Source organism: Pristiophorus japonicus, chromosome 19 (assembly GCF_044704955.1).
Source record: "Pristiophorus japonicus isolate sPriJap1 chromosome 19, sPriJap1.hap1, whole genome shotgun sequence".
In the NCBI taxonomy this organism is placed as follows: domain Eukaryota; kingdom Metazoa; phylum Chordata; class Chondrichthyes; family Pristiophoridae; genus Pristiophorus; species Pristiophorus japonicus.
The window spans coordinates 32015425-32087513 of NC_091995.1; the positions used below are offsets into that span (position 1 = coordinate 32015425).

Genomic DNA, 72089 nt, shown 5'->3' on the forward strand with positions numbered 1-72089 from the left:
GGGGATTCTATTGTAAGGGGAATAGATGGATGTTTCTGCGGCCGCAATCGAGACTCCAGGATGGTATGTTGCCTCGCTGGTGCAAGGGTCAAGGATGTCTCAGGTTTCAGGACATTTTGAAAGGGGTGAACAGCCACTTGTCGTGGTGCATATAGGTACCAACGATATAGGTAAAAAACAGAATGAGGTCCTACAAGCTGGATTTAGGGAGCTAGGAGTTAAATTAAAAGTAGGACCTCAAAGGTAGTAATCTCAGGATTGCTACCAGTGCTATGTGCTAGTCAGAGTCGGAATTGCAGGATATGTGGCTTGAGGAGTGGTGCAAAAGGGAGGGATTCAAATTCCTTAGACATTGGAACCAGTTCTGGGGGAGGTGGGACCAGTACAAAATGGACGGTCTGCACCTGGGCAGGACCGGAACCAATGTCCTCGGGGGAATGTTTGCTAGTACTGTTGGGGAGGGGTTAAACCAATATGGCAGGGGGATGGGAACCTTTACAGGAAGACAGAGGGAAGTAGAATGGGGGCAGAAACATAGAAACATAGACAATAGGTGCAGGAATAGGCCATTCAGCCGTTCGAACCTGCACTACCATTCAATAAGATCATGGCTGATCATTCACCTCAGTACCCCTTTCCTGCTTTCTCTCCATACCCCTTGACCCCTTTAGCCATAAGGGACATATCTAACTCCCTCTTGAACATATCCAATGAACTGGCATCCACAAATCTCTGCGGCAAGAAATTTCACAGGTTAACAACTCTCTGAGAGAAGAGGTTACTCCTCATCTCAGTCCTAAATAGCCTACCCCTTATCCTAAGACTATGTCCCCTGGTTCAGGACTTCCACAACATCGGGGACATTCTACCCGCATCTAACCTGTCCAGTCCCATCAGAATCTTATAGGCTTCTATGAGATCCCCTCTCATCCTTCTAAACTCCAGTAAATAGAGGCCCAGATGATCCAGTCTCTCCTCATATGACAGTCGAGCCATCTCTGGAGTTAGCCTGCTGCACTCCCTCAATAGCAAGAACGTCCTTCCTCAGATTAGGAGACCAAAACTGAACACAATATTCCAGGTAAGGCCTCACTAAGGCCCTGTACAACTGCAGTAAGACCTCCCTGCTCCTATGCTCAAATCCCCTAGCTATGAAGGCCAACATACCATTTGCCTTCTTTACCGCCTGCTGTACCTGCATGCCAACTTTCAATGATTGATGAACCAAGACATCCAGGTCTCGTTGCATCTCCCCTTTTCCTAATCTTCCGCCATTCAGATAATATTCTGCCTTCGTGTTTTTGCCCCCAAAATGGATAACCTCACATTTATCCACATTATACTGCATCTGCCATTCATTTGCCCACTCACCTCACCTGTCCAAGTCACCCTGCAGCCTCTTGGCGTCCTCCTCACAGCTCACACTGCCACCCAGTTTAGTGTCATCTGCAAACTTGGAGATATTACACTCAATTCCTTCATCTAAATCGTTAATGTATATTGTAAAGAGCTGGGGTTCCAGCACTGAGCCCTGCGGCACTCCACTAGTCACTGCCTGCCATTCTGAAAAGGACCCATTAATCCCGACTCTCTTCTTTCTGTCTGCCAACCAGTTCTCTATCCACGTCAGTACATTACCCCCATTACCATGCGCTTTGATTTTGCACACCAATCTCTTGTGCGGGACCTTGACAAAACTCTTTTGAAAGTCCAAATACACCACATCCACTGGTTCTCCCTTGTCCACTCTGCTAGTTACATCCTCAAAAAATTCCAGAAAATTCGTCAAGCTTGATTTCCCTTTCATAAATCCATGCTGACTTGGTCCGATCCTGTCACTGCTTTCCAAATGCGCTACTATTTCATCTTTAATAATTGATTTCAACATTTTCCCCACTACTGATGTCAGGCTAACCTGTCTATAATTACCCGTTTTCTCTCTTCCTCCTTTTTTAAAAAGTGGTGTTACATTAGCTACCTTCCAGTCCATAGGAACTGATCCAGAGTCATAAGACTGTTGGAAAAAGATCACCAATGCATCCACTATTTCTAGGGCCACTTCCTTAAGTACTCTGGGATGCAGACTATCAGGCCCAGGGGATTTATCAGCCTTCAATCCCATCAATTTCCCGAACACAATTTTCCACCTGATAAGGATATCATTCAGTTCCTCTTCCTCACTAGACCCACTGTTCCCTTGTACATTCGGAAGGTTATTTGTGTCTTCTTTCGAAGTATTGGTTCAATTGGTCTGCCATTTCTTTGTTCCCCATTATAAATTCACCTGAATCCGACTGCAAGGGACCTACGTTTGTCTTCACTAATCTTTTTCTCTTCACATATTTATAGAAGCTTTTGCAGTCAGTTTTTATATTCCCTGCAAGCTTCCTCTCGTACTCTATTTTCCCCCTCTTAATTAAACCCTTAGTCCTCCTCTGTTGAATTCTAAATTTCTCCCAGTCCTCTGGTTTGTTGCTTTTTTTTAGCCAATTTATATGCCTCTTTCTTGGCTTTAACACTATCCTTAATTTCCCCTGTTAGCTATGGTTGAGCCACCTTCTCCGTTTTATTTTTATTCCAGACAGGGATGTACAATTGCTGAAATTCATCCATGTGATCTTTAAATGCTTGTCATTGCTTATCCACCGTCAACCCTTTAAGTATCCTTTGCCAGTCTATTCTAGCCAATTCACGCCTCATATCATCGAAGTTACCTTTCCTTAAGTTCAAGACCCTAGTTTCCGAATTAACTTTGTCACTCTCCATCTTAATAAGGAATTCTACCACATTATGGTCACTCTTCCCCAAGGGGCCTCGCACAACAAGATTGCTAATTAGTCCCTTCTCATTACACATCACCCAGTCTAGGATGGCCAGCTCTCTGGTTGGTTCCTCGACATATTGGTCGAGAAAACCATCCCGAATACACTCCAGGAAATCCTCCTCCACCGCATTGCTACCAGTTAGGTTAGTCCAATCAATGTGTAGATTAAAGTCGCCCATGGTAACTGCTGTACCTTTATTGCATACCTCCCTTATTTCTTGTGTGATGCTGTCCCCAACCTCACTACTACTGTTTGATGGTCTGTACACAACTCCCACTAGCGTTTTCTGCCCTTTGGTATTCTGTAGCTCCACCCATACCGATTCCACATCATCCAAGCTAATCTCCTTCCTTACAATTGCATTGATTTCAACTTTAACCAACAATGCCACCCCACCCCCTTTTCCTTTCTGTCTATCCTTCCTAAATGCTGAATGCCCTTGGAAGTTGAGTTCACAGCCTTGGTCCCCCTGGAGCCATGTCTCCGTGATGCCAATCACATCATATCCATTAACTGCTATCTGTGCAGTTAATTCATCCACCTTATTCCGAATATTCCTCGCATTGAGGCACAGAGCATTCAGGCTTGTCTTTTTAACACACTTTGCCTCTTTAGAATTTCGCTGTAATGTGACCTTTTTTTTTGCCTTGGAATTTTCTGCCCTCCAATTTTACTATTCTCCTTTCTATCTTTTGCTTCTGACTCCATTTTATTTCCCTCTGTCTCCCTGCATAGGTTCACATGCCCCTGCCATATTAGTTTAACTCCTCCCCAACAGCACTTGCAAAAACTCCCCCTAGGACATTGGTTCCGGTCCTGCCCAGGTGCAGACCATCCGGTTTGTACTGGTCCCACCTCCTCCAGAACCGGTTCCAATGCCCCAGGAATTTGAATCCCTCCCTTATGCACCACAGCTCAAGTCACGTATTCATCTGAGCTATCCTGTGATTCCTACTCTGACTAGCACGTGGCACTGGTAGCAATCCTGAGATTACTACTTTTGAGGTCCTACTTTTTAATTTAACTCCTAGCTCCCTAAATTCGTCTCGTCGGACCTCATCACATTTTTTACCTATATGCACCACGACAACTGGCTGTTCACCCTCCATTTTCAGAATGTCCTGCACCCGCTCAGAGATATCCTTGACCCTTTCACTAGGGAGGCAACATACCATCCTGGAGTCTTGGTTGCGGCCGCAGAAACACCTATCTATTCCCCTTACAATTGGATCCCCTATCACACTCCCACTCTTTTTCCTGCCCTCCTGTGCAGCAGAGCCAGCCACGGTGCCATGAACTTGGCTGCTGCTGCCCTCCCCTGATGAGTCATCCCCCTCAGCAGTACTCAAAGCGGTGTATCTGTTTTGCAGGGGGATGACCACAGGGGACCCCTGCACTACCTTCCTTGCACTGCTCTTCCTGTTGGTCTTCCATTCACTACCTGGCTGTGTATCCTTTACCTGCGGTAAGACCAACCCATTAAACGTGCTATACTCGTCATTCTAAGCATCTTGGCTGCTCCAGGGTGAATCCACCCGCAGCTCCAGTGCCACAATACAGTCCGTAAGGATCTACAGACGGATACACTTCCCGCACACGTAGTCGTCAGGGAAACCGGAAGCGTCCGTGAGTTCCCACATAGTACAGGAGGAGCATAACACGTGTTCATGCTGTCCTGCCATGACTTAACCCTTAGATTAACCTAATTGGGCAACAAAAATGTTAAAAGGTTACTTACTGATAAAGAAAAGAAAAGAAAAACGACTCACCAATCACCAGCCACCAGCCAATCACTTACCCCCTTGGCTGTGATGTCACCTTTTGATTTCTTTCTACTTCTTTTTTGCTTCCCTGCTGCAGCTGCACCGGGGGGCCTCCGACGCACTCCCGCCTCTCCGAACTCTCCGAACTGCCGCTGCATTGGGCCTTTTATAGGCCTGCCTCCGACGCACTCCCGCCTCTCCGAACTACTGCTGCATTGGGCCTTTTATAGGCCTGCCTCCGACGCACTCCCTCCTCTCCAAACTCTCGCCATGTTGGGCCTTTTATACCCCTGCCTCCGACGCACTCCCGCCTCTCCAAACTCTCGCCATGTTGGGCCTTTTATAGGCCTGCCTCCGACGCACTCCCGCCTCTCCGAACTACTGCTGCATTGGGCCTTTTATAGGCCTGCCTCCGACGCACTCCCTCCTCTCCAAACTCTCGCCATGTTGGGCCTTTTATACCCCTGCCTCCGACGCACTCCCGCCTCTCCGAACTCTCCAAACTGCCGCTGCATTGGGCCTTTTATAGGCCTGCCTCCGATGCACTCCCGCCTCTCTGAACTCTCCGAACTGCCGCCATGTTGGGCCTTTTATAGGCCTGCCTCCGATGCACTCCTGCCTCTCCGAACTCCCCGAACTGCCGCAGCTTTGGGCCTTTTATAGGCCTGCCTCCGATGCACTCCCGCCTCTCCGAACTCCCCAAACTGCCGCCGCATTGGGACTTTTATAGGCCTGCCTCCGATGCACTCCTGCCTCTCCGAACTCCCCGAACTGCCGCGGCGTTGGGCCTTTTATAGGCATGCCTCCAACGCACTCCCGCCTCTCTGAACTCTCCGAACTGCCACCATGTTGGGCCTTTTATAGGCCTGCCTCCAACGCACTCCTGCCTCTCTGAACTCTCCGAACTGCCACCATGTTGGGCCTTTTATAGGCCTGCCTCCGATGCACTCCCGCCTCTCCGAACTCCCAGAACTGCCGCAGCGTTGGGCCTTTTATAGGCCTGCCTCCAACGCACTCCCGCCTCTCCGAACTCAAAAGAAAAGATGGAAAAAGAAGAAAAAGATAGAAAGAAGAAAAGTAAAAGTGGAGGGCAGAGTAACCCAAGGCAAAAATCAAAAAGGGCCACATTGCAGCAAAATTCTAAAAGGGAAATGTGTGTTAAAAAGACAAGCCTGAAGGCTCAGTGTCTCAATGCGAGGAGTATTCGTAATAAGGCGGATGAATTAACTGCACAGGCAGCAATTAATGAATATGATATAATTGGCATCAGGGAAACATGGCTCCAGGGTGAGCTGTGATAAGGACGCTAAGAGGCTGCAGGGTGTCTTGGACAGGTTAGGAGAGTGGGCAAATGCATGGCAGATGCAGTATAATGTGGATAAATGTGTGGTTATCCACTTTGGGGGCAAAAACACGAAGGCAGAATATTATCTGAATGGCGGCAGATTAGGAAAAGGGGAGGTGCAATGAGACCTGGGTGTCATGGTACATCAGTCGTTAAAAGTTGGCATGCAGGTACAGCAGGCGGTGAAGAAATCAAATGGTATGTTGGTCTCCATAACTAGGGGATTTGAGTATAGGAGCAGAGAGGTCTTACTGCAGCTGTACAGGGCCTTGGTGAGGCCTCACCTGGAATATTATGTTCAGTTTTGGTCTCCTAATCTGAGGAAGGAAGTTCTTGCTGTTGAGGGAGTGCAGCGAAGGTTCACCAGACTGATTCCCGGGATGGCAGGACTAACATATGAGGAGAGATTGGATCAACTGGGTCTTTATTCACTGGAGTTAGGAAGGATGAGAGGGGATCTCATTGAAACATATTAAATTCTGACGGGACTGGACAGGTTAGATGCAGAAAGAATGTTTCCGATGTTGGGGAAGTCCAGAACCAGGGGACAAGGTCTAAGGATAAGGAGTAAGCCTTTTAGGACCGAGATGAGGAGGAACTTCTTCACTCAGAGAGTTGTTAACCTGTGGAATTCCCTGCCGCAGAGAGTTGTTGATGCCAGTTCATTGGATATATTCAAGAGGGAGTTAGATATGGCCCCTATGGCTAAAGGGATCAAAGGGGTATGGAGAGAAAGCAGGAGAGGGGTATTGAGGTGAATGATCAGCCATGATCTTATTGAATGGTAGTGCAGGTTCGAAGGGCCAAATGGCCTACTACTGCACCTATTTTCTTTGTTTCTATGATGGCTGAGCGGGACTTGGTGCGAGTTAGGACAGGGGCAGCCTGCAAGCCAGTAATTTCCCCCCCCCCCCCCCCCCACTTCGCTCACCTCCCCCTCTCAATGAGAAGAGGGAAATTGGGGGGGGGAAATTCTAAGCATTGTTCATTGTTAGGATGCATACAGCGTCTGAACGACAAGTATTCCTTTATAACCATACAGTGTTGTGGAACCGCCTCCTGGCTCCTAATTAGGAAAGTGAAAGTGATGATCAGAAAGTGAACAACCGACTGGCAGAAATGGCATCCAGCAAACACCTGGCAAATTTGACCAAAGATCTCTCCTGCTCGATCTGCCTCGAGTTTTTCGAAGACCCGGTCTTTCTCACTTGCGGGCACAACTTCTGCGAAGCCTGCATTTTGCTCTTCTGGGAAGATGGGAACTGCTCGTGCCCGGAATGCCGACTCTTATTTCCGGGAAAAGTACTGAGGCCCAACAGACAGCTGGCGAATATCGTGGCCACCGTGCGATCTCTGATGACCACTTCATGGGGAAGAAAGAGTGGCGAGCCACTGGACGTGCTGTCCGAGCCCCGTCTAAACATCATTGCCGCAACTCAGCACCACACTCCCAGCACGCAAGGTATCAAGGTGGGTCCACTGTCACTTTCAGCCGCCTCGGAGTAATTGTTCTATCAGTTTTGCTATTATACCTTTTTATATTTCTGTAGACTTGTGCGAATGTGGTGAATTGCTCGCCAGTTCCGCACTATTTTAGAGGCAGTGACCTCGAGGGGTTAAGGAGATCCGGTCGGTTTCTTTTTGTCTTTCAATGCTACATGTCAGCAGTACTAAATAAGGCAGGGAGAAAGGGCATTTATATTCAGAAGGGAGACCAATAAAGTCTTGCATTTCTATAGCGCCTTTCACGACCAAAGCGCTTTACAGCCAATGAAGTACTTTTGGAGTGCAGTCACTGTTGTAATGTGGGAAACGCTAGACAGCCAATTTGCGCACAGCAAGCTCCCACAAACAGCAATGTGATAATGACCAGATAATATTTTTTTGTTATGTTGATTGAGCGATAAATATTGCCTCCAGGACACCAGTGCCCTGCTCTTCTTCGAAATAGTGCCATGGGAGCATTTACATCCACATGAGAGAGCAAACAGGGCCTCGGTTTATCGTCTCATCCAAAAAGGCAGCACCTCTGACAGTGCAGCAGTCCCTCAGCACTGCACTGGGATGTCAGCCTAGATATTTGTATTCAATTGAACCCATAACCTTCTGACTCAGAGGCAAGTGTGCTACCCACTGAGCCACAGCTGATAAAAAGACAAGTAGACTTTCTAATAGCTTTGAGTGAACATATTTGGGCTAAAGGACAACACTGCACTCTTACTTAACATGTGGACATGAAGTGCAAATAAGTTATAGATGTAATAAAATCACTATGATAGCTTGCAATTAGCAAAGGGAGATCAATCTGTAAACATGCCGGAAGTACTTGCTCATCTGTGTCACTGTTGAGTATTCCAAGGAGACTTTAGGGGTCTTCAAACTTAGAGCATGAGTTATGAAATTCATGGAAAAGAACCATTAACATCGACAGTTTACCCTTCTGCTTCCAATGCCCAAAATGGACAAGCTTCTCACAAACATCAGGATTCCTGTAGAAAAGGCAAACTATGGAACCACTGCCAGAGAGCTGTGAGGGAAATAATTAATTCATTCCCTCAGTAAACTCTTCTTTAAGTGCGACAGTTGATGGCTTCGCTAGTACGAAGTTATATAGAATCATATAACATTGAAGGCGGTACAATGGAGGTTCACAGGATTGATTCCTGGGATGACAGGGCTGTCTTATGATGAGAGATTGTGTAGAATGGACCTATACTCTCTGGAGTTCAGAAAAATGAGAAGTGATCGCATTGATTCTGAAGAGAATTAACAGGGTAGATGCTGAGAGGATGTTTCCCCTGACTGGTGTGTTTAGAACTAGGGGGCACAGTCTCAGGATAAGGGGTAAGCCATTTAAGACAGAGATGAGGAGGAATTTCTTCACTCAGAGGATTGTGAATCAGAGGGCTATGGAAACTGAGTCTCTGAAGATATTCAATGCTGTGATAGTTAGATTTTTGAACTCTAGGGGAATCAAGGGATATGGAGATCGGGCGTGAAAGTGGAGTTGAGGTCAATGATCAGCCATGATCTTATTGAATGGCGGTATAAACTCGAGGGGCCATAGGACCTACTCTTACTCCTATTTCTTATGTTCTTATGTTGTTATGTTCTTATGATCTTAACACAGAGCGAGATCATTCAGCCAATCTGGTACAAGCTCTTTGAAAGAGCTATTGAACTAGTTCCACTCCCCTGCTTTTTGCCATAGTCCTGTAAATTTCTTCTTTTCAATTACGATTGAATCTGCTTCCACCACCTTTTCAGGAAGTGCATTCCAGATCACAACAACTAATACACTGTTCAACAATTTACTATCAATACCAGCTAAATTAAGAGTAAAGAGATTTAAGTGATCTACTGGGAAAAGATTAATCCGTGGCTAGAAAAATTGGGAGACAAATCAATGTGGATGACCACGATAAAAGGCATCCAGCTCATTCTCCCATAGAAATTAATTGCCCCAACACCATAGCGACTAACTGCTTCTTGAATTAGTTTTTGATCCCGATGACTCTACCTGGAAGATAATTCCAGATATTAACTACTGTTATGTGCGGAAGTATTTCTTGACCTCAACCCTTAACTTGACTTTAACTAGATATTGCTCATCGCTTAAAGTCATGATATAATGAACTAATGCCCTCGATTAACCTTTTTTATATACACTTGGTATCTTATATACCTCTATAAGGTCCCCTCTCATTCAAATACTTTGAAGGTTGGAAATTTGAGTTTGAAAAGAAAAAGAAAGACTTGCATTTATATAGCACCTTTCATGACCAGCAGACGTGCCAAAGCACTTTACAGCCGATGAAATACTTTTTGAAGCATAGTCACTGTTGTAATGTAGGAAATGCGGCAGCTAATTTGCGCACAGCAATCTCCCACAAACTGCAATGTGATAATGACCAGATAACCTGTTTTAGTGATGTTGATTGTGGGATAAATATTGGTCAGGACACCAGGAATAACTCCGCTGCTCTTCTTCGAAATACTTCCATGGGATCTTTTACATCCATCTGAGAGGGTAGACGGGTTAACGTCTTACCTAAAAGCCAGCACCTCAGACAGTGCAATGCTCTCTTGGAGTGTCAGCCTTGATTTTTGTGCTCAACTCTCATGGCGTGGGACTTGAACCCACAACCTTCTGACTCAGAGGTGAGGGTGCTACCCACAGCTACTGGCTTCCCAACTTTATTTCTGAACTCTCTGCTCTAACAATTGGAATCAACCTCAAGCCCATCTTCTGTTGCAGACACCAGCTTTGAAAGAAGCTGGATGTAACGCTGCATTATTGTTTTTGCAGAGAAAGGTAAACGAGCTCGCATGTCGCTTCGAAGTTGAATTTGCCGAACTGCACCAAATTCTGAACGAAGAAGAGCAGGAAGTGAAAAGGAGACTCAACCAGAGAGAGCAAGAAATATTGCACAGACTCGAGAGTGGCACTGGAGGAATGACTGAAATGAGTCCAACCTTCAAAAAAGTGATGAATTTTCTGAAGGTATTTATGCTGTTTCAACCATGATAAGGTTAACACTCCGAATAGCCAAGGCAAAAAAATGTTTTCCCTGCTTTCGAATGTGCAGATTTCAACCATGCATTGGCTTAGAATTTTACATCAGTGTAATTATGGAAAATATTCAAGTGTTTTCCATTGGGAGTGGATTTGTTTTTTATTGAGATGAGGTTCCAGAAACATGGTCAACCCCAGATAATTGGACTGTGTAGGGGGGACTGCATAGAAGAATGATGAGACAGACACAAGGTGTAGGGGAGGAAGAAGAAGGGGTGGCAATACTTTGTGGTAGCACCGTGGTTATGTCACTGGACTAGTAATCCAGAAGCCTGGATTAATGATCCAGAGATTTAAGTTTAAACCCCACCATGGCAGCTGGGGAATTTAAATTCAATTAATGAAATAAAATCTGCAATAATAAAAAAATCTAGTAATGGTGACCATAAAACTACTGGATTGTCATTAAAAACCCACCTGGTTTATTATTACCCAGTCTGGCCTATATGTGACTCCAGACGCACAGCAGTTGTGTTTGAATTAATGCCCTCTCGCTCACCGCCACCTTTTCAAGGGGCAATTAGGGATGGGCAATAAATGCTGGCCTTGCCAGTGATGCCCACATCCCATGAATGAATACAAAAAAAAATTGCAGCCCATTAATGACCACTGAGTAAGAGAATCAGCTATGGCATTACATTCGGCTACATATCAGTCATTTTCTTCGAATGCAACTGCACATAATTTACTAATACCCAAGATGTACACAGGTTGACTGTAGAGGTTTTGGTTTATGGTTGGGTGCATAGATCCAAGGTCATTGAAATTGCTTTAGTCAGGTCCCATCAGAAGTAGGAGGTTAATTTATTTTGTCATTATGGGGATGCTTCCCTGGAATTAAGTTTCAGTTCGCTCTTCCGTAGAGCAGAGTGTGGCCAGCTGTAGATAATAACCGTTGCTAAAGCTGAATGGGGGTCATTTTAACTTTTGGTGATACTATAAAATGTGTGCTACCAAATTAGCCATCCATTATAGACACAGTCTGATTTTCCTTTCTATTAAAGTCAACTGAAGGGAACATAAGGCTGGATGTATAATGGATGGTCAATGTGGATATCACCTATTTTACACCATCGACCAATGCTAAAATTACACCCAATGTAACAATTTGTCTGGGAGAATGAAGTAATGGAGTGGTTCATTTCTCTTTCATTCTCAATGTGGATTCAAGTTTAATCCAGTAAAGGTTCCCCCTCTCTCTACCAGCTGCAGCTAACTTTTTAAATAGATCCGATCCAATTCTCAACTGATGTGGGCATATGGCAGTTGTCAGCAGCATATCATTAGCTGATTATCTATTGTTCATTCTATCTATCTATCTATCTATCTATCTATCTATCTGTCTGTCTGTCTGTCTGTCTGTCTGTCTGTCTGTCTGTTTATCTATCTATCTATCGCTATCTCTCTCTCTATCTCTCGTTCCCTCTCTTTCTCTTTCTATCTGTCTCTATCTATCTTTCTTTCTTTCTACACCAATACCTTCAATGAGGCAGGATTAAGGCATAATTTTGGGCAATGTAGAGGAAACATCGCAAGGTATCCAATCTGTGCTGCATCGCAATTCATATTTCAGATTAATGCTAAAAATGTATGCTTACAACTCTACATTAATCATACCTTTTATCTTACAATTAAATTCAGAACGGTCGTGATCAATTCAAACCAATGTGCTATAGAGTAGAGGTTCCCAAACTAGGAGGGGACGTACCCCATCGAGGTTATCTTGGAGGCCAAGAAAATCTTCATCTTGTATGCAAATGTTTCTTAGTCAGAGGGAAGCGCCAGGGATGCGAATCTCCAATTTGAGAACATCTACTATAGTGAACTATCATAGCTCACTTAACCAAAACCTACAATCAATACTAGTAATTACAAATCTATAAACTTCATACCTTATATTTTTTTTTATTTTAGGAGATGAAAACAATTCTTAATGGGTAAGTACTTACATATTTCATTATTTGATTATCTTTTGTCTCACACTGTGAGAAATGATCAGTGTTTATCCACAATTACTAATACGATTTCTTATTGTTTCTGAATATCCAGTGATGAAGTGAGGCCAGGAAACGAAGCTCCTGTGAACATGTTGATTGGTGAATTTGGGGGCCCTCTTCAGCATGTAGTGTGGAGGCAGATGAGAAAATCGATTAAACCAGGTAGACACCAGGGTTCCTGGATGTGTAAAGTCAATTGCTGATCACCGTCTAAACTAACTCCCATTTACCCATTAAATCCCTGTTGATTATGATCGTACAATACTTCTGAAAGCATGATACTGAACTTCAAAACTTTGATCACAGTGTTAAAGAATCATCTCATTATTCATTTCATCCAGAATAATTTGAGGAACGTAATCAGATTTCACCTGACGGGAAGCACAAATATTCTGTGAAATGCATAGTATCTTTGTTTTGATGGAATATTCTTTGGTACATATACATCATAGATTGTCCTTTAGATCGGAAATGGTAGAATATTTAATCCCAATTAGGAGCAATTTTAACATAACCTCCCCATTGGGAAACTAACGGGTTCAGGTGAAACTGTGGGGAGAATTTTTACTTCCCAGCACGCTGGGAATGGGCAGTCCAGTAGCTCGTGGGAAACCCTGCATGTTGTGGAGAGTTAACTTCACAGCGTGCGACTCTTGGATCTGACAGGCTCCCCACGTGGAAGTCAGTCCGAACGAGAGGTTTGGCTTCCAGTCAGGGAGGAGTGGAGGGGGGGGGCTGCAGGAACATCTGGAGCTGATCCCTGACCCTGGAGATAGATCTGATCCCAAAGTGGGCGAGGGGCGGGGGGGGGCGGGGGGGGTGGGTTCAATTGCCCATCCCGGGGGTTCTGATTCCCTGAAACCAGAGGGAGTTCAATGCCTGAGCCAGGAGCACCCGATCCCAAGGGGGCTCAGATTCCGCACGGGGGGAGGTGGGTCCGACCCCAAGGGGGGAGTCAGATTCCCGACTGGGTGGGGGGGGAGATCCGATCCCAAGGGGGGGGACAGGTTCCTGACTAGGGGTGGGGGTCCGATCCCAAGGGGGTCAGGTTCCTGACGGGGGGGGGGAATCTGATCCCAAGGGGGGTTCAGGTTCCCAACGGGGGGGGAATCCAATCGCAAGGGGGTGCCGATCCAGGAAGGAGGTTTGCAAGGTGGATTCTGATGGTGGGGGAGATTGAGGGACCGGGAGGAAGCACCCCTGCTCCTCCTGGCCCACATGCCGTACTCCCGGAGACTGTTTTCGTCTCGTTGTACCTGCCGAGTTTCCTGAGGCCCAGAAAATCCCCTCTGCCACAGTAAAACCAACAAGGCAGGTTAATTCCGAGGCTTCCAGCCTCATTAACATATTTAAAATGTCACCCCGCCTCCTTGTCACACCTCATAAAAGCCCAGAAGATGCTGTTTTAGAGTCATCTTCCCGACACGCTTGGAATTTTTGCCCACCCTCCCTCAGCCACTCCCACCTGCTCACACATGTTGAAATTCACCCTCTGGTTTTGCACCCCGCCTGATTTTGACTGCGTAAAGGCAGCATTCCGCCCGATCATGGGGACTTCCCGCTCGGGAAGTTCGAGTACAATTACCCTTCCCAGCAGAAGTCAATGGTCCCTGTTAAAAGTTGGAACATTGGCTGATTTCCCCTCTTCTCAGCCTCAGCATGTGAACAATCGTAGATATTTAACTCAGAACAAATTAAGAACCCTTAAGTAGCTATAATGCTTAGCAATATATATAGTGTACTTTTGTATAAAGTCATATAGACCATCAATGTTCAGATGTGTTCCAATGCTTTGAGTAATTGATTTATTATTTCAATCTGTTTAGGTAATCAGGATGAAATTTAAATAAGGCATTAATACCACATTTAGAGTATTGTGTACAGTTCTGGTCGTCATATTATAAAAAGGATATAGAGGCACTGGAGAGGTTGCAGAGAAGATTTATAAGGATGATATGAGAAATGCGAGGGTATACATATCTGGAAAGGATGAACAGACTGGGTCTGTTTTCTCTTGAGAAAAAAAAGGCTGAGGGGTGACCTAATAGAGGTCTTTAAAATGATGAAAGGTTTTGATAGAGTGGATACAGATAGAATGTTTCCACTTATGGGGAAGAACATAACTAGAGGCCATCGATAGATGCATTGGTTGTAATTTACCAAATTCCCTGGATTCTGAGGAGGTTCCAGCAGATTGGAAAACTGCAAATGTAATGACCCTATTTAAAAAAGGTAGGCAGACAAAAAGCAGGAAACTATAGACCAGTTAGCCTAACATCTGTGGTTCGGAAGATGTTGGAGTCCATTGTTAAAGAAGCAGTAGCAGGACATTTGGAAAAGCAAAATTCAGTCAGGCAGAGTCAGCATGGATTTATGAAGGGGAAGTCATGTTTGACAAATTTGCTAGAATTCTTTGAGGATGTAATGAACAGGGTGGATAAAGGGGAACCAGTGAATGTGATGTATTTGGACTTCCAGAAGGCATTTGACAAGGTGCCACATAAAAGGTTACTGCACAAGATAAAAGTTCACAGGGTTGAGGGTAATATATTAGCATGGATAGAGGATTGGCTAACAAACAGATAACAGAGAGTCGGGATAAATGATTCATTCTTGGGTTGGCAATCAGTAACCAGTGGGGTGCCACAGGGATCAGTGCTGGGACCCCAACTATTTACAATCTATATTAACGACTTGGAAGAAGGGACTGAGTGTAACATAGCCAAGTTTGCTGATGATACAAAGATGGGAGGAAAAGCAATGTGTGAGGAGGACACAAAAAATTTGCAAAAGGACATAGAAAGGCTAAGTGAGTGGGCAAAAATTTGGCAGATGGAGCATAATGTTGGAAAGTGTGAGGTCATGCACTTTGGCAGAAAAAGTCAAAGAACAAGTTATTATTTAAATGGAAAAAGATTGCAAAGTGCTGCAGTACTGTAGGTACTTGTGCATGAAACACAAAAGGTTAGTATGCAGGTACAGCAAGTGATCAGGAAAGCCAATGGAATCTTGACCTTTATTGCAAAGGGGATGGAGTATAAAAGTAGGGAAGTCTTGCACAGTTGTGCAGGGTATTGGTGAATACTGCATGCAGTTTTGGTTTCCATATTTACGAAAGGATATACTTGCTTTGGAGGCAGTTCAGAGAAGGTTCACAAAGTTGATTCCAGAGATGAGGGGGATTTAAGGAAAGATTTAGTAGGTTGGGCCTCTATTCATTGGAATTCAGAAGAATGAGAGGTGATCTTATCGAAACGTATAAGATTATGAGGGGGCTTGACAAGGTGGATGCAGAGAGGATGTTTCCACTGATGGGGGAGACTAAGAACTAGAGGGCACGATCTTAGAATAGGGGGCCGCCCATTTAAAACTGAGATTAGGAGAAATTTCTTCTATCAGAGGGTTGTAAATCTGTGGAATTTGCTGCCTCAGAGAGCTGCGGAAGCTGGGACATTGAATAAATTTAAGCAAGAAATAGAATTTCTTAAATGATAAGGGAATAAGGGGTTATAGAGAGTGGGCAGGGAAATGGACCTGAGTCCATGATCGGATCAGCCATGATCGTATTAAATGGCGGAGCAGCTCGAGAGGCCCTATGGCCTACTCCTGCTTCTATATCTTATGTTCTTATAGAAGATAGTCACCAAGAAATCCAATAGGGACTTCAGAAGAAACTTCTTTACCCAGAGAGCAATGAGAATGTGAAACTCGCTGCCACAGGGAGTGGTTGAAGCGAATAGTATAGAGAGGGTGCAGAGAAGATTTATAAGGCTAAACGAGAAATGCGAGGGTGTACATATCAAGATAGGATGAAGAGGCATTTAACGCGAGGCTAGACAAGCATATGAGGGAGAAGGAAATAGAGAGTTATGCTGATAGATTTAGATGAGGAAAGATGGGGCAGGCTCGAGTGGAGCATAAACGCCGTCATGGACTGGTTGGGTCTAATGGCCTGTTTCTGTGCCGTATATCCTATCTCAGTCTATATAATCCTATGTAATATGTTACCTAAATATTTACATATAAATATATTCCAGACTCAAAGTACTACAGACTACTATGGTAAGTTACTTTATCAGTGCTAAAATTCTGGTTTCATTCTGATTTTTTACAGCATTGACACATTTGACTCTATCACCGAATTCAGCTCACCCCAGACTCATCTTGTCGGAAAGCATGACCATAGTAAGAATTGGTTACATGCAACAGCAGGTCCCGGACAATCCCAAGCGATTCCTGCGTCGTATCTGCGTGCTGGGATCCAAAGGATTTGCATCAGGGAAACACTATTGGGAGGTCGAGGTGGAGCAGGGGGCCAAGTGGACGGTGGGTGTTGTGAGAGAGTCAGTAAACAGACACGAGCTGAAAGATATGACCACAAGCAATGGCTACTGGGTCATCAGCCCCCATACGACAGATTGGGTGCAGTCGCTGGTGCAATTCTTTGTACCGAGGGAAAGAAACCCAAAACCAGTTGATTACCTGGCACTTGAAGTGAATCCACGAAAGGTTGGAGTTTATTTAGACTACGCGGCTGGGCAGGTCTCATTTTACAATGCAGGTGACATGTCTCATCTCTACACTCACAGCGGGGCAATGACTGGGAAACTGTTGTCTTTCTTTTCACCTGGAAATGCATCAAATGATGAAATGAGGCTCCTTCAACTGTCAGAATAAATCCGATTTGCCTGCAGTTTTATTGTAGCGGCAGTCATGTAAAATAATGCTGGAGAAATGCTTCGCAAAGAAAACAAAGAAAGACTTGTATTTATATAGCGCCTTTCACGACTACCAGACTTTACCGCCAATGGAGTACTGTTGAACTGTAGTCACTGTTGTAATGTGGGAAACGCGGCAGCCAATTTGCGCACAGCAAGCTCCCACAAACAACAATGTGATAATGACCAGATAATCTGTTTTTTTGTGATGTTGATTGCGGGATAAATATTGGCCAGTACATCAGGGATAACTCCACTGCTCTTCAAAATAGTGCCATGGGATCTTTTATGTCCACGGGAGAGGGCAGACGGGGCCTCGGTTTAACGTCTCATCCGAAAGACGGCACCTCCGACAGTGCAGCATTCCCTCAGCACTGCACTGGGAGTGCCAGCCTAGAGTTTTTAAGTGCTCAAATCCTTGGAGTGGAACTTGAACCCACAACATTTTGACAGAGGAGAGAGTGCTGCCCACTGAGCCACAGCTGACACAAAAAAGGATGTAATGTTTTTATTTCAATGTAATGTTGGACACTACAAAAACAAAACGCAGCAACCTTCCTTTGCAGCCACTCTGAGGTATCTTGTGGATGTATTTGGGATTATTAAAAAGTAATTGGCTTTATTCTGGAACAAACTAGCATTGTATTGGATCTAAACTAACGCTGTGCATCTGTCTACTATTGAATAGAGGATATAAGGGGGGAAAGGCGATTAAAAACCATTGATTTCCTGGGTCTGCAGCCAATTTCCATCTAGGCTGCTGGATTCAATTCATTTAGACCAGTTTGCTTTACAAATTGCCCAGGCTTTAAAATGAAATTGAAGATGCTCTAGGAACCAATACCTAAAACAATCATTCAGCAATAGAATAAATGGAGGATGCTGCATTTTGGTAGGAAGGACGAGGAGAGACAATATAAACCAAAGGATACAATCCTAAAGGGGGTGCATAAACAGAGAGACCTGGGTATATATGTGCACAAAGCGTTGGAAGAGGCAAGGCAGGTTGAGAAAATGGTTAAAAAAGCATATTGGATCCTGGGCTTCATAAATAGAGGCTCAGAGTACAAAAGCAAAGAAATTATGATCAGCCTGTATAAATCACTGGTTTGGCCCCAATTGGAGTATTGTGTCCAATTCTGGGCACCGCACTTTAGGAAGGATGTGAAGGCCTTAGAGAGGGTGCAGAAAAGATTTACAAGAATGATTCCAGGGATGAGGGACTTCAGTTACGTGGATAGACTGGAGAAGCCGGGGTTGCTCTCCTTCGAGCAGAGAAGGTTGAGAGGAGACTTGATAGAGGTGTTCAAAATCATGAGGGGTCTGGACAGAGTAGATAGACAGAAACTGTTCCCATTGGCGGAAGGGTCAAGAACCAGAGGACACAGATTTAATGTGATTGGCAGAAGAACCAAAGGCAACGTGAGGAATAATTTTTTTACGCAGCGAGTGTTTAGGATCTGGAATGCCCTGCTGGAAAGGGTGGTGGAGGCAGATTCAATTGTGGCTTTCAAAAGGGAATTAGATAAGTACCTAAAGGAAAAAAAATTGCAGGGCTACGGAGAAAGGGTGGGGGAGTGTACTAGCTGAGGTGTTCTTGCTCAGAGCCGGCACAGGCTCGACGGGCCAAATGGCTTCCTATGCTGTAACCATTTTAGGATTCAAGGGTGGAAGATTGTCATGGGCGGTAGCGCAAAATGATCATTATCACATCCGCCATCCATTATACACCCCACTTGATATTTAGTTCTAGCAAAGTCGGTGGGGAGTATAACGAGTGACCGATACCAGACCGCTGGTAATGTATCCCCGTCCATATACAATTTCACCCAAAGGTTTCTTGACTAATAGCTGGCACAACCCATTAAATCTACAAGCTGCTACCAAGAAGAATGTCTACACGTCTAATAGTACAAAAACTCACACACATATAAACACACAACAACAACTACTTGTATTTATATAGCTCCTTTAAAGCAGTGAAACATCCCAAGGCACTTCACAGGACTATTATGAAATAAAAATTTGACACCGAGCCGCATAAGTAGAAATTAGCGCAGAAGAAGTATGTTTTAAGGAGCGTCTTGGAAGAGGAAAGAGAGGTGGAGAGGTTTAGGCAGGGATTTCCAGAGCTTGGGGCCCAGGCAACAGAAGATACGGCCAACAGTGGTTGAGTGATTATAATCAGGAATGCTCAAGAGGGCAGAATTAGAGGAGCGCAGACATCTCGGGGGGGTTGTGGGGCTGGAGCAGGTTACAGAGATAGGGAAAGGCAAAGCCATGGAGGGATTTGAAAATAAGGATAAGAATTTTGAAATCGAGGCGTTGCTTAACCGGGAGCCAATGTAGGTCAGTGAGCACAGGGGTGATGGGTGAGCGGGACTTGGTGCGAGTTAGGACACGGGCAACCCAGTTTTGGATTACCTCTAGTTTACGTAGGGTACAATGTGGAATATATATACATATATATATATATATCGCCTATCTGCAGCAATTGACTATCTGTTATCAAGTTTTTGCCACATTTTGAGTCAGCTCTTTGTTTTTTAAATATAGCAACAGGCCATTTAGCCCCTTGAGCCTGTCCAGCCATTCAATGAGTCCCAGGCTGATCTATGACCATCTCCATATGTTATAAATTGCTATGTCCACATTTGTAATGGAAATGCTTGCATTAATTCGTCACTCTGATTTCAAAGTCTGGCCACGCGTCACAATGCTGGCTAAATGTACCCATTGTGTCACCAAGGTTTTCACTTGAAGACCGTAGCCTCTCCCAAGAGCCTAGGTTTGGAGCTAATATTTTTGCCGAGAGCTGAATTTAGATTGTGCCATCTGAGCATGTGCAGTGTACCCAATTAATTGCCTTCAATGGAAGGATGGGACGGATTGTATACTATGCGCTTGATCCGGTACTGCCCCTCGAGTTGAATTTCACACCCTGAAATAGAAACAGCAATGGCAGTTTTTCCTTCAGGCAGGAAAGTTAAAAATCCCCCCCCCCCACCCCCCACCCAACGTGGAACAGCACAGGGGATCAAATAACATTTGTATAATCTTATATCTGTGTGCACTTCCTTTGCCGACTTTTTCTATTACAAGTAATACAAAATGATGCAATTAACAACAGGGGGTAATTTTAGCTGGAAAACAGGTGACATTGGATCAGCCACTCGTTGTACACATCTCCTGATTTTCCTGATTACCAATAATGCTGATGGTTTTGTTATAAACTGAATTTTTTCTGTGCATTTCTTAAAACTACTGTTTGACTGAATATCTGACATTGTTATGATCTGGAGTACACTGCCTGAAAGGATAGTGAAAGCAGATTCAGTAGTAACTTTCAAAAGGGAATTAGATATATAGTTGGAAATTAATAAATCTGTCGGGCTTTGGGGAAAGAGCAGGATGGGTGGTGCTAATTAGGTAGCTCGTTCAAAGAGCTAGCACAGGCATGGGCCAAATGGCCTCCTCCTCTGTTGTATGATTCTGTTTCTTTTGTTAATTGATCCATTTTTAATACAAGCAACAGCTAATTTGTTTTTAATTCTCACATGAAACACTTTATTTGACTATAACTTTCATAGAATCATAGAATGGTACAGCACTGAAGGACATCTCACTTTATATCTGTGAATTACAAAGCGAACTGAACAAAAGGTTCGGATAACAAAAATGTTCGTTTGAGTAGAAATAATATATATACTTTCTGGTCAGTGAATGTATGAAACACACAGAAACCCATCTCCGTGTTTGAGTCCCAGACCAAGTTACTGAGCAATCTGTTTTTGTAAAATGCATCTTGTGGGAACAAGGGTTCACACGACTTGGGTCGCTCGCTATTCCTTCTGCGTAGTTTGTGAGATCGGCATACGATGAGTTAAAAGTTAAACCATCTTTCTGCTGAGCATGGCTTGGAAGTTGGCCCTGGGGATTTTGGGGAAAGGATGTCTTCAGGGGAAAGATAATAGTAGAATGTGTAAGAGTCATTCAGCCATATCTCAATGTGTCAACTCGCTAACTCTGTTTCGGGAGTGGAAGGTTTTATTGGAGCGAGATCACAATTAGAGGAGTTGAGAGCCTAGTTGTTTAGTTTATGTTGTTATTCTGTAGCATTTATATGCATCGTTGAGTTTCCATGATATATTGGTAGTATGCATGGAATGTAGTGATCAAAGGTAAAATTAGCATAAGAAATGTAAGGGAACATTATTTAGCAGTTCACACTGGAATCGAATCGTGTGTGTCTCAAAAGGTTCGTGCTCATACTGCTTTTGTGAAGTGTGTGTCTGAACAGCTCTTATACTGGTTTTGTGCCGTATGAAAAGACATGTGCACTCATATTGGTTGTGGATAGCATGAGGTTTCAAATAAAGACCTGGTCCTGCATTACTACAACTGTGTGCGTGTGTAATTTGACATAAGAACATAAGAAACAGGAGCAGGAGTCAGCCATTCGGCCCCTAGAGCCTGATCTGCCATTCCATGAGATCAAGGTTGATCTACCCCAACTCCACTTTCCTGCCCTATCCCCATATCCCTTGATTCCCTTAATATCCATCTATCAATCTCTGTCTTGAATATACTCAACGACTGAGCCTCCACAGCCTTTTGGGGTAGAGAATTCCAAAGATTCACCACCCTCTGAGTGAAGAAATTTCTCCTCGACTCAGTCCTAAATGGCCAACCCCTTCTTCTGAGAATGTGATCCCTGGTTCTCGACTCCCCAGCCAGGGGAAACATCCTCCCTGAATCCACCCTGTCAAGCCCTTTAAGAATTTTGTATGTTTCTATGAGATCACCTCTCATTCTTCTAAACTCTGGAGAACATAGGCTTAGTCTACTCAATCTCTCCTCATAGGACAATCCCCCCCATCCCAGGAATCAGTCTGTTGAACCTTCGTTGCTGGATTATCTCGAGCTGACAATACAGAATAAGAGGCTCCACTCTAAATTTTAACCATTCAGCTTCCATCATAAGACAGGCCCCCTGTTGGCACTGTAACATTGTTCTGGATTACTGCTCACTTGGCTATTGAGTACCAAGTCTGTCACATAAGGTTGACATGCTTCAGAGATCCCTTTATCTCACTCGGTATTGTGATCGGGTCAACCCCAACAAGACCGTGTTTATGCTCTCTCCTCCGACCCCACCCCTGCCCTCACTAAGAAGTATGGTCACTAGTTCGTCGCTAAATGCTTGGAAAGTGAGGGGATTAAGATTTATCTAAGGCAGACAGCAGCTTGCCATACGAGCAGTATGGTGAGCAGCCCAACTGATCGCGACACCTGCAAATTCCTGCCACCATTCTCCTGACTACAGCATGGACGCAACCTGTCTCAATGGAATAGTGGTTCTACTGGTTGGAGAGTTACAGAGTTTCAGTAGCAGCTACTTGCCTCTCGGAAGCACTGAGTTTGCATTCTCAGTACCAGGTAACACCTTCCAACAGCTTTTATACCAATCCTCAGTTTCTTCATCAGGTATACGAAGAGTATCTGCATCCACTATGGTATAAGGATCTATACAGGACAGCATGTATGGTTCTGGTCGCAATGGTGTTTATTGTAAATTTCATTCATAACCACAAGTTCTGAGTGGATTGACTTATCAGTAGATCATCAAGTTTTGATTACCAAAGACCTTTTGACAAAGTCTGTGAAAAGTTAAATACAATGTTCTGAAGAGGGTTAGAAAAAACGATTTGCATTTATAAAGCGCCTTTCATGACGATCGGATGTCTCAAAGGGTTTTACAGCCAATGAAGTACTTTTTGGAGTGCGGTTACTGTTATAATGTAGGAAACGCGGCAGCCAATTTGCGCACAGCAAGCTCCCACAAAGAGCGATGTGATAATGACCAGATAATCTGTTTTTGTTATGTTGATTGTGGGATAAATATTGGACCCAGGACACCAGGAAGAACTCCCCTGCTCTTCTTCATAATAGTGCCATGAGATCTTTTACAGCCACTTGAGAGAGCAGACGGGGCCTCAGTTTAACATCTCATCCAAAAGATGGCACCTCTAACAGTGCAGCCCTCCCTCAGCACTGCACTGGAATGTCACCCTAGATTTATGTGCTCAAGTCCCTGGGGTGAGACTTGAACCCACAACCTTCAGACACAGAGGCGAGAGTGCCACCCACTGAGCCACAGCTGACATTATTGCATATTGAGCCATGAGCCATAGTGCATTAGATCAGCTATGATCCGATAGAATGGCAGCACAGACTTGAGGGGCCAAATGGCCTACTCCTGCTCCTATTTCTTATGTTCTTGTAATGGATGAAAAAATAGCTGCAGAAATATGGCCAAAGAGTGGTATTAAATGAGGCTGCTTCCCAATGGGGTCTGGTAATTGGTAAAGTGCCCCAAAGTCCCCTGTTAGGCCCTATTCATGCCTATTACATTTATTCTGGAGCAGCGTGCAGGTAACAGGGTTATTAACTCGAATACGAAATTAGGTGATGGAGTCAGGAAGTTGGGAAAAGGTGGAAACAGATTACAAGTGGATCTGCATAGATTTGATAGGTGCGGGCCCAAGATTGGTCAATGTCTTTTGATACAGGTAACTGCAGATATGCACCGAGGGGTGTAGAATTTGGAACAGAGTATCACATGGTTGGCTGTGAATTAAAAGCGACTGGAAGGGAGAAGCTTACGAGATGCAGGTTCAGTGTTTTAGGAGCTCCAGCCAAAACTAACAGAGCCTGGATTGTATGACCCAGACTATTCAACAACAACGAACAGTGTCACCAGACCAGGCTTTGCTGAGGTCTAAGTTGAATCAGTTAGTGGCCCACCTGTAGAGAGACCTTTTGACATTGATAAAGGTACAGAGACAGTTAGTGAGGGTGAACCCCAGCCTAATTCTATTGAACTAAGAAGATAGAATTAGTGCCTTGGGTTTGAAGTCTCTGGACAGGTGTAAACTTAGAGAGGGACTGATTTAGATATTTCAATGATTATATATTCATAGCATTTAGCTAGCGAGACTTCAATCGAAAGGGAAATCGGGGGAGGTGCAAAACGGTGGCTAATTCGATATCCTGACTCCCCAAAGCCTTTCCACCATCTACAAAGCACAAGTCAGGAGTGTGATGGAATACTCTCCACTTGCCTGGATGAATGCAGCTCCAACAACACTCAAGAAGCTCGACTCCATCCAGGACAAAGCAGCCCGCTTGATTGGCACCCCATCCACCATCTGAAACATTAACTTCCTCCATCACCGGCACACCGTGGCTGCAGTGTGCACCCTCTACAAGATGCACTGCAGCAACTCGCCAAGGCTTCTTCGACAGCACCTCCCAAACCCACAACCTCTACCACCTAGAAGGACAGGGGCAGCAGATGCATGGGAACACCACCACCTGCAAGTTTCCCTCCAAGTTATACACCATCCTGACTCGGAAATATATTTTCGCTGGGTCAAAATCCTGGAGTCACAGCACTGTGGGAGCACCTTCACCACATGGACTGCAGCGGTTCAAGAATGCAGCTCACCACCACCTTCTCAATTAGGGATGGGCAATAAGTGCTGGCTTTGCCAGCCACTCCCACATACCATGAACGAATTTTTAAAAATGTCGTCCATTGTTCAAACCACCACACCTCCCCTGCCCCCCCACACCTCCTTCCCCCCCGCCCCCCTGCATCCCCCAGCCCCCCACCGTCACCATCTTTCCTCTTACCTGTATATAACAGAACAGTCAAGGGTTACAAAATGCATTTCAGTGCCTTTAAATATTCCTGTTACAGTGTGCGTCGTCAAAAGTTGCCATTTTACTCAACAATGTAGAAAAAAAGACATTAATTTATCAAAAAGGGTTATTCCGAGTGTAATGAGACACTGCTAGATTCTGATGATAATTAAATATTCTTGATGCCTGTAAAGAGAGCAGTTTCAGTGACTCCCCCTTGCAGACCCTGCAGGGGTCTGATAATAATTGAACGTTCCTTATCCCTGCAAGGGGTGCAGTGTCAGGGACTCCCCTGTACAGTAAATGCTGAAGAAAGGATAGATTTTCTCAGTGAATGTGTCGGTGAAAGTGAACAGATCAGACAAATCATCAGCGTCGTATATCGTCACTTGTCCTGCGTCATAATCTAAGTGAACTCCGAGCTTCTGGGGACTCGTTTTCAGGTCAAGAGAAGTGGCGGGCGAGGTCTGAGCGTTGTACCTCCCGCTCCACAGCTCCACAGCCCAGACTCCATCCTTCGGGTTCAATGCATAAAGTTCCTTCCTCGGCGCAGACTCCCGTGCCACTCCCACTCCCCAACCCGTGTTGTTCCCCACTCCCACCTCCCAGCAATGCGACCCCGCTGTGAAGCCCTCGGACCCCAGCACGCAGCGCCAGTTGCTGAATCTTTCCGGGTTGTCTGGAACCCGTTGCTTCCTCCTGGTGACTGTTACTGTCCTGCCGTTATCAGATAGAAAGAGCCAGGGGTTTGCCGTTTTTGCATCCAGGATCAGAGAAGCAGGAGCTGGACCTGGAAAAAGACAGACTCGCATTACAATCGCTACTTTCACGACGACCAGACGTCTCAAAGCGCTTCACAGCCAAAGAAGTACTTTTGGAGTGTCACTGTTGTAATGTGGGAAATGCGGCAGCCAACTTGCACACAGCAAGCTCCCACAAACAGCAATGCAAGAATGTTCAGATAATCTGTTTTTTTAGATTTATTTGAGGGATAAATATTGGCCCCAGGACACCGGGGATAACTCCCCTGCTCGTCTTTGAAATAGTGCCATGAGATCTTTTACATCCACCTGAGAGGGCAGACAGGGCCTCGGTTTAACGTCTCATCCGAAAGACGGCACCTCTGACAGTGCAGCTCTCCCTCAGCACTGCGCTCTCAGCCTAGATTTATGTGCTTCAAATATCTGGAATAGGGCTTGAACCCACAATCTTCTGACTCAGAGGCAAGGGTGCAGCCAGTGAGTCACAGCTAGAAATATTGAGTATTTATTGCTTGTGAGACAAATACACGGACATTTCTTCTCTGCAAGTTCCCCCACCCTCCCCCCTCACCCTCCCCACCCTTCCCTCCTCCTGTCTGTAATAGTATTGAATGTTAACTGGACCGGAGTAAAGCCACTACAGATAGCCCACACACACACAGATTATATGATGAAGTAGATTTTCCACTTGCCGCCTGGCTGTAAAACTGAAGGTGGGGGATAATTTGAACTTCTCACGGCGATGTAAACAGGCAGGCGATGAAATTGGCCATTTTTTAAAAATTCATTCACGGGATGTGGGTGTCGCTGGCAAGGCCATAATTTATTGCCCATCCCTAATTGCCCTTGAGAAGGTGGAGGTGAATTGCCTTATACAGCTGAGTGCCTCGCAGGGCCATTAAGATTGCTGTGGGCCTGGAGTCACTTGTCGGCCAGACTAGGTAAGGGCTGGCAGATTTACTTTCCTAATCAACATCAGTGATGGGTTTTTCCTGGTTTCACCATTACTGAAATTTAAAATTTAAATTCCCCAGCTGCCATGGCGGGATTTGAACTCACATCGCTGGATCTTAAGTCTCGGTTTTGGGATTATTAATCCAGTAACATTACCACAATGCTACCCATGGATGAGCACGCAAAACTGACAGACACGACAGGCCCGATATTCAGTTCTACTGAAATCTATGTGACTCCGCTCATTTTCGGTCCCTGCCCGTCTCCACTCCACATCTCCTGGTTACCCGCAACAATAGACAGGATCGACACGGAGGACAATGCAGGAGGGAATGATTAGAGATCACTGAGAGTAGGTGCTGTGCAGAGCATCTGAAACAAAATCAAATTGCACCACATTCCCTGATATGATCGCATATATTGTGGAAAATATTAAAACCCGGAACTTACAATGATCTGTCAAGAACCTTCTTGACAGATCCTCCGCATCGCCGAGAAATGGACATCCATTGGCGGAGAGTTGGCTATTTGCCCAACTACCACCCAGTGAATGCCAGTGAAACTCGTAGGCCTGGTAAAAGCAGGCTTCGGGTAAGGGTGAAAATAAATATTGAAATAAAATCTTTTAAATCATTTTAACATTTAAAAACCTGTAAAATAAGTTTGTGTTATTTTTGGCCCCTTGAAAAATGTTTAAATTTATTTTAGAAATAATAACATTTTGGTTTTAAATGTTTAATTAAATTGTATTTTAATTAATTTTAGACATGTAATGATTTTTTTAAATTTCAGTGCTGTAAAAATTATTTTTGGGGGGATTCATATTATGCTTATAGGGATTCCGTATGTAAATGAAATCCCCATAAGCATAGTGGGAATCCCCTTTCTGATTGGTTGGGCCAGCCCACATGATCCCAGGGATGCTTGCGAACCACCTGAGCCCTGGGATAGGTGGGCATTTACACAGGCCGACGCATAGAGGCCCAGGAGCGCGAGTCGTCCTGGATCCAGGACCATCAGGCAAATGTAAGAAATCATGAATTGGAAGAAATTGTGAATTATAAAAGAAAGTGGTGTGAGAAAAAGGAATGGGTTTGCCTAGCTCAGGGAGCCAGGATGAATTGATGAGACAGAACAATTCTAATCATGACAGACAAAGGTTTTCACAGAGAGCTCGGTCACAAGGGCATAACATTGAAATAGGCCTTCACAAGTGGTCGAGCAAGGAGCCTTGTGATAAACAAACTGTACAAGAGAAGGTAACCAGAGAGCCAAACAAGAGATAAGCAAAGGAATTATCTCATGGGGTGGGGGAGGGCTTTCATCTGAAAGTTGAGACAAAGAACTTGACAGACCATTGGGCACCTTGGTTTGGGAAGAGCCCTTACAGGTTAGAGAGTCCTGTCCATCTTCTATCCCAGGCCCACCCCTAAAAAGAGAATAAAAGAGATATCTAAAGAGCCTTTAGCACAGACGGTGGAGAGAAGAGCTGTTTGCGCACACCAGTGTCTGTCCGATCGGGACCAATACCAGCTGCTTGTCACAGTTGTAAATCTACTATGTCTATCCTGATTATGTGTTGTCTTTGACTATATTTGAACTACCACTCGTTAATGAAATGACCTATGATTCCGAAGACCCTTTTGGGTAATCTGTGTGTGACCTGTGATCTAAATCTTACATAGTTGCATACTTTTATTGTGGTTGGGAGGCATACACCCGTCGGATGCCTTCACTCACTAATTCAGGCCCATTGTTTCTTTATTACTTTGTACAGGAGCGACCTGATCGGGCGGTGAGCGACCTAGGAGAGGTGAGGGTTCGGGCCCCAGAAGAGGCAAGGTCCCAGAGGTAGTAGGGGGACGGCCCACAACTGAGGTCTATGGACTGTAGGAATATGTGTGCGCACTAGGCCCGTGCAGCAGAGTTTGGTCTCCAGTCGTCTTGGTTAACTCTTGCCACTGGACCAAGACCTAGCTCTGTGAAGCCCGTGTGGTGGCTGGTGTGCAATGGCCACCCCACCTTAAAAGAATCCACGCACAGGCATCTTTCACCCTTCAATATGTAGTCTGGGACCTGGAATATCAGCTCCTTCATTGAAACCCTGTGAACTCATCCCTTTTTGGTGTGGAAGCTGGTCATCCTCGATACGAGGGACGACCTAATACTACTACTATTGAATAATTATTCATAATGAATTAAATATTTTTAATTTACCTCGTTTTTGAATACTTTCGTTCATAGAATCTATTTAAAATAACAACAACTTGTATTTATATAGCGCCTTTAACGTAGTGAAACATCCCGCTTTACAGGAGTATTATGCAATATAAATTTGACACCGAGCCGCACAAGTAGAAATTAGCGTAGGTGATCAAAAGCATGGTCAAAGAGGTAGGTTTTAAGGAGTATCTTGAAGGAGGAAAGAAGGTAGAGGGACAGAGAGATTGAGGCAGGGAGTTCCAGAGCTTGGGGCCTCGGAAACAGAAGGCACAGCCACCGACGGTTGAGTGATTATAATCAGAGCTGCTCAGGAGGGCAGAATTAGAGGAGCACAGATATCACGGGTGTGGGGGTGGGGGGGCGCGGTTGTGGGGCTGGAGGAGTTTACAGAGATAGGAAGAGTTGAGGGCATGGAGGGATTTGAAAACAAGGGTGAGAATTTTGTAGTCAACCGGAAGCCAATGTAGGTCAGCGAGCACAGGGGTGATGGGTGAGAGGGATTTGAAAATAAGGATAATAATACCAATATATGTCGACAATATTTCACCAAATTTACTACCTGCCCAACTGAAACACAAAGGACTAGAAGTTTGCCTTTGACAGTGTCGGAAAATGAGCAGGATCGCATCGGTCGGCCATTATACACCCCGCCCCATATTGAGTTCGACTGACTTCACTGTCAGTGAATATCAGACAGGAGGTATAAGGGGAGACCCGAGCAATGCCACCCATTTTGCTGCTATTGCTGAAGATAAATTTCTGCCACAACCTTACCCGGGCTGACGATCTTTGACATTCGTTTCCAAGCTACGTAATCCAGAGGGATCTTGAAGTCCACTAGCCTGAGATCAGAACAATTTGGTTTGGGTTTTTTAAATGCGACCCTGGAACTGTAAACATGATGAATTTAATATCGTTTAAAGAACCGCTTCAATTATTTTCTTAAGTAAAATGCTGTGTTGTTAGAGCGCTGTTTGCAATGATTCCGCTACTTTTATTGAAATCCAGTGGTCATTGTTGCATATTTAAATGCTCGATTGTTGAGAAGAATGGATTTGGTAAATTTAAAACTGCAACGTAATTTAAGAGTGCCGCAAACGTGAACAAAAGTTACATAGAATTTACGGCACAGGAACAGGCTATTAGGTGCAACTGGTCTGTAGCGGTGTTTATGCTCCACACATGTCATTTCTGACTCTAATTCCGCTAACCTTATCAGCCTAATCATCTATTCCTTTCTCCCTCATGCACTTGTCTCGCTTCCCTTTAAGTGCACCTCTGCCATTCGCAACACCCGCTCCCTGTGGCAGCGAGTTCCACATTCTAACCACTCTCTGGGTAAAGAAGTTTATCCTGAATTCCTTATTGGACTTATTAGTGGCTACCTTATATATTAATGACTATCTTGTATGTTAAAATGCTCAGAGGACATAGCGTAAGATATCAAAGGAACTGGTCAATAAGAGAAATATTTAAAAGTTATGATGGCATTTGAGAAACAAGTTGGTGAAAGGCACAATCCATAGGTTTTATTTTACTCTCATTATTACACAAAGGGAAGAGCTTAGAAACGAACTAACATTGAAGAAGGTATTGGCAGTCCATAGGCACAATAGCATTATTTCAAAATAAGAAAGATTACGAAGAGAATCGCAAAATATATTAAGGACAGTAGAATATTCTACAAATATATCAAGGAAAAGGGAGTGATAAATGTGAGGTAGGGCCCTTATGGGAGGAGAGGATAGTGAGTCGGTAGAGGATAAATAAAGGTACAATCTCAAATCCAACTGTCCGAAAATCGGAATTGTTTGAGAAAATCCCATTCAATATTCAGTGAAATAAAATCCCAAATTATTGTCAAAAACCGGCAGGCCGGACGAGTTAACGGCTTCACTGCTATGTTTTAAATGGCGCGCAATCGGTCCAAGCCTTGCTGAATGACTCTCGATCCGACCTGACCCTCGACCCGACCTGACCCATGCCACCATTCCGAAATCCAGAAAAATCCAAAAACCGGCACGATCTCGGTCCCGAGGTTGCCAGATTTGAAACGCTGTAGCTGTACAAATTGGTGGAACACTTAACGATACTTCATTTCAGTGTTTACAAAAGGGAAGGTTTTAGGGACGAGCTTCATTCTGGATTGGCTGAAAGTGAGATGAGCGATATTATAATGAATAAAACGGTATTAGAGAAGTTATTTAAGCTAAAGGATGACAGAATGCCAGAATCTAAAGAAATACATCCAAGGATCCTGATGGAAATGGGATGCGGGGGGAGGGCGTAAGAACAACAAGCGACCGATGTGATATCACCTTTTTGGAATGCCTGTCATGTTCTATCATCCTATCATGTTTCGGGAGCTGGAGGGAGAATTACTCCATTCTAAACCATTCAATTAACATCAGTTCTGTTTTCAAAATAGTTTATAAACCATTTTTGACAGTGCAAATGATTTATATTTAGGGTACATTGTTCTGAATTCACAGCAGCCAATTGTTGTACATATGCGTGTGTTGCTCACTATCACCATGCATTCAAATTAAAGTAATGGAAATTATGGTTAGTGAACACAATGTCCTGATATGTGCAATCAGTGGGCAAAGCTCTCTCTGTTAGCGTGAATTTGGAAAGTTAGCTCTCCGCAGCAGTCCATGCACGCATGCAGCAAGATCTGGACAACATTCAGTCTTGAGCTGATACGTGGCAAGTAACATTTGTGCCACACAAGTGCCAGGCAATGACTATCTACAACAAGCGAGAGTCGAACCACTGCCCCTTGACATTCAATGGCATTACCATCTCTGTCAGGAGTGTGGTCACATCAGGAGTGTGATGGAATACTCTCCACTTGCCTGGATGAGTACAGCTACAACAGCACTCAAGAAGCTCGACACCATCCAGGACAAAGCAAGCCACTTGATTGGCACCTCATCCACAACCTTAAACATTCACTCCCTCCACCACCGGCGCACCGTGGCTGCAGTGTGTACAATCTACAAGATGCATTGCAGTAACTCGCCAAGGCTTCTTCGGCAGCACCTCCCAAACCGGCGACCTCCACCACCTAGAAGGACAAAGGCAGCAGGCGCATGGAAGCACCATCACCTCCTCATTCCCCTCAAAGTCACACACCATCCCGACTTGGAAATATATCACCATTTCTTCATCGTCGCTGGGTCAAAATCCTGGAACTCCCTCCCTAACAGCACTGCGGGAGAATCTTCACCACACGGACTGCAGCGGTTCAAGAAAGCGGCTCACCACCACCTTTTCAAGGGCAATTAGAAATGGGCAATAAATGCTGGCCTTGGCAGCGATGACTACATCCCAAGAATGAAAAAAAAAAACATGGTATGAAACCCAAATGCCGTGAGACCCCAGGGAGCCTCGCCCCACTGTTCTAGCTCGGAGTCTGATTCCAGGCTGGCACTGCAGGTTTTACACCAGGTCAAAGTGGGGTAATTGGTTCACACAGATGCTCAGCTTGTATTGTAAATGCATCTTTGAGTGGCAAATTCATCAGCAGATGGAGAAAGTCTAGAGTCTGCACCCCCCCCCCACCCCAGCAACCCCCCTCCAACACCCCACCCATGTAGAACTGTACCTTTAACAGAGCCAAATAAAGCAGTAGAAGAAATAACTAGAGAAGCTATATAAAATTACACAAAATAACCGCTTTGTTACTTTTCTAAAGTAGTTAACATATTGCACCCCAAAAGCGGAGAGGAGGAGAAATGATTTTACGCAGCGAGTTGTGATGATCTGGAATGCACTGCCTGAAAGGGCGGTGGAAGCAGATTCAATCGTAATTTTCAAAACGAAATTGGATAATTACTTGAAAGAAACATTTGCAGGGCGACAAGAAAAGAGTTAGGGGAGTGGAATGAATTGGTTCACTCTTTCAAAGAGCCGGCACAGACAAGACCAAGGGTATTCAACATTCAGGAAGGATAGAATAAAAGGAAAAGGTGGGGTAGCATTGCTGGTTAAAGAGGAGTTTAATGCAATAGTTAGGAAGGACATTAGCTTGGATGATGTGGAATCTATATGGGTAGAACGGCAGAACACCAAAGGGCAAAAAACGTTAATGGGAGTTGTGTACAGACCTCCAAACAGTAGTAGTGATGTTGGGGTGGGCATCAAACAGGAAATTAGGGGTGCATGCAATAAAGGTGCAACAGTTATCATGGATGACTTTAATATGTATATAGATTGGGCTAACCAAACTAGAAGCAATACAGTAGAGGAGGATTTCCTGGAGTGCATAAGGGATGGTTTTCTAGACCAATATGTCGAGGAACCAAATAGGGGGGAGGCCATCTTAGACTGGGTGTTGTGTAATGAGAGAGGATTAATTAGCAATCTCGTGTGCAAGGCCCCTTGGGGAAGAGTGACCATAATATGGTGAAATTCTACATTAGGATGGAGAATGAAACAGTTAATTCAGAGACCATGGTCCAGAACTTAAAGAAGGGTAACTGTGAAGGTATGAGGCGTGAATTGGCTAGGATAGGTTGGCGAATGATACTGAAGGGGTTGACAGTGGATGGGCAATGGCAGACATTGAGAGACCGCATGGATGAACTACAACAATTGTATATCCCTGTCTGGCATAAAAATAAAAAAGGGGAGGTGGCTCAACCGTGGCTATCAAGGGAAATCAGGGATAGTATTAAAGCCAAGGAAATGGCATACAAGTTGGCCAGAAATAGCAGCGAACCAGGGGACTGGGAGAAATTTAGAACTCAGCAGAGGAGGACAAAGGGTTTGATTAGGGCAGGGAAAATAGAGTACGAGAGGAAGCTTGCAGGGAACATTAACATAACGTAAGAACATAAGAATTAGGAACAGGAGTAGGCCATCTAGCCCCTCAAGCCTGCTCCGCGATTCAACAAGATCATGGCTGATCTGGCCGTGGACTCAGCTACACTTACCCGCCCGCTCCACGTAACCCTTAATTCCCTTATTAGTTAAAAATCTATCTATCTGTGACTTGAATACATTCAATGAGCTAGCCTCAACTGCTTCCTTGGGCAGAGAATTCCACAGATTCACAACCCTCTGGGAGAAGAAATTCCTTCTCAACTCGGTTTTAAATTGGCTCCCCCATATTTTGAGGCTGTGCCCCCTAGTTCTAGTCTCCCCGACCAGTGGAAACAACCCCTCTGCCTCTATCTTGTCTATCCCTTTCATTATTTTAAATGTTTCTATAAGATCACCCCTCATCCTTCTGAACTCCAACGAGTAAAGACCCAGTCTACTCAATCTATCATCAGAAGGTAACGCCCTCATGTCCGGAATCAGCCGAGTGAATCGTCTCAGTACCCCCTCCAAAGCTAGTATATCCTTCCTTAAGTAAGGCGACCAAAACTGCACGCAGTACTCCAGGTGTGGCCTCACCAATACATTAAGATGGACTGCAAAAGCTTCCATAGATATGTAAAGAGAAAAAGGTTAGTGAAGATAAATGTAGGTCCCCTGCTGTCAGAATCAGGGGAAGTCATAATGGGGAACAAAGAAATGGCAGACCAATTGAACCAAGTACTTTGGTTCGGTATTCACTAAGGAGGACACAAACAACCTTCCGGATATAAAAGGGGTCAGAGGGTCTATTGAAAGAGCTGGCGGAAGTTATAGCAGATGTATTCGTTATAATCTACCAAAATTCTCTGGACTCTGGGGAGGTACCAGCGGATTGGAAAGCAGCTAATGTAATGCCTCTATTTAAAAAAGGAGGCAGACAAAAGGCAGGTAACTATAGGCCAGTTACTTTAACATCTGCAGTGGGGAAAATGCTTGAAGCTATCATTAAGGAAGAAATAGCGCGACATCTAGATAGGAATAGTGCAATCAAGCAGACGCAACATGGATTCATGAAGGGGAAATCATGTTTAACTAATTTACTGGAATTCTTTGAGGATATAACGAGCATGGTGGATAGAGGTGTACCGATGGATGTGGTATATTTAGATTTCCAAAAAGGCATTCGATAAGGTGCCACACAAAAGGTTACTGCACAAGATAAAGGTACGCGGAGTCAGAGGAAATGTATTAGCATGGATAGAGAATTGGCTAGCTAACAGAAAGCAGAGAGTCGGGATAAATGGGTCCTTTTCGGGTTGGAAATCAGTGGTTAGTGGTGTGCCACAGGGATCGGTGCTGGGACCACAACTGTTTACAATATACATAGATGACCTGGAAGAGGAGACAGAGTGTAGTGTAACAAAATTTGCAGATGACACAAAGGTTAGTGGGAAAGCGGGTTGTGTAGAGGTCACAGAGAGGCTGCAAAGAGATTTAGATAGGTTAAGCGAATGGGCTAAGGTTTGGCAGATGGAATACAATGTCGGAAAATGTGAGGTCATCCACCTTGGAAAAAAAAACAGTAAAAGAGAATATTATTTGAATGGGGAGAAATTACAACATGCTGTGGTGCAGAGGGACCTGGGGGTTCTTGTGCATGAATCCCAAAAAGTTAGTTTGCAGGTGCAGCAGGTAATCAGGAAGGCGAATGGAATGTTGGCCTTCATTGCGAGAGGGATGCAGTACAAAAGCAGGGAGGTCCTGCTGCAACTGTACAGGGTATTGGTGAGGCCGCACCTGGAGTACTGCGTGCAGTTTTGGTCACCTTACTTAAGGAAGGATATACTAGCTTTGGAGGGGGTACAGAGATGATTCACTAGGCTGATTCCGGAGATAAGGTAACTACCTTATGATGATAGATTGAGGAGACTGGGTCTTTACTCGTTGGAGTTCAGAAGGATGAGGGGTGATCTTATAGAAACATTTAAAATAATGAAAGGGATAAACAAGATAGAGGCAGAGAGGCTGTTTCCACTGGTCGGGGAGACTAGAACTAGGGGGCAGAGCCTCAAAATACAGGGGAGCCAATTTAAAACCGAGTTGAGAAGGAATTTCTTCTCCCAGAGGGTTGTGAATCTGTGGAATTCTCTGCCCAAGGAAGCAGTTGAGGCTAGCTCATTGAATGTATTCAAGTCACAGATAGATAGATTTTTAACCAATAAGGGAATGAACAGTTATGGGGAGCAGGCAGGTAAGTGGAGCTGAGTCCACGACCAGATCAGCTATGATCTTGTTGAATGGCGGAGCAGGCTCGAGGGGCTATATGGCCTACTCCTGTTCCTAATTCTTATGTTCTTATGTCTAGTAAGACGGAGGAACTGAGGGAAATCCTTATTAGTCGGGAAATTGTGTTGGGGAAATTGATGGGATTGAAGGCCGATAAATCCCCAGGGCCTGATGGACTGCATCCCAGAGTACTTAAGGAGGTGGCCTTGGAAATAGCGGATGTATTGACAGTCATTTTCCAACATTCCATAGACTCTGGATCAGTTCCTATGGAGAGGAGGGTAGCCAATGTAACCCCACTTTTTAAAAAAGGAGGGAGAGAGAAAAGAGTGAATTATAGACCGGTCAGCCTGACATCGGTAGTGGATAAAATGATGGAATCAATTATTAAGGATATCATAGCAGCGCATTTGGAAAGAGGTGACATGATAGGTCCAAGTCAGCATGGATTTGTGAAAGGGAAATCATGCTTGAAAAATCTTCTGGAATTTTTTGAGGATGTTTCCAGTAGAGTGGACAAGGGAGAACCAGTTGATGTGGTGTGTTTGGACTTTCAGAAGGCTTTCGACAAGGTCCCACACAAGAGATTAATGTGCAAAGTTAAAGCACATGGGATTGGGGGTAGTGTGCTGACGTGGATGGAGAACTGGTTGTCAGACAGGAAGCAAACAGTAGGAGTAAATGGGCACTTTTCAGAATGGTAGGCAGTGACTAGTGGGGTACCGCAAGGTTCTGTGCTGGGGCCCCAGCTGTTTACATTGTACATTAATGATTTAGACGAGGGGATTAAATGTAGTATCTCCAAATTTGCGGATGACACTAAGTTGGGTGGCAGTGTGAGCTGCGAGGAGGATGCTATGAGGCTGCAGAGTGACTTGGATAGGTTAGGTGAATGGGCAAATACATGGCAGATGAAGTATAATGTGGATAAATGTGAGGTAATCGACTTTGGTGGTAAAAACAGAGAGACAGACTATTATCTGAATGGTGACAGATTAGGAAAAGGGGAGGTGAAACGAGACCTGGGTGTCATGGTACATCAGTCATTGAAGGTTGGCATGCGGTTAAGAAAGCAAATGGCATGTTGGCCTTCATAGTGAGGGGATTTGAGTACAGGGGTAGGGAGGTGTTACTACAGTTGTAAAGGGCCTTGGTGAGGCCACACCTGGAGTATTGTGTACAGTTTTGGTCTCCTAACTTGAGGAAGGACATTCTTGCTATTGAGGGAGTGCAGCGAAGGTTCACCAGACTGATTCCCAGGATGGCGGGACTGACATATCAAGAAAGACTGGATCAACTGGGATTGTATTCACTGGAGTTCAGAAGAATGAGAGGGCATCTCATAGAAACGTTTAAAATTCTGACGGGTTTAGACAGGTTAGATGCAGGAAGAATGTTCCCAATGTTGGGGAAGTCCAGAACCAGGGATCACAGTCTAAGGATAAGGGGTAAGCCATTTAGGACCGAGATGAGGAGAAACTTCTTCACCCAGAGAGTGATGAACCTGTGGAATTCTTTAGGCCAATTCACTAAATATATTCAAAAAGGAGTTAGATGTAGTCCTTACTACTAGGGGAATCAAGGGGTATGGTGAGAAAGCAGGAATGGGGTACTGAAGTTGCATGTTCAGCCATGAACTCATTGAATGGCGGTACAGGCTCAAAGGGCCGAATGGCCTACTCCTGCACCTATTTTCTATGTTTCTATGTTTCTAAATGGCTGTGTGATTCCACAATTCTATGAAAATGATGTGACAATCGGTTTTATTCAAATATTGTGGCAGGGGAATTATGTATGACCGAATCTGAAACAATCGCCAATGGTGAAAATATTTTACATTAACAAAATAAGCTACGGGCGAGAAAAGACCATTAGACCTATCAAAATGTTTTGCTCCATTGCCCAGACACTTCTGTTGCAGTATATTCAGCTGCCCTATCAATGTAATGCAAGGGATTGTTCCACTATTCTTCCCAGTAGATTATTCCAGACGGTTATCACTCTTTCAGACAATCAGTTCCTCCTATTAAATGTATTAAGTTTAGTTTCACTGATGCAAATGTGTGTCCTTAGGGCTTCCCTTGTTTTATTTCAACTAATGTTTTGTTATCATTTGGTATCTTGCATGTTTGATCAGAATCCTCCCCTTTAACTGGCTGCTTTGCAACATGTGGTCAATGAGCTTCCCCATTATATCCTCGTCATTCCCATTTGCACTCGGGGTGATTCCTGTTGCCCACAGCTGCACCTTCTTGAGTATGCATTTCAGCTGTGAGTACCCAAGTTGAATACAATACTCAAGATTTGGGGCGGTAAAGTTTGCACCCGGGAATAGTTTGCGCCTCACTCATTAAAATTGGGCAGCTGGGCCCCGAGTCTGGAGCACAGCGCTAAGGGAGGCGTTGTACACCTCTCTTGGGCGTTAGTATGGGGAAATCCAGAGCAAAAGAGCTCCGAGAGATGCCTGGAGGGGGAAAATAACCTGGAAAAAAACCCCACAAAAACATTCTCAATACGTTGCCCACGCCAGCGCAACATAAATCGCAAAAAAAAGTTAAAAGAAAAAGCAATCACACTTACCTTCGGAATGCATTACGTACCTCTCTGCAGTCAGTGTAGGTTGGACCCGTATTTACAGGCGGCCACTGCGGGGCATACGGGTTGGGCGGCGTGTCGGTATCACAACCAGGGGTGTTGCACACCGGCACAGCTCTTCCAGGCGGCGCTGCTCGACACCGCCGCAAAACCGGCCCCGAAAACCTCCGCGGGGCACCGGAAGAGCTCACCGCCACCATTGCCGCCGCTCCGGGGTGAATAACGGAGCGCAGAAAATCCGCCCCATGATCTCTTCTGCCTTCCACCCTATCACAGACCGTCCCTTTTGCCCTTTCCTTCCCTCAACCCCCTTTCCCTGCCCCTGCACCTGCTTAAGACCTGTTATATCTCGAACCTTTTCTAGTCCTGACAAAGGGTCTCAGACCTGAAACGTAAACTCTGTTTCTCTCTCCACGGATGCTGCCTCACCTGATGAGTGTTTCCAGCGTTTTCTGATTTTGTTTGTCTGCAGTCTGTGTTTGACTGCAGTCTTGTACATTTTGCAGCCATATTAATAAGAATATATATCTAAGCTAAATGGCAAAAGATTGAAGGTAATTGGCAAAAGAACCAGATGCACGATGAGGAGAATAGTATTTGCGCAGCGTGTTGTGATCTGGAATGCACTGCCTCAAAGCAAGATCGACGCTTATTCAATAATAACAATCAAAAGTGAATTGGGTAAATACATGAAGGGGGAAATTTGAAATACTACGGGGAAAGGGCAGGGGAGTGCGACTGATTAGATAGTTTTTTTCAAAGAGCTGGCACAGATGATGGACTGAATGCCTCCTCCTGTGCTATGTTATATACTTCTATGCTTCCATGACTATTCACAGGGTGATATGCACCAGGGATTTAGTTTGTAGAAAGAAAAATATCACATACCTGTCAATAATCAACTTGACGTCCTGAAAAAAAGAGAATAGAACATTTTACAGGGAGACAAATTTTAAGCAGTTGTAGTGTATCTGCTCAATGGGTTATTTGCTCAAGAATTCACATTTGCTGTATATAACTTGCTGGTTTATTAGCAAAGGTTTAACAATCAACTGAACCAGACCAGTTCATCCACCAGGCTCACAACTGCACGCCTCTGAACCTGAACTTAATTAGTTGGGGTTTTATGGAGTCGTGTGAACATCACGTGACTGGCTAAGCCACAGCTCCACAAATTTTGCAGTCGAGTATCCCGCATTTGGGGATATTGCAGGCGTCAGCACACCCGAAATGCAATGGGCTAGTTTCATCATGGGAGCACTCAAATTCTTGATCATCCTGCCAGGTAAGTAAAACCTGTGAGCATACTCACAGGTGCATACATTGCAGCAGTGAATATTTTTTTCAACAGAATGGCAAATTATCTGATATCATCCGTTTTACACAATTGACAAAAGTAAAATTTACACCTGAAGTACTGTGATAGGTTCCAGCGCTGAACTAAGTGTATCAAGAAAGAAATACTTGCATATATATAGCGCCTTTCATTACCACTGGACGTCTCAAAGCGCTTTACAGCTAATGAAGTACTTTTGGAATGTAGTCACTGTTGTAATGTGGGAAACGCGGCAGCCAATTTGTGCACTGCAAGCTCCCACAAACAGCAATCAGATAATGACCCAGATAATCCAGGACACCGGGGATAACTCCCCATGCTCTTCTTCAAAATAGTGCCATGGGATTTTTTTTACATCCACCTGAGAGAGCAGATGGGTTTTCAGCTTAACATCTCAGCTGAAAGACGGCACCTCCGACAGTGCAGCGCTCCCTCAGCACTGCACTGGAGTATTAGCCAAGATTTATCAGCTCAATTCCCTGGAGTGGGACTTAACTCCACAACCTACTCAGTCAGAGGCAAGTGTGCTACCCACTGAGCCACAGCTGATGCGTGAAAGAGCAAGGCATAGAAAATTTTCCCGGGGAGTAACGCAGAACCGGCAGAAACACATGGACCACCTATTTTATGCCCTGCCCCATTATTCAGTTTAACTGAACTCAATGGAGCTGAATATAGGGCAGGGTCGAGAAGAGCTGGTTGAAACGGTCCTACCCTTCATGGGCTACTTCCTCGGATGACGTTCTACCCCCAGGGATTTTACTTAACTAAAATTCATTGGTTTGTATTCATAAATTTGAATAAATTCACCTACGCCATTAATTTTCAGTCCCTGGTTGCAGCAATAAATGCAGGAAATTTGAGATCACCTTGCCTTCACTGGGGGGGGCGGAGCTATGAAAGCCAATTGTTTCAGTTTTGCTGAGGGCTTCTGCAGAGCAGTGAAAAAGCTCCAGGAAATGATGACATGTAAGCAATGCCATAAATCATTGGGTTTCTTTACCTTGTAAAGCAAACACAACACTATAGACGCGCCAATACAATGGTGCTGATCTCCAGGAAATACTAACAACCTCTCAGACATCTTGTTGGAATTTTTACAGAAATCCACAATCATTTTCTGAACCTTAGGGGAATGGTAGCATAGTGGTTATGTTACTGGACTCGTAATCCAGAGGCCTGGACCAATGATCGGGAAACAAGTGTTCACATCCCACCCCGGCAGCTGTGGAATTTAAATTCAGTTAATTGAATAAATCTGAAATGAAAAGCTAGTATCAGTAACGGTGACCGTAAAACTCCCAGATTGTTGTGAAAACCCATCTGCTTCACTAGTGTCCTTTCGGGAAGGAAATCTGCCACTCTTACCAAGTCTGGCCTTGGCCTCCATGTGACCCCAGTCCCACAGCAATGTGATTGACTCTGACATGGCCTAGCAAGTTGCTCAGTTGTACCAAACTACCACTCGGACTGCAGCGGTTCAAGAAGGTGGCTCACCACCACCTTTCCAAGGGCAATTAGGGATGGGCAAAATAAATGCCGGCCTTGCCAGCGATGTCCACATCCTATGATCAAATTTTTAAAACATCTGCCATCCATTTTGTCCTAAAATTACCGTAATAATTCGGTCATAGAAACATAGAAAATAGGTGCAGGAGTAGGCCATCTGGGCCTTCGAGCCGGCACCACCATTCCATAAGATCATGGCTGATCATTCCTTCAGTACCCCGCTCCTGCTTTCTCGCCATACCCCTTGATCCCTTTAGCCGCAAGGGCCATATCTAACTCCCTCTTGAATATATCCAATGAACTGGCATCAACAACTCTCTGCAGTAGGGAATTCCACAGGTTAACAACTCTCTGAGTGAAGGAGTTCCTCCTCATCTCAGTTCCAAATGGCTTACCCCTTATCATAAGACTATGTCCCCTGGTTCTGGACTTTCCCAACATCGGGAACATTCTTCCTGCATCTAACCTGTCCAGTTCCGTCAGAATTTTATATGTTTCTATGAGATCCCCTCTCATCCTTTTAAACTCCAGTGAATATAGGCCCAGTCGATCCAGTCTCTCCTCATATGTCAGTCCTGCCATCCCAGGAATCAGTCTGGTGAACCTTCGCTGCACTCCCTCAATAGCAAGAACATCCTTCCTCAGATTAAGAGACCAAAACTGAACACAATATTCCAGGTGGGGCCTCACCAAGGCCCTGTACAACTGCAGTAAGACTTCCCTGCTCCTATACTAAAATCCCCTAGCTATGAAGGCCAGCATACCATTTGCCTTCTTCACCGCCTGTTGTACCTGCATGCCAACTTTCAATGACTGATGAATCATGACACCCAGATCTCGCTGCACCTCCCCTTTTCCTAATCTGCTGCCATTCAGATAATATTCTGCCTTCGTGTTTTTGCCCCCAAAATGGATAACCTCACATTTATCCACATTATACTGCATCTGCCATGTATTTGCCCACTGACCTAACCTGTCCAAATCATCCTGCAGCCTCTTAGCGTCCTCCTCACAGCTCACATCGCCACCCAGCTTAGTGTCATCTGCAAACTTGGAGATATTACACTCAATTCCTATACATTGATGTATATTGTAACTGACATCTGAATTCACTGTTCTGACGAGCATTATTGATTGGAATTAGCACCTGTTTTTAATTTAAGTGGTTTATTTCTGTTGCCACAAACTGTTGTACCTGCAGCAGTTCAATCTCTTGCAGACTCAGCCTCCTCTGTATATCTGTTATCATTCGGCGAATGGTATCACTCTGTTCTGAAATGTCGTTCCTGCTTCCTTCTATCTGCTGCATCAAGGCCCTTTCCTCTTCTTCCAACTTCCTTTTCAGGGCTCGCTCCTCTTCATTTAGAAACTGGTGTAATTTGCCAAATTCAGACAAAATCTGCTGCCGCAGATTGTCCCCTTGGATCTGGATGAAGCAAACAGAGCATTGTTAAACACAGAGGGATAGGAATTCAACACAGGCAGTGGCACAACACGGAGAGAATTGGCTGCCCGTTCGGAGTTAGGTAGGCTAATGGTAGGTTGGCCTTCATTTCAAGAGGATTTGAGTACAGGAGCAAGGATGTCTTACTACAGTTATACAGGGCCTTGGTGAGACCACACCTGGAGTATTGTGTGCAGTTTTGGCCTCCTTACCTAAGAAAGGATCTCATTGAAACGTACAAAATTCTGACGGGGCTGGACAAACTGGATGCGGGAGGATGGTTCCCCTGGCTGGGAAATCTAGAACAAGGGGTCACAATCTCAGGATACGAGGTAGGAAATTTAGGACTGAGATGAGGAGAAATGTTTTCACTCAGGAGATGGTCAACCTGTGGAATTTTCTACCACAGAAGGCTGCGGAGGCCAAGTCACTGAAAATATTTAAGAATGATAGATAGATTCCAAGACACAAAAGGCATCAAGAGGTATGGGGAAAAAGCGGGAATATGGTGTTGAGATAGAGGATCAGCCATGATCATATTGAATGGCGTTGCAGACTCGAAGGGCCAAATGGGCTACTACTTCTCCTATTTTTTATGTTTCTATGTTTTTATACGCAACACCTGATGTTACATGGTACATCAGTCATTGAAGGTTGGCATGCCGGTACAGCAGGTGGTTAAGAAAGCAAATGGCATGTTGGCCTTCATAGCGAGGGGATTTGAGTACAGGGGCAGGGAGGTGTTGCTACAATTGTACAGGGCCTTGGTGAGGCCACACCTGGAGTATTGTGTACAGTTTTGGTCTCCTAACTTGAGGAAGGACATTCTTGCTATTGAGGGAGTGCAGCGAAGGTTCACCAGACTGATTCCCGGGATGGCAGGACTGACATATCAAGAACGACTGGATGAATTGGGCATGTATTCACTGGAGTTCAGAAGAATGAGAGGGGACCTCATAGAAACGTTTAAAATTCTGACGGGTTTAGACAGGTTAGATTCAGGAAGAATGTTCCCAATGTTGGGGAAGTCCAGAACCAGGGGTCACAATCTAAGGATAAGGGGTAAGCCATTGAGGACTGAGATGAGGAGGAACTTCTTCACCCAGAGAGTGGTGAACCTGTGGAATTCTCTACCACAGGAAGTTGTTGAGGCCAATTCACTAAATATATTCAAAAAGGAGTTAGATGTAGTCCTTACTATTAGGGGGAATCAAGGGGTATGGCGAGAAAGCAGGAATGGGGTACTGAAGTTGCATGTTCAGCCATGAACTCATTGAATGGCGGTGCAGGCTCGAAGGGCCGAATGGCCTGCTCCTGCACCTATTTTCTATGTTTCTATGTTTCTATGTTCAGTCCATCGCAGTTAGTGAAAGAATAGGCCTAGAAATTGGCCGCCTTTGCGCCTTCAATTATCGCCTCCAGGTGATGATAGCGGGGCACTAATAACTTACTGAACCGGGCGTGGCAAAATAAACGACTCCCGCTAAATTCCCCGTGAGGTTTGCGGCGGCGGTAACCCTGAGCGCCACGACCTCCTGCGACCGTGACATCATTGTCCTGCGTTTCTCCCTAGTCGCACCACGGACCCGAACTTTGGTTCTGCTACCCCTGCAGCATCGGCGGACGACAACGCCGGCAGTTGCACAAGGCGTTGTTCAGGAGGCCGGGAGCTTGGGGGAGGGGGGCGCAATTTACAGGGGATGTTGGTGCAGGAACGAAAAAAAAAACGGTGGTAATGCGTGTTCAGAATTTTCCTCGGCCGCGATCAGTCCGCCCGGCCGTCTGCCGGAGTGCTTGGGGCTGATTGGGCCAGATCGCGGCTGCCGTCGGCGATGAGGCACATCATCCCAACGCAAAGCCTGCAGCAATGGCCCCTCGCTTTAAGGGAGAGAAAGAGCCTCAGATCCCGGCAGCATTGCACGGGACATTGTGCAGCGCTGCACCGCTACCGCTCCTCCTGCGAGGTTTAGCATTCCAACGGAGGTTGTAGCACTTGAATTAGCACGCCTCTTCCTTCCTGGCATGCTAACATCCAATTTAGGGAAAGCTGAGCATCATTGGCGCCTGGTGCTAATTTTTAGTTTCAAAAATTAATGCCCCAAGTCGGGCGCCACCGAATTTCTCCGCCTTAAAAGCAAAACGCTGTTGTAAATCACTCCCCATCGGCCCCTGACTGTCACACAGGGTCGGACAGGAGACGATGATACGATTATATCGGTTAAAGCAATGCAAGTAGAGATTCCCCTGATAGCTCAGGGAGTTCAGCCAGTGAGGACTTGGGCCATAGCGACACGTTTCCCAATACTGGGCCTCGCTTAGTTGGCTGATCTCACCGACAGTGGCAGCCGGGTGTGATATTTGGCCCCATCAGCCCTGATCCCGGAAGGTGGAACATCACCAGAGCCACCGCTCCTCATCGTTATCCAGTGATGCACTTGTTCAGTAAGGAAACTATGATATCCAGATGGCTTCAAACTGCTTACCGAAGTTCGTTGTGAAAGTTGACACATCAATAATTGTCACTGGTTCATGGTCGGCTGGGGACAATTTTAACTTAACCCACCGTCTGGAAACTGACGATGATTGAGTGCAATGCTGATTTTATACCTCGCCTGATTTTACTCTCCATTGAAGTCAGGGGAGAGTAATGTCGGACGGGATGTAAAACCAGCATTGCGCCCGATCCCATGGGATTCGTGCCCAAACCCATTAATATCACCTCAGAACCAGGTAGATGTACCCTATTGTTGAGTGATCAAACCAATTTCAACTGCTTGTATTTATTAGAATGAGAAGGCTGTCACACCCTTAGATTGTAAAGTATCAGCTGTGGCTCAGTTGGTAGCACTCTTGCCTTGGAGTCAGAAGGTTGTGGGTTCCAGGGACCTGAGCACATGAATCTAGGCTGACACTCCAGTGCAGTGCTGAGCGCCGCACTGTCAGAGGTGCCGTCTTTCTGATGAGACGTTAAACCGAGGCCCCATCTGCTCTTTCAGGTGGATGTAAAAGATCCCACGGCACTATTGTGAAGAAGGACAGGGGAGTTATCCCCGGTCTCCTGGCCAATATTTATCCCTCAATCAACATCACTGCAATAGGTTGACCTGGAAATTCCGGGTCCATACGGAGTGTGTATGGACCCGGGAAGGCTTTGCAAAAGCCGGTTTTCAGCGCACAATGCACATGCGCTGAAAACCAGCTTTTCCGATCACAGATCATCCGCATCTCGGGTGCGAGGACATTTGCATGGGCAAGATTGCAGGATTTACCCATATCTTGGCCAGCAAATGTCCTCAAAATTCTTGCGTCTGATAAAAATAGGCGCATAGCCTACTTTTACAGGCACAAGAGTTTTAAAACATACAAAGATATAATTAAATTAAATTTGAAAAACACATTTTATTGTTGAAAACCCCACCCACTAAGGTAAGTTTATTTTTAACCCTAATTACAAAACTTTTTTGAAAAATCGGAAAAATATATATTTAATTAATTTTAATTATGTGAGGTTGTGTTTTTGATTTTTTATTATGTTGTTTAGTGTGCTTGGTTTTTGTTTCTCATTAACAGCAATGAGAACTTGTAGATACGGAGTTCCCATTGCTATTAATGAGAAAGCTGTGGAATACTGTACCTGATTGGCTGAGCAGTCACACGTGACTGCACCTTCTGCGTGGGAACCTGGAGGACGGGAGCATGCTTTGCTACGCGGGGAGAGAAGGCCTCCCCACCGGAATCCCACGCTCCTCCGCGACCACGGTATTTTCGTAGAAATGTTTCAGATCGGAGGCGATTGCCCGCAGAAGCCTCCGACCGCAATTTCTGGGCCATTATCTGGCCATTATCGCATTGCTGTTTGTGCGCAAATTGGCTGCCACGTTTCCCATATTACAACAGTGACCACACTCCAAAAGTACTTAATGGGCTGTAAAACACTGTGAGGTGACTGCTGGTTGTGAAAGGCGCTGTATAAATCCAAGTCTTTCTTTTAACGAGACTAAATGGAATGCAAAGAAATGAGCATCACTCTGTGTCACCCACAGGATGTGTTGAAAAAGAAGCAGTGGAGTGAAATCTATAGATTTCTGCTATTGTTTTTTTGAATGAATAAATAATACATTGCCCTGGGCCTGGACGAGTTACTAAATATAGTTTTATCGTATAAAGTTAAATGAGAAAGGGAAGCAGCAGCGATGTGGAACTTGTGCCTGATTATAAAGGCCCAGTTTAGATGATTGGTTTCATTTTCCACTGGCACGAAAGCATCCAGAATTCTGAAGAATTGAAAAGTTTGTTTAAATCCAAAACAGGCTCACACACAAATCGTCTGAAAGACGCATTCCCCCAGAGTTTTGCTTCCAATTCAGCAGTTAAGCACTTGGCATTGGTACTTCTCTGCAGCTGTTCCCCAAGTTGATATTGGGAATTGGATAAAGGAAAAAGTTACAGGTCTATGAGGAAGGATCAAGGGAGTGGAACTAATTGCTGGATTCACTAATCAACCCAATAGAGTATTCAGGAGAAAATCTTTACCTAGAGAGTGGGTGGATTGTGGAACTTGCTAACACATGGAGTGGTTGAGGCGAATAGCACATATAACTTTAAGGGGAAGCTAGATAAGTGCATGATGGACCAAGGAATTGATAGTTATACTGATAGAATGAGATGACTTGGGATAGCAGAGGATCATGTGCAGCACAGACCAGATGGGCCGAATAGCCTGTTGGTCTGCTGTAAATCCTGTGTAATTCAATTGCTCATTCAAAGAGCCAGAACTGACACTATGGGCTAGACTTTCCTATCATTTTCGGTGGGTTCTCGGCAATTTTCTCGGCGGTACAGCTCTTTTTCTGCCCGGCCAAAGTTTCCCCATTATCTTTTTAGTGGTATGGCCCAAATCTGAAAATGCCCGCTGGGACCAAATCGCTGACGTGTACCGCCGGGAAAATCGCCAGGGCGTAAGTTTGGCCTCAACAGAAGCCCATCCAGATTGCCAAGGGAACCGCCCTGTGAAAGCTGCTCAAACAGGGGCGGTAGATGAGTACTCTGCAAAGAAAGTTAAGTTAAAGGTTCTTAATTGCTGTTTTAATTTTGTTTTAATAAATAATGTGTAAAAGTGTCTTGGGAATGCTTTTTACCTTTTTATTTTTTTTTGTGAAAATTTTCTTTTTAAGTTTTCCTGCCTCCCTAGGCCCAACCGCAGCCTCAGACTAAATTTACAAAAAAAACCCGCCCGTTTTACTTAGTTTCCCCTTAACCGCCGAGAAAACCGCCGAGAATAAAGCTGCAAGGCCCATTTTCTCGGCAGGCGATTAGTTTTAACATAAAAGTGTAAATTTACGTCAGCGTTACGTACCAAACATTAGCGGTTTTTCTGGTTGAGCTATCGAGCGCTGAGGGACTGTTGGCAAAGTCTAGCCCTATGGGACAAATGGCCTCCTTCTGTGCTGCATGAGCCTATGATTCTATGATAATGTGCCTGGGAAATACAGGGCGACATCTCACCTTCAGTTTGATTAGATGTCCTTCTTCTTCACTCTGACTTTTAGAAATGTCTTCAATTTGTTTCTGAAGAAAATCTAGCACCTTTAGTAGCTTCTCCTGAAAAGATTAGACAGAACCATCACCTGGTGTCGTCACATTGTTTCAGGATATTCCATGTAACAAAAGCAACAAGAACAATTTGCATTTATATATCACCTTTAATGGGAACGAACACAGGACAGCAGGCGACCAGGAGAATACCACGGAATTTCAAAGTCACACATTCCTACCTAAGTAATGTTTGCCTATTAAAGCTATGTTATGTGTTGCATAGCCCACTGCTTTTAGCAACAGATAAACCATGGGCCCGGGACTCTAGCTCTGCATTCACGGGGGACCATTCTAGCTTTGACCGTTAGTGGAAAACGGGCACTGTCGAGGGAACCGCCCGTTTCACACCACATCCAATTGCCTTTTCCATTCAAGTCAACGGAAGGCCAAAGCAAAATACTGCGGATGCTGGGAAATCTGAAATAACAGCAGGAAATGCTGGAAACACTCAGCGGGTCAGGCAGCTAGCTGAGTTAACATTTCAGGTCGCTGAACTTCCGTCAGAAGTGGAAGAAGCTGGAGGTTGAAGAGCTTGGAAGCAAGTGCGGGGGCAGGGGCTGGGGCAGGGGGCAGGGGGAGGGAGGGAAGAAAGGGGAGGAGGGGGAGGAAAGAACGGAAACGGTCTGTGAGAGGGTGGAGGGCAGGAGTGATTAAATGACAAAAGGTATGACTGCAAAGCAAAAAGGGAGCAGTAATGGGACACGTAAGAACACAGGTTAATCTAGAGGAGGGGCAAATGGGAAATGCAAAACCTGGAAGATGATATTGGGTGCGGGGCGTATAGTAGGCCGCCAATTCACGGAGCGAGATGTACATCAGCGGAAACACCTCAACAACAAAATATTTATATAGCGCCTTTAATGTAGTAAAACGTCCGAAGGTGCCTCACAGGAGTGTTATAAAACAAGACAAATAAATTTGACACCAAGCCACAGAAGAAGAAATTAGGGCAGATGACCAAAAGCTTGGTCAAAGAGGTAGGTCTTAAAGGAGGAAAAAGAGACGGAGAGGTTTAGGGAGGGAGTTCCCAACCTCGACCATATACATGCAGTGAGGAAGGCTGTACCTTGTAGATCTCAGCCGCTTCCTTTATGGGACTGACTGCGTGATCCCTGTGATCCCGGGACATTGAACACACCACACAGATCGCCCTCTGATCGTCCTCACAGAACAGCTTCAGCTTCTCCTCGTGCTCTTCACAGCGGAGCTCCCTCTCTGCCGGTTTCTGACCCGAGCTCAGTTTCTTGACACTCTTCACGATGTTGGAGGCGAACCGGTTGGGCCTGATGTTCCTCTGCAGAAACTCGGTCCGACACTGCGGGCAGGTGACCTTCCCTGCTATCGGCTCCCAATACTGCAAAATACAGGCTCGGCAGAAGTTGTGGCCGCAGTCTATGGTCACCGGGTCGGCGAAAAATTCCAAGCAGATTGGACAGGTAACTTCGTCTTTCATTTTTTCTAATTCCTTACCAGACGCCATTTCACCACAAGCCATCTGGTGCACTTTTTTGCTTTCACTTTCGTAGCAAACCAACCAGGTGGGAGGAGCTAGTTGAATGGTTTATTAAAGGGACAGTACACAGCAGATGTTTCTCGAGGAATATATTGCTAGGTTACAGGCGCTATATAAATGAAAGTTGTTGTTGTTGTGTAGTAAAGGAATTCATTTCAGAGGCACCTCATACCCGTGCCAGTTTTTAATTGTAGGACACACTACTGTTGTCTATTCAAAATATGATTATTATTCGGGACATTGACATGGGGTAGAAGTTATGCTGCGGCTGTATAAAATTCCAGTTTGACCACACCTGGAGTACCGTAAGCTGTTCTGGGCACCACACCTTAGGAAGGATATATTGGCCTTGGAGGGAGGGCAGTGTAGGTTTACCAGAATGCTACCCGGACATCAAGGATTAAGTTACGAGGAGGGATTACACAAACTAGGGTTCTATTCCCTAGAATTTAGAAGGTTAAGGGGTGGTCTGATCGAAGTTATCAAGATATGAAGGGAAACAGATAGGGTAGATGGAGAGAAACTATTTCTGTTAGTTGGGGAATTTAGGACGAGGGGGCATAGTCTAAAAATTAGAGCCAGACCTTTCAGGAGTGAAATTAGGGAACACTTCTACACACAAAGGGTGGTAGAACTTTGGAACTCCCTTCTGCAAATGGCAATTGATACTAAATCAGTTGTTCATTTTACATTGGAGCTTTCTGTTAACCAAAGGTATTAAGGGATATGTGGCAAAGGTGGGTATATGGAGTTAGGTCGCAGATCACCATGATCTCACTGAATGGCGGAGCAAGCTCGAGGGGCTGAATGGCCCACTTCCGTTCCTATGTTCCTGTGTCCTATGACAACAAAGACATCTTGGGACTCAGTCTAATTTTACCAGCTGGACGACAGCACACCACCGCCAGGGAGGGAAAAGAAACAGATGATGGCTGTCATGTATTCAACCAGCATTGTAACCCATGTATAATCTGACCGAAGTTGTACACTGTGAGAACAATGACCACTAGGTGGGAGACACTCCTAACCTGGACCGTCAGGTATAAAAGGGGAAGCTCCACCCACCTTCAGCACTTGAGTGCGAAGGAATAAAGGACAGGTCACAGACTGACCTTCTCTCAAGCATGGGCCTCGTGTGCATTTATACTGTGTAGTAAGGACGTATCAATGACAGACATGATTCGTGTTTTACATTCAGTTTCAGACTTCTACAGAGATCCGCGTCTCCTGTTCCAGTGCACTCCAGCTTTCATGTGCTCGGAGTGGGGCGGAGAGGGAGGGATGAGTGGAGGCACGATGAAGGACCTCAATGCACCGATTAAATTCATGAACCGCATTTCATAGACAGGGTAGATATTCATCCTGGGCGGCAGTGAAAGATCGAAGGTACTGTATCCGCCATCCCTTATAAGCCCCGCCTGATATTCAGTTCAACTACATTAAAGGGTACAATCCTAAAGGGAGTGCATGAACAGAGAGACCTGGGGGTATATGTGCACAAATCATTGAAGGTGGCAGGGCAGGTTGAGAACACAGTTAAAAAAAATCACTGTTGTAATGTGGGAAACATGGCAGCCAATTTCTGCACAGCAAGCTCCCACAAACAGCAATGCAATAACGACCAGATAATCTGTTTTTTGGTTTATGTTGATTGAGGGCTAAATATTGTTCAAGACTGCAGGGGCCCCTGCTCTTCTTTGAAATAGTGCCATGGGATCTTTTACTTCCACCTGAGAGAGCAGACAGGTCTCATCTGAAAGATAGCACCTCTGACCGTGCAGCGCTCCCTCAGTATTACACTGGAGTGTCAGTTAGATTTATATACTAAAGTCCCTGCAGTGGGACTTAAACCCACAACCTTCCGACTCAGATGGGAGGGTGTTACTCACTGAGCCACAGCTGACACAAAAAAAGGGTTGTTTTTATCTCAATGTAATGTTGTAGACTTCAAAAACAAAGCACAGCAACCTTCCTTTGCTGCTTCTCTGAGATATCTTGTGAATGTATTTGGGATTATTAAAAAGTTGTTCTGGAATAAATAGCATTATATTTAAGCTAAACTGAAGCTGTGCATCTGTCTGTTGTTAAATAGAGGGATATAAGGGGGGGGAAGCGATTGAAAACCAGTGATTTCCTGGGTCTGCAGTGGATTTCGATCTAGGCTGCTGGATTTAGTTCATGTTGACCAGTTTGCTTTACAGATTGCCCGGGCTTTGAAAATAAATTGAAGATGCCCTAGTAATTAATCGGAATACCTAAACAATTGTCCAGCAATAGAATAAACGGAGGGTGCTATATTTTGGTAGGAAGAATGAGGAGAGGCACTATAAACTAAAGGGTAAAATTATAAAGCGGATGCAGGAACAGAGAGAGGTAGGTGTGCACAAATCGTTGGAGGTGGCAGGGCAGGATAAGAAAGCGGCAAAAAAAATTTTACGGAATCCTGGGCTTTATAAATAGAGGCATAGAGCACAAAAGCATGGAAGTTATGATGAACCTTTACAGAACACTGGTTCGGCCTCAACTGGAGTATTGTGTCTAATTCTGGGCACCGCACTTTAGGAAGGATGTGAAGGCCTTGGAGAGGGTGCTGAAAAGATTTAGAAGAATGATTCCAGGTATGAGGGACTTCAGTTTCGTGGATAGACTGGAGAAGCTGGGGTTGTTCTCCTTAGAGCAGAGAAGATTGAGAGGAGATTTGACAGAGGTGTTCAAAATCATGAGGGGTCTGGACTGAGTAGATTGAGAGAAACTGTTTGAGAACCACAGGACACAGATTGAAGGTGATTGGCAAAAGAACCAAAGGCGACGTGAGGAAAAACCTTTTTACGCTGCGAGTGGTTAGGATCTGGAATGCGCTGCCTGAAATAGTTTTCAAAAGAGAATTGAATAAGTACCTGAAGGAAAAAAAATTGCAGGGCTAAGGGGAAAGGGTGGGGGACTGGGACCAGCTGAAGTGCTCTTGCAGAGAGCTGGCATGTGCCCGACGGGCCAAATGGCCTCCTTCTGTGCTGTAACCATTCTATGATTCTACGAATTAACTGCTATATAACTGAATGTCGAGAGGAAGGTAAAAAAGGCAGCCCATGAGATTCTACCCGTATCTACCCCCCCCCCCTCCCCGCCCTCCGGAATTTGATTGAGTCCATAATTGCAAGTTGTCACTTCTGCTTTGAGTTTTTAGCCATTTCACCCCAGGTAGCAAACAGAGGAAATATTATGAATGATGATACCACCAAGGAGTTAGATGTAGTCCTTACTACTCGGGGGATCAAGGGGTATGGCGGGAAAGCAGCAATGGGGTACTGAGGTTGCATGTTCAGCCATGAACTCATTGAATGGCGGTGCAGGCTCGAAGGGCCGAATGGCCTACTCCTGCACCTATTTTCTATGTTTCTATGTTTCTATGATAGCAACGGCATTGTTTGTTACCTCAGTGTCAGCTGTGGCTCAGTGAGTAGCACATTTGTCTTTGAGTCAGAAGATTGTAGGTTCACAATCCCACTCCAGAGACTTGACCACATAAGTCTAGACTGACACTCCAGTGCAGTGCTGAGGCAGCGCTGCACTGTCAGAGGTATCTTCTTTTGGATGAGACATTAAACCGAGACCCCCTCTGCCCACTCAGCTGGTTGTAAAAGATCGCATGGCAGTATTTTGAGAAGAGCAGGGAAGTTATCCCCGGTCTCCTGGCCAATATTTCTCACTCAATCAACAGAACAGAAATACAAATGATCTGGTCATTATCATATTGCTGTTTGTGGGAGCTGCCGCGTTTCCCACATTACAACAGTGACTACATTGCACATGCATTGGCTGTAAAGCACTTTGAGACATCCAGCGCTTTATAAATCCAAGTCTTCCTTTCTTCGTTCTTTGTTTCTTCAACTCAGTTAAAAGTAATTCGAATTAATTAAAACATTAATTAAAACATTAATGATTTAGACGAGGGGATTAAATGTAGTATCTCCAAATTTGCGGATGACACTAAGTTGGGTGGCAGTGTGAGCTGCAAGGAGGATGCTACGAGGCTGCAGAGTGACTTGGATAGGTTAGGTGAGTGGGCAAATACATGGCAGATGAAGTATAATGTGGATAAATGTGAGGTTATCCACTTTGGTGGTAAAAACAGAGAGACAGACTATTATCTGAATGGTGACAGATTAGGAAAAGGGGAGGTGCAACGAGACCTGGATGTCATGGTACATCAGTCATGAAGGTTGGCATGCAGGTACAGCAGGCGGTTAAGAAGGCAAATGGCATGTTGGCCTTCATAGTGAGGGGATTTGAGTACAGGGGCAGGAAGGTGTTACTACAGTTGTACAGGGCGTTGGTGAGGCCACACCTGGAGTATTGTGTGCAGTTTTGGTCTCCTAACTTGAGGAAGGACATTCTTGTATTTGAGGGAGTGCAGCGAAGGTTCACCAGACTGATTCCAGAGATGGCAGGACTGTCATATCAAGAAAGACTGGATCAACTGGGATTGTATTCACTGGAGTTCAGAAGAATGAGAGGGGATCTCATAGAAACGTTTAAAATTCTGATGGGTTTAGACAGGTTAGATGCAGGAAGAATGTTCCCAATGTTGGGGAAGTCCAGAACCAGGGGTCACAGTCTAAGGATAAGGGGTAAGCCATTTAGGACTGAGATGAGGAGAAACTTCTTTACCCAGAGAGTGGTGAACCTGTGGAATTATCTACCACAGCAAGTTGCTGAGGCCAATTCACTAAATATATTCAAAAATGAGTTAGATGTAGTCCTTACTACTAGGGGGATCAAGGGGTATGGCGAGAAAGCAGGAATGGGGTACTGAAGTTGCATGTTCAGCCATGAACTCATTGGATGGCGGTGCAGGTTTGAAGGGTCGAATGGCCTACTCCTGCACCTATTTTCTATGTTTCTATGTTTCTATGAAAACATCAGTTCCTCCAAATCTTGCAGTGATCCCAATGCTTTTTTAATCATCGTGGGGTACTATTTCCAGGAAATTCTGCTGACCTCATGCCGTAATTTCGGCTGAGGATCGGCGGATACCCTGGAGAAATGCTGGAGTCGTTTTTCCATATTTTTAGACCGGGCGTCAACGTTTTATATTAAAAAAAATAGTTAAGCCTCAAAAAGGATTCGGTGAGATTATTTAACTCGTATACAATCAAGAAAGATGATTGACTGAAAGAATCCATTCTGGATCAACATCCTGAAGTCGATTTTCCGTCCAGGTTGCTTATATCCTCCTGCAAACCCACAGATGATTGGTGGGAATCAAGTGGATTTTGCACTGGTCATCCGCCAAAGTTTTGGTGGGAGATTGTGAGAATCCCACGGAAATTCTCCTCGCTCTCTCATGCCTGATAAACATAACTACAGAACCTGAACAGCTGTTGTTAGTTGGACAATGGTGTTTTGTTTAGCCACTGTTAATATTCACACATGCTGGCATTAGGTGAGGAGTTTATAGTTCAAAATTACAATTGTAATATACTTAAATTACATAAGATTACATAGGATATAGAGCACAGAAACATAGAAACATAGAAAATAGAAGCAGTAATAGGACATTTGGCCCTTCGAGCCTGCACCGCTGTTCAATATGATCATGGCTGATCCTCTATCTCAACACCATATTTCTGCTTTTTCCCCCTTTTGTGTCTAGAAATCTATCTATCTGCTCTTAAATATATTCAGCGACTTGGCCTCCACAGTCTTGTGTGGTAGAGAATTCCACAGGTTCATCACCCTCGAGAAACAGGCCATTCGGCCAACCAGTCAATGCCGGTGTTTATGCCCCACTTCAGTCTCCTCCCATCCTTCCTCATCTAAATCTATCAGCATAACCCACTATTCCTTTCTCCCTCATATGCTTATCTAACCGCCCCTTAAATACATCTGTACTATTCGCTTCAACCACTCCCTGTTCCACATTCTCACCAATTTTTGGGTAAAGAAGTTTCTTCTGAATTCCCTATTGGATTTCTGGGTGACTATCTTATATTAATGGCCTCTAGTTATGCTCTTCCTCACAAGTAGAAACGTTCTCTCTGTATCCACTCTATCAAAACCTTTCATAATTTTAAAGACCTCTATTAGGTCACCCCTCAGCCTTCTCTTTTCAAGAGAAATGAGACACAGCCTGTTCATCCTTTCCTGATAGGTATAACATTGCATTTTTGGTATCATCCTTGTAAATCTTCTCTGCACCCTCTCCAGTGACTCTATATCCTTTTTATAATATGGCGACCAGAACTGTAAGTGTGGTCTAACCAAGGTTGGACACAGGTTTAGCATAACTTCCCGACTTCTCAAATTTATACCTTTAGAAATAATGCTTGGTTTGGTTTGCTTTTTTATGGCTTTGTTAACCTGTGTCGATACGTTTAGTGGATTTACAGGATCTTGCGGAGGCAGCATTGGTGGTACTTCTCCAGCATTTTGAGGTGTCTGCTGTATATAGTCCACATATCTGAGCCATATAGGAGGGCAGGTATCACTACTGCCCCGTAGACCATAAGCTTGGTGCCAGATTTGAGGTCCTGGTCTTTAAACACTCTCTTCCTCAGGCAACCGAAGGCTGTGCTGGCATACTGGAGGCGGTGTTGGACCTCGTCATAAATGTCTGCCCTGCAAATCCACTGGGAGGATAGATGCACCAATGCCAGTGTTCTTGCTCAGGCCAACAACCCCAGCATCGAAGCACTGACCAAACTTGACCAGCTCCATTGGGCGGGCCACATTGTCCGCATGCCTGACACGAGACTCCCAAAGTAAGCGCTCTACTCAGAACTCCTACACTCCTGCAAGCGAGCTCTAGATGGGCAGGGGAGGTGCTTCAGGGACACCCTCAGAGCCTCCTTGATAAGGTGCGGCATCCCTACCGGTACCTGGGAACCCCTGGCCTAAGCCTGCCTTAAGTTGAGGAAGAGCATCTGGGAGGGCGTTGAGCACCTCGAGTCTCGTCGCCGAGAGCATGTAGAAATCAAACGCAGACAGCGGAAAGAACGTGCGGCAAACCAGACTCCCCACCCATCTTTTCCTTCAACCACGTCTGCCCCACCTGTGACAGAGACTGTAATTCCCATATTGGACTCTTCAGTCATCTGAGAACTCACTTTTAGAGTAGAAGCAAGTCTTCCTCGATTTCGAGGGACTGCCTTTGATGATGATTTTTAGTGATTTGTGTATTTGTACTCTGACAGCCTTTTGCACCTCTATTCCATTTAGATTCTTATTTTCCAAGTAATATGTGACCTTCCTAATTTTCTTAACAAAATGTAATACTGCCCCCCGCAGCCCCTCCCCCCACCCCCCAGCCAATTTGGTGCTTTCCGCAAATTTAGAAATTGTATTTTTGATTCCAAGGTCTAAATTGTTAATGTCAATTGTGAACAACAGCACTGATCTCTATGAATTAATCGCTTACCTGAAGTAAGAGCTCTGGAGATTCACTACATCATTTCTTTCAAAGTCATTTGGGAAAAGCAACAAAACTCTCAAATCCTCACAGTATGATGTCACCCCCGCCCCTTTTTACCTTTCAACATGCGTTGACGCACTGATCGTATTCTGGAAAAACTTACCAACTGCACATGCTTACAATGCAGTAATGAGATGGTATTCTCCGGCTTAACGGCTGTGGGGTTAAAATAGTTCAGTCTAAGCTCAAGAAGATGAGACTTACAAGTAAAAATATTAATGAAAGTGTCATGTATGTACTTTTGGGATCACTAGCCACTAGATGGTATCACTGTTGGAGGCCATTGGGCTGCATGCATGTGTGTGCAGCCCAAGTTTAAAAGGCCAGCCATTTTGTATCTTAGTCACTTTGGGCCTGAATAAAGCAGAGCCAAGGTCATGCCTCTTGGAATTAAACAATACTCAGTCTAACAGTTATTGCATACACAACAGAAAGCATAGAAAGACCACATGATGGAAACTCCGGGGCTGTTCTCCTGATCTCCTGCTGTGACTTCCTCCAATGATCAACAGTACTCCCAGAGAGATGGCGCAGATGGCTGGAACAGTGCTGTGTTTCTGTATTTTCTACTCTCGCATTCTTGTGTTGATTTAGCTGCTGTGGCTCAGTGGGTAGCACTTTTGCCTCTGAGTCAGAAAGTTGTGGGTTCAAGTCCCACTCCAGAGACTTGACCACAAAAAAATTCTTGTCTGACACTCCAGTGCAGTGCTGAGGGAGCGCTGCACTGTCGGCGGTGCCATCTTTGAATAAAGGTTAAACCAAGGCTCCGTCTGCTTCCTCAGGTGGACATAAAAGATCCCATGGCACCATTTTGAAGAAGAGCAGGGAAGTTATCCCCGGTGTCTCAGTCAACATTTATCCCTCAATCAACATCTAAAACAGATTCCCTGGGTCATTATCACATTGCTATTTGTGGGAGCTTGTTGTGCACAAATTGTCTGCCGCATTTCCTACATTACAAAAATGACAACACTCCAAAAGTACTTCATTGGCTGTAAAGCACTTTGGGACGCGGTAGTCATGAAAGGCGCTATAGAAATCAAGAGAGATTGAGTAGATTGAGCCTATGCCCTTTAGAATTTAGAAGAATGAAAGGAGATCTCATTGAAACATATACGATTCTGAAGGAGATTGAAAGGATAGATGCTGCGAGATTATTTCCCATGGCTGGAGAGTCTAGAACCAGGGGTCACAGCCTCAGGATAAGGGGTCGGCCATTAGCATTGAGATGAGGAAAAATCTCTTCACCCAGAGGGTAGTAAATCTTTGGAATTCTCTACCCTCGGAGGGCTGTGGATGCTCAGTTGTTGAGACTATTCAAGGCTGAGAAAAATAGATTTTTGGACTCTGGGGGAAATCAAGGGATATTGGAATCGCAGGAAAGTGGAGTTGAGGTCGAAGATCAGCCATTATTGAATAGCGGAGCAGGCTCGAGGGGGCATATGGCCTACTCCTGCTCCTATTTCTTATGTTGTTATGTTCTAGTAGGTCTTTCTTTATTTAAATAGCTGTTAAGCCAGTCGATAAATGTAAAACTGGAATTGACTCAAAAAATCGTGTCCAGAGTCAGCCCCGATATGGACAATGTTAGGAGTTAGTTTGGCCAGGGGTGGTGGCAAAAAACAGGCGACAGCGAGGGAGCAGCTTGTTTTAGGCCAAGAAAATCAGACGGGGTGTAAAATGGGCTGCCCTTTCGCATTCGCCCGTGTCGTGCTTCCTCCCAGAATTGCCCGCCTACCCGCCCCCCCCCCCACACCCCCCGCCCCCATTGCTCCCAATGGGAAATAGGAGAGTGCTCTGGGAAGTGCTTTAGTATTAACAAAGTCAATCCATAACAGGGATGAAATTGAGTGCGGGCTGGGGTGCAAAACATGCGGGATCGGATTGGTCGGCTGTTCTGCATGCCATTTCCATTGGCTTCAGTGCGGTAGTACAGGCGGCACCGGCGATTCCATCTGGTTTGCGTCCCGCCCATGTCCAATTTTGCACCTGTACATTATCAACCATTCGCAGTGGGATCTGTGAATCATAGAACCATAGAAATTGACGACACAGAAGGAGGCCATTCGACCCATTGTATTCGTGCCGGCCGAAAAAAGAGCAATCCAGCCCAATCCCACTTTCCAGCTCCTGGTCCATAGCCCTGTAGGTTACGGCACTTCAAGTGCACATCCAAGTACTTTTTAAATGTGGTGAGGGTTCCTGTCTCTACCATCCTTTCAGGCAGTGAGTTCCAGATCCCATCACCCTCTGGATGGAAATAGTTCTCCTCAAATCCCCTCTAAACCTCCTACCACTTACTTTAAATCTATGCATGCTCGTTATTGACCTCCCTGCTCGGGGAAATAGGTCCTTCCGTTCCATACTATTTAGGCCCCTCAAAATTCTATACACCTCGATTAAATCTCCCCTCAGCCTCCACTGTTCCAAAGAAAACATCCCCAGCTTATCCAATCTTTCTCCGTAGCTAAAATTATCTAGTCCAGGCAACATCCTCGTAAATCTCCTCTGTACCCTCTCTTCAATCACATCGTTCCAGTAATGTGGTGACCATAACTGCACACAGTACTCTAACTGTGGTTTGACTAATGTTTTATACAGTTGAAGCATAATCTCCCTGCTCTTATATTCTATGCCTTGGCTACATGCTAGGGTTTTGACTACGTCCTAGCGTTTTGAAAGAGGTTGCTGTAGAGATAGTGAATGCATTGGATCTCATCTTCCAAAATTCCATAGATCCTAGAATGCTTCCCATGGATTGGAAGGTAACAAATATAACTCCACTGTTAAAGAAAGGAGGGAGAGAGAAAACAGGGAACTAGACTAGTTAGCCTGACATCAGTAGTAGGGAAACTGCTCGAATCTATTATTAAGGATGTGGTAAATAATAATAAGGTTGGACAAAATCAACACAGATTTATGAAAGGGAAATCATGTTTAACGAATCTGTTAGAGTTTTTTGAGGTTGTAACTAGCAAAATAAATAAATGGGAACCAGTGGATGTGATGTATTTGGATTTTCAGAAGGCATTCGACAAGAGGTTATCAGGGCTCATGGGATTGGGGGTAATATATTAGCATGGATTGAGGATTGGTTAACGGACAGAAACCAGAGAGTAGGAATAAACGAGTAATTTTCGAGTTGGCAGGCTGTAACTAGTGGGGTGCCGCAAGGATCAGTGCTTGGGCCCCAGTTATTCACAACCTATATCAATGATTTGGATGAGGGGACCAAATGTAATATATCCAAGTTTGCTGACGATACATAGCTAATTGAGAATGTAAGTTGTGAGGAGAATGCAAAGAGGCTTCAAGGGGATGTAGGCAGGCTGAGTGAGTGGGCAAGAACAGGGCAAATGGACTATAATGTGGAGAAATGTGAAGTTATCCACTTTGGTAAGAAAAATAGAAATACAGAGTATTTTCTAAATGATGAGAGATTGGGAAATATTGGTGTTCAGAGGGACCTGGGTGTCCTTCTACACAAATCACTGAAAGTTAACATGCAGGTACAGCAAGCAATTTAAAAACCAAATGGTATGTTCGCCTTTAATACAAGAAGATTTGAGTGTAAGACTAAAGGTGTCTTACTGCAATTATATAGGGCCCTGGTGAGACCACACCTGGAGTATTGTGTACAGTTTTGGTCCCCTTACCTAAGGAAGGATATACTTGCCATAGAAAGAGTGCAACAAATGTTTACCAGACTAATTCCTGGGATAAGGGGATTGTCTTATATAGAGAGACTGAATAGACTACGCCTATATTCTCTAGAGTTTAGAAGAATGAGAGGTAATCTCATTGAAATGTACAAAATTCTTACAGGGCTTAACAGGGTAGATGCAGGAAAGATGTTATCCTCTGGCTGGGGTGTCTAGAACCAGGGGTCACAGTCTCGGAATAAGGGGTCATCCATTTAGGACTGAGATGAGGAAAATGTTCTTCACCTAGAGGCCAGTGACTCTTTGGAATTCTCTATCCCAGAGGGCAGTGGATGCTCAGTCGTTGAGTATATGCAAGACAGAGACCGATAGATTTTTGGATATTAATGAATCAAGGGACATGGGTATAGTGCAGGAAAGGGGAGTGGAGGTACAAGATCAGCCATGATCTCATTGAATGGCAGAGCAAGGGACAAAAATCCAGGGACCCAGTACTGAGCCCGAAGGAATCACACTGGAAACAGTCACAAAAACTACCGTCGAGCATTACCCTTTGCTTCCTGCTGCTGAGACAATTTTGGATCCAATTTGCCACTTTCCCTTGCATCCCATGGGCTTTTACTTCTCTGACCCATCTGCCATGTGGGACCTTGTCAAACGTCTTGCTAAAATCCATGTTTAAATGCTTCCACCAGACAGGCTAAGTGAGTGGACCAAAATTTGGCAGATGGAGTACAATGTGAAAAAATGTGAGGTTATCCACTTTGGCAGAAAAAATAGAAAAGTAAATTATAATTGAAATGGAGAAAAACTGCAAAGCGCTGCTGTAGAGAGGGACCTGGGGGTCCTTGTGCATGAAACACAAAACGTTAGTATGCAGGTACAGCAAGTAATCAGGAAGGCAAATGGAATGTTGACCTTTATTGCAAGGGGGATAGAGTATAAAAGCAGAGAAGTCCTGCTACACCTGTACAGGGTATTAGTGAGGCCACGCCTGGAGTACTGCATGCCTGAGGAAAAGAGTGCTTGAAAACCAGCCCTCAAATCTGTCACTAAGCTCATGGTCTACAGGGCTGTAGTAATACCCGCCCTCCTGTATGACTCAGAAACATGGACCATGTACAGCAGACACCTCAAGTCGCTGGAGAAATACCACCAACAATGTCTCCGCAAGATCCTACAAATCACCTGGGAGGACAGACGTACCAACGTTAGCGTCCTCATCCAGGCCAACATCTCCAGCATTAAAGCACTGACTACACTTGATCAGCTCTGCTGGGTAGGCCACATTGTCCGCATGCCAGACACAAGACTCCCAAAGCAAGCGCTCTACTCGGAACTCCTTCACGGCAAATGAGCCAAAGGTGGGCAACGGAAACGTTACAAGGACACCCTCAAAGCTTCCCTGATTAGGTGTGACAACCCCACTGACACCCTGAGAGTCCCTGGCCAAAGACCGCCCTAATGGAGAAAGTGCATCCGGGAGGGCGCTGAGCTCCTCGAAACTCGTCATCGAGAGCATGCAGAAATCAAGCGCAGGCAGCGGAAAGAGCATGTGACAAACTAATCCCACCCACCCCTTCCCTCAATGACTATTTGTCCCACCTGTCACAGAGACTGGTTCTCGTATTGGACTGTACAGCTACCTAAGAACTCATGTTAAGAGTGGAAGCAAGTCTTCCTCGATTCCGAGGGGCTGTCTATGATGATGATGATGACTGCATGCAGTTTTAGTCTCTGTATTTAAGGAAGGATATACTTGCATTGGAGGCTGTTCAAAGAAGGTTCACTAGGTTGATTCCGAAGATGAGGAGGTTGACTTATGAGGAAAGGTTGCGTAGGTTAGGCCTCTACATATTGGAGTTCAGAAGAATGAGAGGCGATCTTATTGAAACTTCTAAGATAATGAGGGGGCTCGACAAGGAGGATACAGAGAGGATATTTCCACTCATAGGGGAAACTAAAACTAGGGGACATAGTCTTAGAATAAGGGGCCACCCATTTAAAACTGAGATGAGGAGAAATTTCTTCTCTCAGAGGGTTGTAAATCTATGGAATTTTCTGCCCCAGAGTACTTTGGAGGCTGGGTCATCGAATATATTTAAGGCGGGGATAGACAGATTTTTGAGCGATAAGGGAACAAACGGTTATGGGGAGCGGGCAGGGAAGTGGAGCTGAGTCCATGATCAGATCAGCCATGATTTTATTAAATGGTGGAGCAGGCTAGAGGGACCAAATGGCCTACTCCTGCTCCTGTTATTTTCTTATGTTATTACGTTCCCATAGCTATGTTGATGTCAAGCAACGTAAATGCTCTAGTGCCTGGCTCAAACCAGAGTTGCAGTTGCCTGCATCAGACCAGCAGCCACAGTGTGGTGTGCTCAGGGATACGCAGAGAGAATTTTTGCTATATGGACATCAAAATGAAGGATCGGTGTGCTTACAAAGTGCACACTAGATGTAACACCACTGGATTTAGGGGTACGGTAGCATAGAGGTTATGTTACTGGACTAGTAATCTGGAGTACATGAGTTCAAATCCCATCATGGCAGCTGGGGAATTTAAACTCAGTTAATTAAATAAATCTGGAATTTAAAAAAAACTAGCACCAATAATGGTGACCATGAAATCCCAACTGGTTCACTAATATCCTTCCGGGAAGGAAATCTGCCATCCTTACCTAGTCTGGCCTATATGTAATTCCAGACCCACAGCAATGTAGTTAACTCTTAACTGCCCCCTGAAATGACCTTTCAGTTGTACCAAACAGCTATGACTAAGTCACTGTGGGAGTACCTTCACCACAAGGACTGCAGCGGTTCAAGAAGACGGCTCACCACCACCTTCTCAAGAGCAATTAGGGATGGGCAATAAATGCTGGCCTTGCCAGCGATGCCCACATCCCACGAACAAATAAATAAAATTAAAAATTACGCTTCCATATGAAGAAATATTATAATGCTGCATATTTGTTCTATGAATTATAACTGAACATAATAACATGGAATAAATGCACACTTGGTCCTGCAGGAAAGATTTCAAATATATGTAATGACTGAATGTAGAACAGCGAATACGAAAGTGACAAGAACGACATCAGTTAAAGCGTTTTGGGCAAATCAAATTAAGCGTTCCACATCATGTGTTATTAGAGAATGAAGAAAAGCTACAATGCGTTGCATATTATACAGAAAATCTCAGGTTTCAATTCCAATCATAAAATGTCCTCCCAATCAATGCAGCAATCAAATTAACACACCGCTTAAAAAAAAATTATTTATTCGTTTATGGGATGTGGGCGTCGCTGGCAAGGCCAGCATTTATTGCCCATCCCTAATTGCCCCTTGTGAAGGTGGTGAACCGCATTCTTCAACCACTGCAGTCCGTGTTGTGAAGGTGCTCCCACTGTGCTGACTTTGTCGTAGCTGTTAGGTACAAATGTGTGGCTTGCTCGCCATTTCAGAGGGCAGTTAAGAGTTGCTGTGGGTCTTGAGTCACATATAGGCCAGTCCGGGTAAGGAAAGCAGATTTTCTTCTCTGGCCATTAGTGAACCAAATGGGTTTTTACGTCATCCGGTAGTTCCATGGTCACCATAATAGCTTTTTAATTCCAGATTTAATTAATTTAATCATATTATATATTAATATAAATAATTACTATAATATTACAATAAATAATTACATTAAAAATCCCCTAGCTGCCATGGTGGGATTTGAACTCACATCCTCAACTTATTACTCCAGGTCTCTGGATTATTCATCCAGTGACATAACCAGTATGCTACCGTATTCTTTGACATAATTTGAATATTTTATTCAGCAGTACATGGTTTAGTTCCTCTGAGAATGAAATGGTACTTTGTTTGTGTGTTGCAAAAGCAATACGTAGATGTGCGCTTGTCAAAGAAAACAGCATCAATTGACTTTCTCAAGCTCTTCAAAGCAGCAACATGTGAAATCAGACAGCAGCAATGGTTATGTGACTTATTTACTGATCTCCTCACAATTTGTGTCATTTTACAATATTTTAAACAACAATAATGATCAATGTATCAGTAATGCTTTTGCCCTTAGCCCAGGACATAACGTAACATAAGGATGAATTATAGTATGTTATGTTACAAGGATTAAGTGTGTGATTCAGCACGATTATGATGTTCCTATTTCCCTATAGGATATGGCAAAATAGGGCATTGGGATTACAATATAAGTAAAGAGCTGTCTTGGCTCACCCAAAAGTGCAGTCTATACAATGGGCTACATATCCTACTGCTGTTTCTACATTGCAGGGATTGCAGAGCAACAAGAGAGACTGTAATTGGACTGTAGGAGAAACTGGTTCAATGTTCATTGTACTTATTGTGTAATGAATTGGCAGCAGTAAGACAGAGAGATAGAAAGTAGAGCAGAAGGGTGGGAGAAGGTAGCTGGAGGCCAGCCATCAAATAAGACAACGGGGGAGAGAATTTGCTCGGGATTTCTTCCATCGTGACTCCGGCGGTGTATTGGTGGGACACCTGGGGAAACAGCCTTTTCTGGGTTTCTCCCGAAGGTGCACTGGGAAGTCTCGGCTGTGGCTCAGAGAGGTAGCACACTCAAATTAAACTTCAGCTTTTAATGTTAATGTGTATTGGAGGAACGGCTGTGCAGAGGGGCTCACCTCTGAGTCTCAAAGGTTGTGGGTTCAAATGCCACTCCAGGGACTTGTGCCACTCCAGTGCAATGCTGAGGGAGTGGCTGCACTGATGGAGGTGCCGTCTTTTGGATGAGACGTTAAACCAAAGACCCGTCTGCCCTCTCAGGTGGACATAAAAGATACCGTGGCACTATATCGAAGAAGAGCAGGGGAGTTATCCCCGGTGTCCTGCGGCCAATATTTATCCCTCAATCAACGTAACAAAAATAGATTACCTGGTCATTATCACATTGCTGTTTGTGGGGGCTTGCTGTGTGCAAATTAGCTGCTGCGTTTCCTACATTACAGCAGTGACTACGTTTCAAAGGTACTTTATTGGCTGTGAAGCTCTTTGAGACGTCTGGTGGTCATGAAAGGCGCTATAGAAATGTAAGTCTATATTTATTTTTTTCTTTGCACTGAAATTACGACAAGGGCAGAACTGGGTCTAACACTGGCATTGTGAATCGGTGGGCCAATCTGACGTGGTCCTATTTAAATATGCAGATGGGGGCTCGATGATATCTTCAGCACCCGATGTGCTATTTTAGTGCAAGACCTGAACAGCCTGGCAGGACCATGCCAGTTTTGGACGGATGTCCGGGGAGGCAGCAGGACTGCGGTGGATAAGTCCTTCCCCTCATTTTACCTGCTTCCTCCCACCGCCCGATTTCTACCTGGCTGTGGGAGGGGGAGTTAAAATCAGGGCGGGGGTGGGGGTTGGTAAAATCACCATGCACCTTGTATTGTTTCACCTAGGAAATTGTAATAGTCACATTGGAAAATGATTTATTCACTAACACTAGCATTATTCATTTTGACAACAACACGAACTTGTAAAACATCCCATGGTACATCACAAGAGTGCTATAAGGCAAAAAAAAATTACACTGAGTCATGTAAAGAGAAATTAGGGCAGATTAGCAAAAGCTTGGTCAAAGAGGTAGGTTCTAAGAAGCGTCTTAAAGGAGGAAAGGGAGATAGAGAGGTGGAGAGGTTTAGGGAGGGAATTTCTGAGTTTAGGGCCTAAGTAACAGAAGGCACGGCCACCGATGGTTGAGCAATTAAAATCAGGGATGCTCAAGAGGGCAGAATTAGAGGAGCGCAGTTATCTCGGAGGGTTGTGGGACTGGAGGAGATTACAGAGATAAGGAGGGGCGAGGCCATGGAGGGATTTGTAAACAGGGATGAGAATTTTGATATCGAGGCGTTGCTTATGCGGGAGCCAATGTAGGTCAGCGAGCACAGGGGTGATGGGTGAGCGGGATTTGGTGCGAGTTAGGACACAGGCAGCCCAGTTTTGGATCACCTCTTGTTTCCGTCGGGTAGAATGTGGGAGGCCAGGAGCGCGTCGAGAATAGTCAAGATGACCACAATATTCACACAAATGTTCAACTGTGTAAATATCAAAAGAGAGGCTCACAACTGTAGCTGGAAAAGTTCCACGGGCGATATTACATTGTTTTCTTTCCAATCGACGCTAAAGAAAGGGTAGAGTTTCTCCGTGAACGTGTTGTTGAATGTGTGAATATGCGACATGTCTTCAGCATCATAAAATGACAACTGTCCTCCCTCATAGTCAAGGTAAATGCCAATCTTTTCCAGGTTAACATCGGGGTTGATGACGACTTTTTCTGTGCCGTAAGCCCAGTAATCGTCCCCACTTTTGTGTCGTATGCTCCAATATCCATGCTCCGGTGACGTTACTACACACACTTTCCTGTTGACTGATGCTGCAGCCAAGCCGAGAAACCAATCAGAGTCTTCACTGATGTGTACCTCCCAGTAATGTGTTCCTGAGGTAAAGCCCATGAAAGCTACGACACTGAGGTAGTTGGTGAACCTCTCAGGGATATCTGATGATGTTGATGGAGTCTTACAATACTCTAGTTTTCGGCCACAATTTGATATACAAAGAAGGGGATTTGCTGTTCTCCGGTCGAATTGAAGTGCAGTTGGAACTGTAAGGAAATTAAATATAAGGTAGATATAGAATCAATGGGGGAGAAATTGGGATCATTTGTGCCTCCCGCTCCCACCCCCAAGAGTTTAGTGGCACAGAGACCCATTTTCGCCCCGGAGCAAAAATTGGGTATCGCCTTCAGTAGTTGCGGCGGGGGCGATGCCAGGAAACGCGTACATGGTGGCCGGCCGCTCGCGTGCATGGTGGCTGGCTGCCCGCGGGGCGCCGGTTAAAGGGGAGCTGGCATGCCCGTAAATTTAAAAAGAATCGGCCTACTTACTTGTCGCGGCCCATTGCCTGCTTGAACGCGGCGACCATGCCGCGATCTGATAGCTCGCCGCTTTGCTTGAGTGCCGGGCTGATGGGCCAAGCCCCGCAGAGGTTGCAGCTTGGGCCCTCCCCTTTAATGAAGGGGAGGGCCCCTCCTACACGACAGCGCTACGCGGCCCAGTGCACAAATTAAATCAGAATAAATCACGTGCCCAATTAGTTTAGCTGCTTCCGCCCCCTGAGCCCTCCAGAGAGGAAGTGGGACGCAGTTTTTTGTACACACCAATGCAAAGTACTCATTTATACCTCAGCCATGCCTTCTGCCTCCACCAATCGTTCTCCATATTGGTCCGTAATCGACCCCACTACTCCTCTGACAACCGTTTTACTGTTAATATGCCTTTAGAAGACATTTGGATTCCCCTTTATGTTAGCAACCAATCTATTCTCGTATCATCTCTTTGCCCCTCTTACTTCCTTTTTCATTTTTTCTCTGTACTTTTTATATTCAGGCCTGATTCTCCCTTGTATTATCAAGCTGGCATCTGTCACACTCCCCCTTTCTCTGCTTCGTCCTACTCTCCAACTCTCTTCCCATCCAGGGAGCCCTGGTTTTCATTGCCCTCCCTTTCCTACTTGTGGAAATGTATCTAGAATGTACCTGAGCATCTCCTTAAAGGCCGCCCATTGCTAGATTGCATTTTTGACTCCCAGTCTTTGACTGCAGTTTACCCAGACCAGATCATTCCTCAATTCACTGAAATTAGCCCTCCTCCAGTTAAGTATTTTCATTCTAGATTGCTCCTTGTCCTTCTCCATAACTAATCTAAACCTTATGATACTATGCTCACTATTCCCAAAATGCTCCCCAACTGTGACATTCCCTATTTGACCCATTTCATTCCCGAGGACTAGATACATCCTCCTTCCCCATTGGGCAGGAAATATACTTATCCAGAAAGTTCTCCTGAACACACTTCAGAAATTCCTCCCCTTCTCTGCCCTGAACACAATTACTGCCCCATTCAATATTGGGGTAGTTAAAGTCTCCCATTTTCACTACTCTATAGTTCTTGTAGTCTCAGTAATTTCTTTGCAAATCTGTTATTTGGTGGCCTATAAAATACACCAAGTAGTGTAATAGCTCCTTTATTGTTTCTCACCTCCAACCAAATAGATTCTTTCTTTGATCCCTTAAGGACATTCTCTCTTTCCAACACTGTAATATTTCAGTGATTATTTGCACTAATAAGCATCCTTTGGCACCTGCACACCCTGGACTCCGCCCCCGATGCCGACGCATGCATATCACTGCCCCCCTGGACTCCGCCCACGTCCTCCCGCGCATGCGCAGACTCCTCGAACCCAACACAGGAAGTCGGGCCTGTATCATGAGTTGGAGCTGTGCCGCGTGTGTCTAGCTTTTGGATTATCTTCAGGACTTTCGCCTAGAACATCACTGAGAATATCTACACAAACATTTTCACTGCCTTCTGTGGGAGAGAAAACATCGGAGGTGGGAGAGACTGGGAGGAGAGAGAGAGTGACTGTGGAGACAGAGAGACTGGGGGGGGGAGGAAGAGAAAGAGAGACTTTTGGGAGGGAGAGAGAGATAGACTGGGGGGAGAGAGAGAGAGAGAGACTGGTGGGGGGGAGAGAGAGAGACTGGGGAGGGAGAGAGAGAGAGAGAGATGGGGGAGAGAGAGAGACTGGGAAGAGAGAGAGTGAGACTGGGAGAGAGAGAGAGAGAGATTCTGGGGGAGAGAGAGAGACTGGGAGGAGAGTGAGAAAGCGAGACTTGGGGGAGAGAGTGAGACTGGGGGGGAGAGAGCGAGACTTGGGGGGAGAGAACGAGAGACTTGGGGGGAGAGAGAGAGACTGGGGGGAGAGAGAGAGAGAGAGAGAGAGAGAGACTGGGGGGAGAGAGAGAGAGAGAGAGAGAGACGGGGGAGAGAGAGAGACTGGGGGAGAGAGAGAGAGACTGGGGAGAGAGAGAGAGAGAGAGATTGGGAGGAGAGAGTGACTGGGGGGGAGAGAGAGACAGGAGGGAGAGAGAGACTGGGGGGGGAAGAGAGAGAGGGAGACAGGGGGGAAGAGAGAGAGGGAGACGGGGGGGGGAAGAGAGAGAGGGAGACGGGGGGGGAAGAGAGAGAGGGAGACGGGGGGGGGGAAGAGAGAGAGGGAGACAGGGGGGAGAGAGAGAGGGAGAAGGGGGGGAAGAGAGAGAGGGAGATGGGGGGTAGAGAGAGAGGGAGACAGGGGGGGAGAGAGAGAGGGAGACAGGCGGGGGGGAGAGAGAGAGGGAGACAGGGAGGGGGAGAGAGAGAGGGAGACAGGCGGGGGGGAGAGAGAGGGAGAAGGGGGGGAGACAGGGTGGGGGGGAGAGAGAGTGAGACAGGGTGGGGGGAGAGAGACAGAGAGGGAGACAGGGGGGGAGAGAGAGAGGGAGATGGTGGGGAGAGAGAGAAGGAGACGGAGGGTGAAGAGAGAGAGGGAGACAGGGGGGGAAGAGAGAGAGGGAGACGGGGGGGAGAGAGAGAGGGAGACTGGGGGGGTGGGGAGAGAGAGAGACTGGGGGGGGGAGAGAGAGAGAGAGAGGGAGACTAGGGGAGAGAGAGACACTGGGGAGACAGAGAGAGAGACTAGGGAGGGGGAGCGCGAGGGAGAGAGACTGGGGGAAAGACGGGGGAGGGGGAAAGATGGGGGAGGGGGAGAGACGGGGAGGGGGAGAGAGACTGGGGAGGGGGAGACTCTGTGGAGGGAGAGAGACTGGGGAGGGGGGAGAGAGAATGGGGGAGGGAGAGAGAGACTGGGGGAGGGAGAGAGAGACTGGGGGCAGGGAGAGAGAGACTGGGGGCAGGGAGAGAGAGAGACTGGGGGCAGGGAGAGAGAGAGACTGGGGGCAGGGAGAGAGAGACTGGGGGCAGGGAGAGAGAGACTGGGGGCAGGGAGAGAGAGACTGGGGGCAGGGAGAGAGAGACTGGGGGCAGGGAGAGAGAGACTGGGGGCAGGGAGAGAGAGACTGGGGGCAGGGAGAGAGGGACTGGTGAGGGGGAAGGGAGACTGGGGGCAGGGAGAGAGAGACTGGGGGCAGGAGAGAGAGAGACTGGTGAGGGGGAAGGGAGACTGGGGGCAGGGAGAGAGAGACTGGGGGCAGGAGAGAGACTGGTGAGGGGGAAGGGAGACTGGGGGCAGGGAGAGAGAGACTGGTGAGGGGGAAGGGAGACTGGGGGTGAGAGATAGACTGGAGAAGGGGAGAGAGAGAGTGGGGCAGAGAGGGAGAGACTGGGGGGAGAGTGAGCGAGACTGCGGGAGAAGGGATTGGAGGGGAGAGAGAGAGAACTCAGGGAAGGCAGATCATGTTCTTCCAACCCCGCCCGCTTTACACCCACACCCGATTTCTCAGAAAGCTCAGTGCATGTGTCACCATTCACATCACACCCAAAAACCTGTTAACAATCTGTGACCCACACACAATGCCCCATCTATGGCACAGCAGTGACGCATGTAGGGGGGTGGGGGGAATAAGGTCAGGAACTTGGTCTGGGATGGGGCAGGAACTTGGGTTGGGATGAGGCAGGAACTTGGGCTGGGATGGGGCAGGAACTTGGGTTGGGATGGGGCAGGAACTTGGGCTGGGATGGGGCAGGAACTTGGGTTGGGATAGGGCAGGAACTTTGGCTTGGGTGGGGCAGGAACTTAGGCTGGGGGGTGCCAGGAACTTAGGCTGGGGATGTCAGGAACTTGGGTTGGGATGGGGCAGGAACTTGGGCTTGGATGGGGCAGGAACTTGGGCTGGGATGGGGGAGCTCTATCTTGTCTGGAGTCGGCAATCAGAATGGCTCGAATTACACTTTGCAAAGTCACTCAGAACTTGAGCTGGGCGGTTCCAACTACACATTCCAGGGAAACTGCTGGGTGTATCTTATCCTCCAAGGGGACCAATCAGCAATCGGGTCATGTGATCATGGATAGCCAATCAGAGCATTTTGCTGATGCAAATAAGCACGTCCATAATATTTTCTTAATCAAAACTGCTACCCCTCCTCCTTTTCTTCCTTCCCTATCTTTCCTGAATATCTTGTATCCAG

General features: G+C 45.4%; 2 protein-coding genes and 1 pseudogene across 2 annotated transcripts; 1 reads left to right on the forward strand and 2 right to left on the reverse strand.

Annotated features, from left to right (window-relative positions):
* The first annotated feature begins 7042 nt into the window (after positions 1–7042).
* Positions 7043–19002, forward strand: LOC139230421 (zinc-binding protein A33-like). The gene is made up of 5 exons (XM_070862258.1): positions 7043–7403; positions 10243–10437; positions 12424–12446; positions 12559–12668; positions 16621–19002. Exons 1-5 carry the CDS (start codon positions 7053–7055, stop codon positions 17181–17183), a joined length of 1242 nt encoding a protein of 413 aa, XP_070718359.1. The 5' UTR covers positions 7043–7052; the 3' UTR covers positions 17184–19002.
* A 5959-nt stretch (positions 19003–24961) lies between these two features.
* LOC139230423 (E3 ubiquitin-protein ligase TRIM39-like) lies at positions 24962–49924 on the reverse strand. The gene is made up of 6 exons (XM_070862259.1): positions 49510–49924; positions 48354–48449; positions 42600–42830; positions 39448–39470; positions 29644–29759; positions 24962–25721 (listed from the first exon to the last, which is right to left on the reverse strand). Exons 1-6 carry the CDS (start codon positions 49921–49923, stop codon positions 25189–25191), a joined length of 1413 nt encoding a protein of 470 aa, XP_070718360.1. The 5' UTR covers position 49924; the 3' UTR covers positions 24962–25188.
* A 17260-nt stretch (positions 49925–67184) lies between these two features.
* LOC139230166 (zinc-binding protein A33-like) overlaps positions 67185–72089 on the reverse strand; it is a 21199-nt pseudogene continuing 16294 nt past the window's right edge.

Coding starts and splice junctions, on each gene's coding strand:
- LOC139230421 (XM_070862258.1), top strand. CDS start 7,053: ATGGCATCCAGCAAACACCTGGCAAATTTGACCAAAGATCTCTCCTGC. Junction 7,404..10,242: donor CCAGCACGCAAGGTATCAAG/GTGGGTCCACTG, acceptor TTGTTTTTGCAG/AGAAAGGTAAACGAGCTCGC. Junction 12,669..16,620: donor GAGAAAATCGATTAAACCAG/GTAGACACCAGG, acceptor GATTTTTTACAG/CATTGACACATTTGACTCTA.
- LOC139230423 (XM_070862259.1), bottom strand. CDS start 49,923: ATGGCGTCTGGTAAGGAATTAGAAAAAATGAAAGACGAAGTTACCTGT. Junction 48,450..49,509: donor AAGCGGCTGAGATCTACAAG/GTACAGCCTTCC, acceptor TAATCTTTTCAG/GAGAAGCTACTAAAGGTGCT. Junction 29,760..39,447: donor GTCAAGTTGATTATTGACAG/GTATGTGATATT, acceptor TCATGTTTACAG/TTCCAGGGTCGCATTTAAAA.